Source organism: Phoenix dactylifera, chromosome 6, assembly GCF_009389715.1.
Source record: "Phoenix dactylifera cultivar Barhee BC4 chromosome 6, palm_55x_up_171113_PBpolish2nd_filt_p, whole genome shotgun sequence".
Lineage (NCBI taxonomy): Eukaryota > Viridiplantae > Streptophyta > Magnoliopsida > Arecales > Arecaceae > Phoenix > Phoenix dactylifera.
The window spans coordinates 15,372,840-15,443,843 of NC_052397.1; the positions used below are offsets into that span (position 1 = coordinate 15,372,840).

Here is a 71,004-nt window from a genome sequence, read left to right on the forward strand (position 1 = left end):
AATGTAGAGGATGTGCACCTCCTTTAGAGTTCCTTCTTGGTATGATGAGCTATTGGAAAATTAAAAGCAACTTGTCCCTTGATGGTTGCCTCTCTAGGTAGGAAACTATGACTAAGAAGTTGTCCCTTTAGGTGCTCGTCCACATCCCATGAAGCTGTTTTCAAACTTGTTTGATTGTTTTAGCTTTTTTGCATCTGATCTACTATTGCTATAGACTAACTTCTTTAGTTTCAAAACTAGATCTAGTACTATTGTTATTTATTTCATACTGAGGTTGAAGCAGAATGCCCTCTTCTCCCGGCTAAGTTGAAGCAGAATGCCCTCTTCTCCCGGCTACAAATAAACCAGGTTGCTCATAAATGGAGTCTTCTTTGGTCACCGAGTGAGCTTGTTCGGTTCAAAAAAATCATGCAACCTCAAGCCACTTCAGAAAATTTGGCTTGTAAACTCTGAATCCAATAATAACCAGCTTGCAAGAATAGATATAAACCCATGCATAAGATGCAGCAGAGCCAAAGTGACGCAAGAATACCATCCTGATATGACCTATCCTTCTCAGATGTATCTGAACATAACTAAATACTGATGTCATTAGATTCCAACCCCTTCTATATGTTTACAGAGAAGCTAATAGAGAAGCTGATTGGATGACATTTTAGATGGCTAATTATGCTTGCACTACGTTGTCAGTTCTTCGACAAATCTTCCTATTTCAATGTTAAATATTTTGTTTGCTAACTCCCACGAATATGTTTATTCTTGTATGGTTTAATTTATCCAATTTACCATAAAAAGTAACGAAATGCTAAGGTAGCAAAGTAACAAACAAATCTCTTGCCAAAAATATTACAGGCCCGGTGTGTTCCACTTGACCATTAGGTACTATTTATTGGTGATAGATCTTGCAGAAAAGTTACACATGATCTATGGGGTCTTTTGTGTGAGATTTCCATATTATTGTGGCAGTGCTCTTAACAACGTCTTAGTGGTTCGGCGACTTCGGAACAAAAATTATCAGGATGGAACTTCTAGTACTACCAGAGTCTGTCAGTCCCAAACCTTAAAAAAAGAGAAAGAATTTATGCACGTAAAGCGAGGTCGTCCGCCCACATTCTTTCTATTTTCTTGTCAGGTCTATCTTCGTCCGTCCTTTACCTCATCAAGCCATTTCTCCCATATGCGAGGCCTTCCTTCTCCTCCCTAAGTCTCTTTCTCCTTCTCCAAACCCCTCTCTTAATTTTAGAATCAAAAAAATTTATACTATATATCAGAAAGCCGATGAGTGTGTAACATTCGGTCATGTACTGTTTACTGGCAAACACCATATTCTGAAAATTGTGTATCAATTTATCTTGAGGTGTGTACTAAAATAATGGATGACTATTCTGCTAGGTGTGTATCACTTGGCTATATGGTGTATACTGGTGAATACCATGTTTTGGAAACTGTATATTGATTTATTTGAAAATGTATATTAGAATGCTGGATGACTATTTTGCTAAATATGTATTACCTTGGCTATATCCTATGCAATGATGAATACCATATTCTGGAAACTATATATCAATTTACTGTGTATTGGATCATTACTTGGTATGTATCAAAAAAACTTACAGTATGCATATGAAAACCAATGAGTATATATGATCTGGCTATGTATTGTGTACTGGTGAATATAGGACTGAAAGCAGGTCGGATTATATCCGACTATATTTATTTCTGCATTTGATTTGGATTGGATTTGGATACTGTTTTTTTGGTCCGATGGGATCCGGATATGGATTCAAATAGTCAGTTCAAAATCTTACAGATACAGATACACATGATATTTTTAGATTCAGATCCGAATTCGGATATTCATTAAGTTAAATCAAAGAACCAATTAAGTGATTAACTAAACCTAAACTAAAAAAAAAATCTAGATATCAGATGACCATCACTTAAGATAGTAACCCAAATACGGAATATCTTATTTGAATAAAATCTTTCGAATCACCCCATATGCCTGAAAGGCTCAAACCTCTTGTTCATTTATTTCGTCCCTCTTTCCTCTTCATTGTCTTCAAGCAACTAGGATTTCGAAAGTCCTATCTATTTTTTAATTCTCGCCCGCAATTGCAACTAGCTATAGCCGTAAGATGCCTTGGAGGCACCATAAATGTCGTCTACTTCGGTGATAAGCAATTTTGAGTGGTATATCTTTTATAAAATTGTTAGTTATTATTATTAATAAATACTTATTAAAATTATATTTTTCTAATTGAATCTTTTTTAATGATCATATTTTTATTGTTAGTTTTCATTATTGAATTTTGCTTAAATTTGATTAATATCCAAAAAAGTATCCGGTTTATATTCTTATTTGGATAAGAAAATATGGATATGTTTAATATCCGATTCGTATCCGTATTCATTTATAACAAATATGGATATACTTAACATTTAATTCATATTCATATTCGTTTAAAACAATTATGGTATTTGTATTTATTGAATAATATGGATACAAATATGGATATATCAATATCTGATTCATATCCGATCCGTTTTCAACTCTAGATGAAAATGTTAGATGACTATTTTGATAGATATGTATCAGTTGAGTATATAGTTCATACTAATAAATATTATATAACGTATATTAATGGACACCCTATTCTAAACACCTTCATAAAAAAGAAGATTCGCAGACTGGGGAAAAAAAAAAAAAAAAAAGCCTCATAAAGAAGAATAGGGAATGCGGACAAAAGGCCTCTTTAATGTGTGCAATTTTTTCCTTTTTTATGTTTTTAAATTATAAGGTTGATGGACTTTGTCAGTAAAAAAAATTTCTTCTAGATTAGACTTTTGAGTCTTCTCTTTAAACTGGATGCCGTAGAAAATATGATAAGATAGAAGCCAGCCTCGTATCGATATTCTCGTGCACGCAAGAGGTAATTTTTGTTCGCATCTTGATGTGCCGGTAGTTCCCGGGACAAGGCTAAATTCCAGCTTTGGTTTGTGCGCATATACATTTCGTATGCTATGATCGGTATGCCGTTTATATCTCCCACACGACAAAATCCACGGTGAAACATTATCTCGCATATAAATATCTATGCGCACGACCGCACATAGCATGCCCGTTCGAGCGAGAAAAACGTGGCGGTGGTAATTTTGAGGTTAAAACTTCCACAGGCATTTGCCTTCCGTAAACCGTATAAATAAGTCTCCGTTGAAACCCCATTCATTTCTTTTCTTCCGCTGAAGTCTCCGAGCGGAAGAAGACGAGACCAAGAAACCGCAAAAAAGAGGACTCAAATTTACCCTGAAAAACCCTATTTGTGCTCTACTTTTCCCTTCCCTTGGCTCATGCGGAGGCGATGGGAGCGCTGGTCTCCTGCTTCTCTGCCGCGGAGGAGACCAAACGGCCACGGGCGCCCCGACGGCGGTCGGCCGTGAACGCCCCGCCCGCGGGAGCCTGTGGGATCGGGTCGAGCGAGCGGTGGAGCAAGGGGCGTTCGGGGAGGAGGGAGCGGGCCGAGGAGGCCCTGATCCACGAGCAGGCCCTGGCGGCGGCGGCGGCGCTGCTCTCTCAGCAGAACGGCGGGGCCTTGCCCTTCGACCGGTCGTCATCGCTGCGGTACACGGGCCACGGGCAGAAGAAGCCGGCGCTTCCGAGGAGCTCGAGCTCCCGGGCAAGGTCGCTCACCGATCCGGTCGTCCAGCTCCAGCAACTGGTCAATCAGGTGAGCTGAATGCGTTGCCCCCAATTCTCTATTCTCCTTATCAACAGATGATAAATTTTGATTTTTTTTTGGTCGAAAAAGTTTTGTTTTTGTTAGTCCTGAATTCTAATTGAAGTAAAAATATGATTTTGCTGTAGTTTTGAAGCATTATTATAATTAGAGAGAGAGAGAGAGAGACAGAGAGAGAGAGAGAGAGAGAGAGATTTCCTTTTTTTGGTCTGCTGTCTTTTATCACTGTCTTTTGAACTAAATTCTAGGATTGGCATTCCTTTGTTTTGTTTATTTTCTCGGGGATCGGGCTGATTACTACCGCATACCTTAACTTACCCCTGTTTGAAAAGGCATGTTAAATGATACAATTTGGAATATCTTTTATTTAATTTTTCATAACTAGTATTGGCCGGCGGAAGAGTTCTTAGTTAGAGAAGGGTAGGGAGGCAGCTTGCAGAAATATTGTGGAGTATAATATGGAAAATGAGCTTCAACAGGTTTCACGAGTAGGTTAGTCTTATGAGTATTTGCTTGCCGCATGCTACTTGGCATGGACTTTCTATTTTTATGAAGACTGCATTATTGCATTAGAAGACAGCCCATTTTGCTATTGCAGAGAATCTTGTGCATTATATTTTCTGTAGTTTAGCTAATTGATTGATAGATACATTCTTGTTAGTTTTTTAATTGCTGATTAATAGTCAAACAGTGACATATAATTGAATCCGATATTTTGACCCAAGTACATAGCCAAGTTTTGTCTGAGATGCAACTGTCTGGTGAGATGTTAGTCAGCATTAATTCTAGACTGCTGATGACTCTTTCAAAGTCTGTTACTTATCTTTTAATGTTTGTAAAAAAAACAGTCTAACTTGTCATAGTTTCGGTTGGCTCCAATGTCTTTCTCACTTTCTTTAGAAACTGGGAATTCTCATTATTTTTAGTCTCAAATGCTTTATTGTAAAATGTGAGGGTAATCTTGTCACTCTCTTTTTCAGGTGCAGTAGTTTTGTTGCCTTCTGTTTTTTAGAGTAAGTTTACTACTTAGATCTCTCAAGGGAAATAGAATGCAAGTAAATTCTATCACTTTTTTGTCTTTTGTTTTTAAAAGACAAGTATTGATAATAGGATAGCATACACTTTTTAGTTTGGAGAGACCTTTCCTTTTATTTTTTTATTTTTCTAAGTATTGGATTTTCATACAATGTTTGCAAGTCTAATCACATTTCTACATGGCTTTCATTAATTTTTACTGTTAAAGGATGTTGACGCCCTGCTAACGTATACTTACTGATTTTACATTAATTTATTTACTACAATGAAGCGGAGGGTCCATTCAGGCTGAAGGCTTTCTGTTGCTCTTTTTTTATTTTATTTTAAGGGCTTTCAACCTTCTCTCTTGATTTTGCAGCAGTGAGAATAAGTCCATTACTTATCTATCTCACTGTTCATACAACCATTCCGTGTTACCCTTTTGCCACTTTTTACGTAATTATGCTTTAATTCTGATTTATTTACGTTTATTTTCTTTTAAAGCATGTTTTTGCATCTAATTTGAAGTGTTTCATTTTTTTGGTGATCTCTTACATATTGTGGACATTTAATCTTGTGGTCCTTTTAGCTACTTGTACAAGCAGAGCCATATTCACTGTTCTTTTTGTGTGCTCAGAATTATTGAAGTCATATGATTCTGTTGTTCACTTGAACAGCTTATTGTTGATAGACAACCACATTTCACTGTAGCATTAAATATCCACAAGAATATAGACCAATCATGCAGAGTAAGTCTTTATTGTTCACCATCTGAAATGGCCTTCTTTTTCTCCTTTTAGTACATGTTAGATGTAGATGTTCACTATACTTGACCCAGAAGGATCTTTCTCTACTGCTTGGGCTTCCTGCCTCATCCTTTTCTAATAGATTTTCACGAGGCTAATTGAGGTTTTATAATGTTATCATTCATGATGCTTGACAATAGAAATCTTTTCCTGGGTAGTTAATCCTTGTCTCTCTTCATGATAAAACACTGAGGTACCTTTTTCTAACATGTAGATAATATGGAAATTCTCCCTATTTTTTATTTGAAAGAAAAAGAGGTGAGCTAGCCCCATCTAGACAGACTCCTGAATCACCACCACCACTGCTGAAAAGAATAAGGAAACAGGATGTCATACGATAAAGTAAAGATGTAATGAAGTAATGAACTATTCATAAATTTCTCCTCTCTTTATTCTTCAATTTTCTTATCTTGACTTCCAAAGAACTTATTTATCTTCTTATGAAGCAGGATTTGAAGATTGACAATTTGGAGACCAGCCATTTTGTTCTTGTTCATGGAGGTGGTTTTGGTGCTTGGTGCTGGTACAAAACCATAGCACTTTTGGAAGACAGTGGATTTAAAGTCAATGCTATAGATCTCACAGGTTCTGGAATTCATTCTTTTGATACAAACAAAATCACAGGTCTTCCTGAATATGTACAGCCGCTTACTAGTTTTCTTGAAACACTTGGCAATGGAGAGAAGGTTTGTTCTCGTCTCATTTTCATAAACTATCTTGCATCTCTATAGTCTATATCATAAGGTATGATGAGTTTAGAATGCTTTGCTTAATAAAGAAATCACTTAGTTGGTATAGTGACATCAGTTGCCACTTCTAAATGACGCTGCATTGACTATTCTCTTAAGAGGGCAATTTTTGTGACAACAAAATACATAAAGCCATCCTAAAAAACTGTGATATCAGCTGGCTATGGTTATGTATGCAGATTGCATTCATAAGGCGCCGACAAAATATTGACTGTGTATTGTTTAAATTATATCTCTAAGGTCAATATTGAATGTTTGGTTGAATAACTGCAGTATTTTTTCCTGTCCTTTTTTAAAACTTTTAATAAATCCTTGTGCTGTTCTATCTTTAATGCAACAAAGGTGTTTCATAGACAAAGGCATGAATGTATGTATCATTCACCATCCTCGTGGAGGACTTGGACCTAACTTATTATTCTAAGGAGTTGGTGCCTCCTCATTGAACAACCATTCTTAACATGCACACTTGGAACTTATGATTATATTATCAATTGGAACAAGTTATGAAACATTACTGTCATGAAAATAAGCAATAGGTGCATGTATATATGTCATATGTGTTCTCTAAGTTTTATCATTTCTGAGAAAGGTAACGATTTTGATAGACCATAACATTGCATACGGAAAATATTGAGATGCTCTGAAGTAGGCTTTCATCAATGCGCTTTGAGATCTACTTTTGTTAAGGAGAGAATGTTTTTTTGGTAAAGAAAGCTATTTAGTATTTAATATATTTTGTCTATATAAAATCAGCTAGTCTTTGGTTGGTTTAACCCTAGATTCATGTATTCACAGTGCTACAATTAGCAAATTATTTTGCAGGTTAACCTTTAGAACAAGCTTTATCCTATCAATGTGTGGTCAAATTTTTAGATAAAGGTGCAAAATTGATCACATTATTGTGACCAACTTTCAACTTAGCATTAGCTCTCTGAATTGGCACTCAGCTGTTAGGAAAGCCTAATTATTATAACTTGGGCGTGCCTTCTATGGCCCCCCACTAATCTTGGAAAGATTCTAGACAAAAAGGGAAAAAGGTCAAGTTGAAAATGACTCTTAGAATCCATTAATTGCATTTAAGGATGACTCTTCTGTTAGGATATCTTGTGCTGCTTGGTAATCATAATTGTTGCACTGTCATTTGATATTACTTTTTAGGACTTAACTAATTTTACATTGACATTAAGATATCAAAAGATTATTTCGTAATATTTCATTTTCTTATCCTTATTCATATATAGCTTCTGTCGTGAAAATTATGTGAACCTTGTGGCTTTAAGAGACGGAGAAATTATACCAGCCTTCTAACTACTGGAACTCAGGACTTATTTTGATTTTATAATATCTTGTTTTCTTTTTCTTCATTGAATACTGCTAATGTTGTGAAAGCATGCAAATATTGTAGTCTAAAGAGGTGTTAACAAATTGCTAGCAAAGTTATCCCAGCCATCCAAATCTGGAGTTTAAAACCACCAATAGGGATAGAGTTGCTTGCATAATATGTTGGTTTGATTTGGCCATGATTAGTTTTGCCTACAATGTCTGGTTCTAATTCTTATTAGAAGCACGAGATGTTGGGAAAGGATGTTCGAAGAAAATCCTCTCTGAAAACTTTATTTGAATGAGCCTAGATAGACTTTATAAAAGATGAAGCAGGGAAGTTAGATATTCTCATGAAATGCCTTGTAAGATGTTGTTGCATTCCTAGATTTTGTACTAGTGAAACCATTGTTAGATTTATTCCCCATGAATGCTGATTTGAAACTTATTTTTGGGTTTACATTCTGCAGGTGATTTTGGTGGGACATGATTTTGGTGGTGCTTGTATATCATATGCTATGGAAATGTTTCCTTCTAAGATTGCTAAAGCTGTTTTCCTTTGTGCTGCCATGCTTACGAGTGGGCAGAGTACTCTTTCTATGTTCTCACAACAGGTTTCCATCCATCCTTGTAATATGGATACAAATTCAATAAAATGAAAATATCTCACAAAAACTAGTCCTGGGGAAAAATAGATGGGTATTTTGAGTTCCTATTTCTGAATTTTGCTCAAATAATGATTAGTGCAGATGACAAAGTGCTCTGGGGGATTTGGTATGGAATTTCAAAGACATCCATGAAATCATAGTGTGTTGGTACCCAAATATAAAAAAATCAAAATTAGAAGATTGATTCTAATTTATAGTTTTGCTGGGTTGCATTACCCCAGACTTAAATCATGATCCAAGCAATCACCCAATTTATTCACTTACTCAGAATATTTGTCCTGTGGATTCTTGTGGTGTTTGTTTTTCTTTTGGAAATCATTTAATTTAACTTCTAACTGTATTGGGTGCTGCAGGAAGATACAAATGATCTAATGCGTCAGACTCAAATTTTTGTTTATGCAAATGGAAATGACCACACGCCGACAGCTATTGATCTTGACAAGGCGTCATTGAAAGAATTGCTGTTTAACCAAAGTCCTGCCAAGGTATGTGCCAATCTTTGTTTTTGTGAGGCTGTGAGCAGTACAGGAAATTTCAATCTTGTTTAGAATTACTTTGATCGGAGGAATTCTTCCATTGACTTCTTTGAACACTCTTCATTCTTTCTTGAAGGATGTTGCCTTAGCTTTAGTTTCTATGAGGCCTATTCCCTTTGCTCCAGTGCTGGAGAAACTCTCGCTCACAGATGAGAACCATGGCTCAGTAAGGAGATTCTACATAGAGACCGCCGAGGACAACGCCATACCCCTTTCTCTCCAGCAGAGCATGTGTAGCGCCAATCCCCCGGAAAGGGTTTTCAGGCTAAAAGGCTCTGATCATTCCCCATTCTTCTCGAAGCCCCAAGCTTTGAACAAGCTCTTGGTTGAGATATCAAAGATCCTCCCACCTCAAGTAAAGTGAGCTACTTGTGATCCAACAGTCTTACATACAGAAAGCATGGTTTGTATGTAAAATTAGAACATATTTCTGTTTACCTGATAAATTCATACAAAAGAGTGTGACATCAATGTCCCAATATATGGCAACTGAGTTTCTAGAATGGTGGTTGTTGGTGCCTGCTGACAGCTAGGAAAGTAGGTTCTTTTAGCCATTCCATCACATCTTGTTTCTTCCCAGGATGTGATGTACTCACAGGTATGTGTTTGTTTCTGTGATTTTAGAATGAACAATTTTTGGCTTGTTGGATAAACTGCTATTTATGATGTCATTATGTTTTTGTCATGGCATATATAGGTTAGAAGAGGATTCTGAAGTATGCCCATCTAAAGTAAGAAAACTTGTATAATCTAATCATTGGAGAACCAAACAATGAAAAGATAGGATAAATGATTTATGAACTGCTAGAACTTGGAAATCATCACGCGGTAATGTCGATGTTTGTTCATATCTTCAGGTTGCTTGGAGATTTTGAGTAGAGAGAGGGAAAAAAAATAACTGTTACTTTAAAACATCCGAATAGAGAATATGAGTAGGTTTGATCTTTCCTGTGCACACAGAAAAATTCTAGTATTCATAAGTGGGGAAGAATTATCAGACTCCTGTTCTTTTGATGCTTGTCCAGATTCTGAAAGTTGAGAATTAAATTTTAGCACGAAAATGGTTCATTATGCCCATGGCAACTCTGATTCAAGTGAAATAAGTTTATGATTAGTAATAAACAAACCTCACTTTTTGCGAATTGTGCGTACATGTCCTTCAACAGCTCAAGCTACCATTTGAACAAAAAAAAATAATCATTGTCAATATTTTTGGTCAGAAAGCATGATAGATTCCTCTCCAAAAATTGTTATCTACATTTAACCTTCTTTTATTCACCTCTTAATTGTGCAATTTTTGTTCACTAGCCTCCATCGCACTTAAATATACTCATCTACATGTGCAAGTGGTTGTGATATCTGGCACCCAATAGTAGATTAGCTAATAATTTTAAGACTCTTAATGCCCTATTCATGATCGTACCCCTAAAATTCTTGCACTTAGTTAACACAATTATGCTCTAATTAAGATCATACGTTGCAAAAACTATGGTCAAAAGATAACAACATTGCTTTGCTGGAAAGGGCGTGCATCACCAACCTTACAACTTTTAGCCTTCAAAGCACCCTCCAGTTGGTGGCACCCAACTACTCTTCAAATTCCTTCAAAACAAAAAAAAAAGTCGCTTTCTCCCTTGCTTTTTGGGGTATTCTTCAATTATGGTTGCCACGTTCCTCTCTATCGTCTATCACATGATGGTATTCTTGCCATGCAACTTTGTTTACTAATTAAACTTAGTCTTGCCGTAGCCTATGGAATTGGTATATAATTTAGTATGCAAGTATACGTGATTATATAGAACTAATGATTGGGGGCCATGAATCCAACGGTCAAGATCGATGGAACTTAAATTTTGGGATCTTAGAACGTCACGTCAGGCCTATCATAATATTTTGACCGTTCATTTGATGCTACAGACACGAATATAGAAGATGGTACACGTTTTTTTTTTTTTTTTTTGGGACGTCGTCCCATTGGACGGCTTATATCGCCGACGGATATACCAACCGCAAGACAGCTACACAACGGCGGTCCCCGCGCACGCCCACATGCGACGCCCTCTTTGCCGAGGAATGTCCCATCCAAACGACCGCATAAAACTCTGCGCATACTCATGATCCAGCATTTGACTAAATGGGGTTGAACTTTTCCTTGAGTTTGTATTTTCATATATTTAGATAGCCTTTGTTATGTATTCCATGATTAAAGATTCTGGAGTGATTAGTCTCACCTAATATTTTTATAAAAACTAAGTTGTGTATTCCACTTATCGAAGCATGTTTAACAGAAGATTCTTCGATGCCTAAGTCAAACTTAGCTCTTATAAAATAGAAGGAGACTTGACAATAGTGGATGACAGCACAAGAGAGTCTAAAAATAAATAATCTGTATATCTTGCTAGCAAATTATGTTCGTGTTTTTTAGCCATAGAGATTGGTCGGATATCGTATTTGTTTGGAAACAGTCGGTGATTACGATTGAGCTATTGCCAGCTGAATGAAGAGTTTAAAATATCAAGCACTCTCTACGCGTCTTTTGAGTCAGCCACGTGGCAAGTTTTGAATGGTTAACTTGTGACTAGGTAACGAACTTTCATTGATCGATTTATCTTGTCAATAAAGATTGATTCCAAGGTGTATCATATACGATCCTTGTTCAACAGCATGAAAATTTATCTATTATAATATTCAAATAATGATAGATAACAACCAATTTTGATGATTTCTTTTTTACTCATTTTATTAAAAAAATATCTTTTAGGTTTCGATCCATGAGAACTTTGATCGACTAATTCAATCAGGAGAGGTTTCATGGTAAAACTCAAAAGCTTCGGCCCTCATTGGCAAGGAAAAAAAAACATATATTATAATTGCTAAACTTTAGAGGTATAACTAAATATTATCATTAATTTTTCAATACAACCTGCCATTCTTTTTTTTTTGGTTTCCTTAACTTTTAAAACATTACCCAAACCAATACTACCTCAAACATTAATATTTTTAAATAATTATTATTTTAATTAAAACATTAGAGTTAAATTAGCAACGTAACAGGTGCATATCCTTATCTCTAACTTGTAAAATCCACTATAATCAAAAAAATAAAATAAAAAATGAAAACAAAAATAAAAAGGCATATCCTGATCATATTTCATTAAGTTAATTTTTTTGTCACGTGTCTGGCACGTGCAGAATTCTACAAAACATGTATGCGGTTCTCAATAATATTTCAACCGACGGATAGACGTGGGCGCCCTTTTGACTCCGTCCAAACTATTAAAAAAATACCGCCACCTCAGCTCCTGTCTTTTCTCTTATTTTTTTAATGACTTATTTTTCCCTCCTCCATAATTTCATCTGCTTCATTTTTTAATGTTTTGGCCTCGACCACTATATATACTGGGAAAAAGAACGCCATGCCTCCGCTTGGGTTCCCATTCCTTCCCCGGCCTCTCCCCACTCTCCGGATCGGATCCGAAGACTGAGAGGTATGAAACCCTAACTCTAGATCTACGCTTTTCGCGCCTACATTTTGCCTTGTTCCGCATTTCTGTTGCGATTTCCCGTCAGATCTCGATGAGAGAGTCCTAGAAGTGTGGATTTGTTAGGGTTTCTGTTTCGATCGCGACCGGTTGCGGGCTATTCCCGCTTTTTGGATGCTACTTTCCCCCGATCTGGCGTTCTCCTGAAGTATTTGAAGTGGATTGTTGTTTTGATGGCGGATTTCGGATTCTTGCCTCTTGATTTTGGTCTTCTTTGCCTTTATAAGGATTGGGGGCTGTGGTGTTGAGATCTGAGTTTCAAATTCTGTTGGTGTGGGTTTTCTTTGGTATGGTTTTCTTTTTCTTTGTCGCTTCCGCGGCATTGACATGGTCGTGTTTACTATCATCTACTGTTTAGGAATGCTTTTTCTTGTTTTCCTGTTTTCCGTCACTGCTGTTTTTTGTTTGAAAACTTGATGCGGGAGTACAGAATCGTGAAGGTGATAAATTTTGGAAATGATTTCAAATTTAGAATTCTAGTGCAGCCTTACAACCACATGTTATGAAAAATAATATGTATAATAAGACAAATTTTATTTCTTTTTTGGGAGGAGTAGAATTGATTAGAGGAGTGGAAGTGGGGGTTTGGTTACGTTAATATATAGATGTTATCCTGAATTGATTTCTTTGGGAGGATGGAATTGTTAGTAGGAAAATGTGAAAAGTGAGATTTGGAATTGGTGGAGGTTATGGGATAGTTAAAAAGAATAGATCTGAAAAGGGACTGCTTGTACAAGGCGTTAGGATTTTATTAGGATTTTCCTTTTCTTTTTTTCTTTTTTTATTTTTGGCATGACCTGATGTAATACTATTGTTGGTTATATGTTTACTGGATTATGCTTGTGAATTGGGATGCTATCAGCCAAATAAGAGGCAGTGATCCTGAAACTCTATAAATCATCATAGATATTGGCATCAGAGGATCAAAGAAGCGAACCTTGTCTTGCTAAGCAGGTGACTTTGGAAGTCAGGTTTCAAGAGATTGTATGATTTGCCGGAAGGAGACTATAAGAGTTATTGCTATATCATGTGTAGACGGGGTTTACTCTTCATCTGTAATTAGGATGTTTGCTTTTAACTTCAAAATCAGCCACGGATGTCTGGAATATGGCATGTTAATCCCCACCTGGATGGACAGCGATCATAGATTTTGTAACTCTTTAGAGAGGCCTGTATGTAGACTTGTTTGGTCCGCGGGAAGAATTTTCTCTCTCTGATATTTTTCTTAGGAAGCTGATGCCTGGGAAAGTGGTTTTTGCATGTTTGGTTGGCCACGAGAAAATGACGCATTCCAAAGTATTTTATGTTTGGTCGAGCATTGACTTTCTAGAAAGTTGTGTAAAATATTTGTTATACCTTTTAATAAAGCGAAAAACCTTACCCACATTCTATCTAAAAGCTTAAGGGCACTTTTGAAAAAAAATTTACCCCAATTTTCAGTTGGTGGGAATTGGACTTTTGCATATCCCATATAAGTTTTTCTTTCCTATGAAATGTGGAAATCTTATTTCGAAGGAAAAGCTACTTTCTCATTTTTCTTCTTTGAAAACTCAAACCAAACACGAGGCATTTCTCCATTTTTCCGTTGACCACACTTTTCCCCTCTTCTCTTTCTGTGAACCAATCAAGTTCTAAGAGAAATGATTGGTTTGATGCCTTTGTCTTGGGAATAAGCTTAGTGGTAAGGAATGCTATGAGTTTGCTTCCTTTGCTGGTTCATGTAAGTTATTCACTTTATGGGGATTCGAACATTTGGAGATGTATGACTTTTCTCTTTTATCATATTAATAGTAATTCACAGCCACAAATTGAATTGAACAAGAAAACTCATATTTTCTAGTTTTAAAGCATAGTTTAGTGGTATAATGAACCCAATCCTCTTTTATAGTTGGTTCATCAATCCTCGGATTAGATAACTAACTCATCATCCATATGTACAACCAACATTACCACAATTTCATCTGTGACTGGTAAGGAAGATATTGCTGGCTATTAATCATTCCACCAGTTGTTGTTATCAATATCACCATTTGTTGCTTTGTGCAACCTTTCAAGTGAGTATTGCTTACTTTAGTCAGGGTTTCAATCAAACATGGCTGGACATGGACATAATGCTAATATCATGGGAGTTCCCGTGTGAAAGAAACAAAAAAAAAAAGACAAGCTCAATAGATGTTGTAATCTCTTTGGATGCCCAACAAATTGCTGGCTGATTTCAACTTTAAACATCTCTCTGTTGTGGCTGGTTTCTTAATATTGTGCTGAAGATCAAGATACACAGGCTCTTAAGGGCTCATGTTTGTGTTTTTGGGTGAGAAGAGAGGTGGACTTTAGGAATTTTGATGGATTGTCTATGAAAAAAAAATATGGTAGTTAAGTGAAGAGGTTTGGTTTTTGTTGTTATGGAACCTTTGATGAAGTGTAAAGAATGATCAATAGAACTGACATTAGATGATCAAACTTGCTCTCATAATTTTGTTTATTGAATGCTACACTATCTTGTTTAACATATTTAGTTGCAGAGAGCCAGTTGAAAAATGGATGCAGTCATATTACCTATTCATAAACTGCACTGTAATCCTGGAAGAGCATTGACACTGCAATTGACTGCCTAATATGATGAAAGTTAGTTGGATTCATGGTGGAACTGATAGTGTATAAGTTCTGACAAGGTCACTCTGCTTGTTTATCCTATTTTTTTCTATATTATGATTCTGATTCATTGCAGACATTCTTGACCATTAACAGTTCTGGAGGACAATGTTGACCATTAACAGCAAGCAGGATAGTAAGAACCCTAAGATTTAATCGAGTTCTTTAGGCCATTAGAGCTTTTGTTTGGTTGTAGAGTAGGCCATTAGAGTTTAGGTGCCCTCTAAAGTGAGTTGTGAAACAAGACTAAACTGCTTGTCATCGAGACTAATTGTGTTGATATTGCCCTTTTTCTTACAAAGCCTGAGGATTGTCCACCGAGCATCAGAAATAGCTTTCGGAGTATAAAATATCTTAAGATCCTTCAGTGACTTTTATTTCTCTGTGGGTTATATACACTGTAGCAGTGATGTGTATTAACTCACAAAGTATGGCTGATTTAGCTGAGCTGTTGAGCTGGATCCCTAATGAACTTAAAAACACAACTTCTGAATTGTATTGGCATATTATTTTTCTGTGTTTTGATGGCTTTTCTTCAATAGAAAGTTAAAAAAAGCTTCACTGCAGACGTGCTATTCTTATATCTGTCCTTTTTTATGGTAAGTCTCTTGGAATTTGTTACACATGTATTTAACTTGTGACTTCTGAAAGTTTGTTACTATATTGGCTTGTCAACTGTAGAAGAATGGGTCGTGGAGTCAGCAGTGGAGGCGGCCAGAGTTCTTTGGGCTACCTGTTTGGGAGTGGTGAGGCTCCCAAACCTGCTGCTGAGCCAGCTCAGAAGCCGGCTCCTCCACCACCAGTTGACAACAGCAAGCAGATTCCGGCAGGGATCCAAGGAGCCCAAGCAAACAACTACTTCCGAGCAGATGGGCAGAACAGCGGCAATTTCATTACGGTACGATTCACAGGCTCAATTGGCTATATTTTTGTATAATACTAATGTACTATTATGTAGTTTAAATTGTATAATACTAATGTACTATTATGTAGTTTAACATTTTTTAAATATTCTATATGTGTGATGGTAAGCAAGCTGTTCTTCCGAAGACTTATGTTATCCACCTACCAAGACTTTGATGACATCCAGCTATGACTTCCTGACTTATATCCTCCTTGGGTTGAATTCTTGCCTTTGTCTTTTCCTAGGGAAATATCTCTCATAATTTTATGCTTCAAATATAATTTGTAAGGATATATTTGAGTATGTAAAATATAAATATATATATATATATATATATATATATATATATATATATATATATATATATATATATATATATATATATATATATATATATATATATATATATATATATGTGCTGTCTCTTCTTACCCATTCTTTTCCTTGTGTGCGGCTCACAGCTGATGCTTTATAATAGTAATGGAAAATTCAGATTTTAGTTTTCTACACAAAGGTACTAAAAGGTACTCACCTGTGACTGATAATGATGTTGGGTTATTACCTTTATACTGTTCTAGAATTGGTTGCAAAGTTTTGATGACTTAAGTGTTAATTCTCATATTAATATTGATATTAAATCAAAAGACTTTAGTCCATTACCGTCCGTAAATTTGCCAATGATGAAGTGCTTTCCTTATTCTACAAAACCTTAACCAAAACTCCCAGTTAGCCATCTGTATCATACATTCAGAAGAAAAAGGAGTTCTAAGATTTCAGAGATGTGAATATCTCCAATTTACATGTGGTTGCATCTTGTTTTATCAATGCCAAGATCCAGATACAATTGTAGTTTCCTTTGGTTGTTACGTTTAAGGCTCCCTTGCCATATTGCATGACGAAAATACTTTGGAGCACTAATGCCTTACTTGTGGATGTTAGTCCTCTGTCTTATTATTATTCATGCTTTTGCACACTACAGTCCTTTTGATATGAGACATCTCCAGACAATATTCCATCTTACACTGTCATGACTCTATTGATCCTTTTAAAGTAACTTGTGCATCATATAATTCCTTCTTAGGCGGCACTGGCAACAGTGATGTTTATTTTTGCTGCATGCTATTTTCTTCTTGCTCTTTGGGAGGTATGGTTCTGAATCTCTTCTTGTGCAGGAACGACCTTCGACAAAGGTGCATTCTGCTCCCGGTGGTGGTTCTTCCCTCGGCTACCTGTTTGGTGGGGGTGGCAACTGATGGTATTCTTGCTGTTTACAACCGCGAGAATGTCAGAAAATGTTATTGCTATTGAGCAGTTGTTCAAAAAGGACAATATTTGCAAATCGTAGTCGGTAAAAACTCTTATTATGTATTATATAGCTTCATGTGGGAAATGTTTTTGGTGGGGGCTTTGCTTGACCAAGTGACTGGTTCTGTGACAAGAAACATTGCTATTAGTCTGTCCTTTCGAGGAATGTTTCCCTAATTCTGTTTCCATATTGTCAGAACTTTGTTTCTACTTTGTTTATGGTTTTTTTTTTGTGTTAATACATGTAATGAATCATTGTGAAATGGCTGATGATATGGATGCTTCATATGTCGGGGACCGTGAGACATCACCCTAGGGACTCGACAGGTGGATCATCCATTTTCTGCAAACTGTGTGTTGCCTATTTTTTTCACTATTCTTTTACTTGCCAGTGGGCGTTAAAAGCATTCTGAGTTTCCTTTTCATTCTTTTTCCTTTTGAGAGGCCATTCTGACATTTTTTTTTTTTTTTGCCAAACTCTTACCGCAAAACAGTGCTCAATAAAGCATTGGCTGGGTGATGCGGTCCGCTAAAAAGTACTGTGCTGATTCCTGTCTTCTTTCGTGATAGCATCATTGGAAAATTGGAGTGCTAGGATTATTTTTTCATGCAAAAAAATTGGAAAGCTATTATTTGGCAAAAAAAATTATTGCACAAATACGTCAATTTTTATGCAAGTTTAAATGCGATATGTAACAAATTTTAGTTGGTTGATGAAGAAATTGTTGCACATGGTCGAACACTTATATGCAATTAACTATGTTTTGGGTGCAAATAATGCTCACTCAGTACTTAAATTTTGTTCAATGTGGTGCAATATAGTAATCATCATAAAAATATTTTAATAGAAAACATTTTATTGTAACCCAATTGTAAAAATCAATATGCAGTTGAGGTTTATGAAGATAAAAGCGCCGGACTTTGGTGCTAGCCAAAATAAGAAAAACGTAGAGGGGTTATATGTAATTTGAAAATCATATAACCCTTTTTTTGGCCCCTTTTTAAATCAGAAAAATGGCAATGACACTTTGTAATTTGTGTAGCTTCCCAATATATATTAACTATAAATATTAAATAAGATTAAAAAATTTATAGAGAAGTTGCATAGCTGAACAATAAATGAAGAAGAAGAACAACAACAATAATAATGATAATGATAATAATAATATAATAATCTTCTCCTATTCCTTTTTTATTAACAGTTGCACTGTGAGGATCCGTGCAGACGTGTATTTAGTTTTATATTAGTTATTTACTGGATAGATCTTGAATACTTATATAATATCAAAGAACTCAAATAATACCTTTTGGTTAATCATTTTGGATGAAGTTCTAGACTGTTACATGCACCATCAAGAATAATTGGCTATGAGCTGTGTATATCAAATGAACTAGATCCTTTACTCCAGCATGGAGTCTCACAATTTAGTAAAGACACATGCTCTTCACTTGTCATGGATCTTCCTACTTTTCACGTGGGTTACCTTGCAACAGATTCTTATGCAATGACAATTGAATTGCCATCACCAGCCAATTAATAAATCTATTTTATCTCATTTTCACATTACATTGCCCTTGCAATCTTAAATATTGTGCTCTTGCATGGTTTCATGAGCAATCATCTTTTGTTGCATGGCTGTACCTCCATGAACCTTCACATTCTGGATTTTGTTTTTTTTTTTTAATTTCTGTAAAAAGAATCACGGTAGGGAGAAACACTACTAGAATGATGCAGAGTAGAAACCCAAAAAGAAAAAAAAATTATAACAAAAAAATCTCAGAAAATATTCTCTAAAGCTCAAATCCGAAACCTCCTTCAATGTGAGGAGGGATGCAACCACTATACTGTAGCACAATTACTACTAATAAAAAAGCTTAATTTATGATTCATTTTTTATATTTTCAATTATATAATTTAGAATATTCAAAATATTTTGGATGATGCTAGTGAATTAGTTTGTTCCATTAACTTTAGTATTGGAACATTTTTTGTTTCTTGAGCAATGCACTAGAACGCTTAATTATGTATCCTTCGAACTAGTTGATTGCCCTATCCACATTTTTTCCCTTCCATTTTGCCATCTATTATGTGCAAGTTGTGGATGAATTTTACTCGTTCAATATTCAAATTTGATTTTTAACACCTAAATTGTCTATTGAGTGTGGTGTGCACCATCTTGGATGATGGATCCGTGGGTCACCACTTGGGTTTCCTTCGCTCAGTCGAACACATGTTCAAGCATTGGTTTCCCATCTAGCCAATTTTTTTTGGACAGTTCGAACATTTTGGCCTTCCATCTTGTTTGGCAAAGTTTTGCATTTGTGATAGAGCTATCAATCATCAAATCCCTGTAATATCTACAAAGGTTTATGGAGTCTCAGTATGTCAGGATAACCAACGACACTAACAAGACAATAGTGCCACTTGATTGTATCAGTATGCATGCACACATGTAAAAATTCAATTGTTTCCAGGTAAAAATAGATTAAGAAACATGACTAAATAATCCATTTTTTCCAAAAAAAGTTAAATGATGTGATTTTTTTTTTAAAAAAAAATATAGTTCATGATCAGAGTTCACCACCTTAATAAACACCTTGATCAAATTCAGATGTTGGATAACAACAAACAACAGTTCACTGCCATAAAACTAACCAAAAGCTATAATGTTACTATCTAGTGCAAGGTTTTATATATTTTGACCATCTTGCCTTGTTGGAAGATGTGACTGGAAGCCCCTCTTGGCCCCAACATCCCTGTCAATGATTAAGACATATACAAACACAAGATTGAGAGGTGACTTGGACAAATACCCTATAGATGTATAACAATATGCATTCTTGCATCACCTTTGAACTTTCAGAAAACAATTTCTTTTGTGCATATTATTTACAGAATCAGATTAGTTTCTAGTAAGCAGAATAATTGCTTTTTATTGGAAAAAATGATACAGAGTCACTGTCTAATATAATCATGAGAAAAATTGAAAGAAATAATCTTTGTCTGCTAAAAGAACCACTTGTAACAAATAAAGGGGGTATGCGTACATTGGTATCCCCCAAACAATTTGGGATTTCCACCTTTTACCTATCATGATTTTCACCGTATTGGAAGTGCATCCTGCATGAAACTCCCTTGTGTCACCCTTACTTCTTGGTGCAGATTAACATCAAAGGAATACTGAAATCGATGATTACCTATGAACAGTGCCCTCCAAATACCAAAAAGTTAACGGTAAGCCTCATTTTGGGTCTTCTGAAACATGTTTTTCAGTTGAATCGGTCTCCATCTTTTGCATTTCCAGCAATTGCTGCTGCTCCTCATCATCAACTGGGGCCTTGGTTTCGTTGTTGGTTGCCTTGGCCCTGGTGGTAGACTGCTGGTAGAGGACGCCACCAGACATGCATATTAACAGACCAATTGTTCCCACCAGGGTGGAATGCTTATCCCATATGACCAAATTTATCACAACAGTCAGAAGCTTGTTCACGATTCCAAGCACCGTGAAGCCTGTTGCTGAGATTACCCGTCTGCAAGAGAACCCAAAGAAGGATATGGATAAACCGAACAAGCATGACAGAGCCACAGGCAAAACCACGCTGATGGAGTACCAGTCAGATTCATCAGAGATCTCATGCTTTATCTGCTTCAGCTCTCCCATTATAAGCAGCTCCAGGGGAAACAGCATCAGTGCTTCCAGGTTGTTGTAGAGCACCAGGCCCCATGTGTTAATCCCTATGGTCATGACGACATGCTTAATATATACGAAATCTATCGACATGCTTGCAAGATAGGCTAAAGCCCAACTATACGCAGTCACAGTGAATTGGTAATCGGTCAGGACATAGATCACACTGCCTCCAAAGATTGTAGCAAGGGAAATCCATGTCCGAAGCGAAGGCAATGGCTGCTTCAGGTAGAGTGTCTCTCCAATGGCTACAAATATTGGAACAGCAGAACGGAACACAATGAAAGTATCCACGTTGGCATGGAGTAGTAGTTCACTATTTGTGAAGAGAGAGAGGTAGAAGATGATAGCAGCAGGTAAGAACTTCAACATGGTCTTGATGTCAAGGGGGTCGTGGTGCACAAGTTTCAGCCATCCGCATGTTAGAACTCCAAATGCACTGGTGAAATATTGCAAGGCAGTCAAAGCACCTGGGTACGGAAATTTTGTGACTGCCCATTTGTTGATTATGGAAAGGAGTGATGCCGATAAGCAGTAGCCAGCAGCTACCCCATATACCGATGCTTGCTGTGCCAAATTTACTAGTTTCTGATTCCATGTCACCTCATTTTCTGATGCGGAAGAAGCTTCATCTGTAGCACTCGAAGAATTGTCCTTCAGAGTCATAGTATCGTTGGATATCTACAACAAATCAGAAGTTGCTTGACTTCAAAAATGAACATATGACAAAACCAAAGTGAGCAAAATAAAACAAACCAAAAGGAATTCTAAGGTTTCTCGGTGCTGGGATTCATTATACAAATAACATATGGCACTTGGTATTTTAGAGCCTGTTTGGTATTGCTTTTCTTTTCTGATTTTTTTTGTTAGAAGTCCGAGAAGAAAACTGAACTAGACTGAACAAATATGTATGATAAAACCCTCTTGTTTCGTAAATTGTTTGTCAAACCTTTCAGGATTTTGGCAGCAAAGATTTATTGCTTTCAGAAAAAGTGAAAATAAAAGCAAGGAATAGCAAAAGTTCAGTGCAAATGTTATCTCCATCAACAATCTCCAATGTGATATTGCATCAATTTATTGGGAAACGAAAATATAAAAATTATACCACCAAGCAGGCCATTAATAGATTAGCATGCTAATGTGAAATACTTAATACTTTAAGCTTTAACACAATTTACTTTCAGCTTAAAACTAAACGAACTATACAAATATTGACCCAAGATAACTTAAAACACAATGAAATGATGTGAGGTAACTTGCCCTGATTTATTTTATTTCATTTTCTTTTTTTTTCATTTTTTCTGATTTTTTTGTCCAAAAACCACCAATATTAAAACTTTAAAAGTCTACCAGGCGGATTGAAACCAAAACTGAATTTTGAAATCTTGGTGTCGTTGTGTCATGTCTTGTCCTTTCTGGAGGAATCTTTAGCAATTTCCTAGGTGAGTCCAGAATCAAAATTCTGGAACATGGACATGAAAACAAGTAAATCAGCAGGAGAATTCCTCTGTGACACTGGTTTGATTGGGGCCTCTGATACTAATCTCTCTTTTGAAAGTACACCGCTTAAAAAATAATTTTCCTTAAATAACAAGAGTAAAGATATAGAAGCATTTCCCACAGTCTACGCAGATAGCTGAACTGCGTGCAGCTAAAAGCTTTCAATTAAATAGGCTGACAGTTGAAGTGACCTCTTCATATCCTAATAGTCTTATTCCCTTGCTTAGCACCTCTAAAACTTGACACAAACTTCAGACTTCGTGAAATTTACGAAGGCTGAAAAACACTTGTTATGGAGTAAACCTAGTTCTGCAATTCATAGAGAAACATCAATAAATAAAAAAATAATCAAGAACAATAGCAAAATGGTGCCTAAAAGCATCACAGGGAGATGATAATGCTTATACCTGCAATGCACTCAGAACCTTTAGAAATTAGCTGATTAGTAGATTCAGTGGCATGTATAAGTAGGTAAGCAGAAAGTATTGTCGCCAATAACAAGTTAAAAATATCAGGTTGATATTTCTGTGCCGACACTGGATAAACAGATCTTGTAGAGACAGAGTTAACGAACAAGAAAAAATAATTGGAAAACACGGCATGTTAAAAACATCAACCTAACAATTGATGCATGCATGCAAGCATAAAATCAAAGTTAACAATGTAGCAAGAGAAAAATAACTAGAACTTAAACAAGAAAAGCTCTATGTGAAAGGTGGAAAATTTAAGAATAGAAGAGCTACATGAAGAAATACAAATTTAGATACATTAGAATTATTTGTGGAAGATATATAGAGGGGAAAGAAAATTCCAGAACAGAAGGATGGAAATGAAGGATTTAAGTGTTGGTGGCAAGGATGGTGCCATCCAGTTGAAGGGACAGCATGTGGTCAGCCATGCTGGCACATTTAAATGCAGATAAAAAAACAGAAGAAAAGGGGATCTCGACCCCTTTTGGCTCAGAACTGAGCAGTATCAAGCTGAATTAATCCTTACAGGACAGGCATGGTTCAATGTACAGTTTGATACGGTGTTATACCCTGCTCGATAAATGCATGCATGCCACTTACCAGCACCAGCCCAGTGCAGTTCAGCACTGTTGGCATGGATTGGCACTCTGATCCATGTCAAATGTAGAAACAATAAGGTCCTTCCTTGCCAGTTAAACAGTCATAATTGTTTTTCATGAGTTCAAATCATACCTTCAAACAAAAGCCTTCCTGTAAAGTCTAGTCCCTCTGCAGTCTCTAGAGCAGTCCAACCACGGTAGAGGAACAGATGTTTGTAAAGTGGAAAGAATATAATTTTCTTAAACTCTGGTGGTGTTACAGTATTTGGTTCGAAGCAGTTTACATCATCCCTATCAGTACCATTTCTCTTTTACAGGACAACCAGATGAACTCTATTAACTTTTGTGCTTTGTTGCAGATTTTCAAGCTAGAAAAGTGCACGGTAGAGCAGAATCACTGAGCTATTGAGAAAACTAGAAGAACATAGAGTGCCTCTGTAAAGAAATCTGCAAAATCTATATCCACAGAACATCAGTATCAAAAAAATTTACAAGCAAGCGGATATCAAAAATCTTCCAACAGATTTTTCTCAACTACATTATAGACACATACAAATATAATTTTATAAGAAAACCGCTAGCAATCCCAACACAAATACACAGACACACACATAATAAACATATTTATGTACACGTTACATTTTGAGCAGTAAGGTACAATATTATATATATATATATATATATATATGAATCTATTACAATAATTAAAACAGGAGGGAAAATCTTGACATACAATATTTCAAAGAATGTGTTGTCTGATATCTTCAAGTTTTGCACTCATTTTAACATTCCATTTCACATTAACTGTCTACATGAAGCAAATAACAAGAGTACCATAATCCATGAATAACTAAGTGTTTTAGTATACACCTGTCTGTGAAGTGAATATGTGATAGTGCCTTCTATGTAATAATTGGCACATTACAAACTGTTTGGATTACTTAATGAGGCCAAATAGCAAGCATTGAATCAGTCCTTTATTTTACCTTCTATTGGAAATGCTCATTTGATTTCTTGCAAAGAGAATTTAAAAGAAAAAATAAAAGTATAAAGGTTTCCATGCAGATAAATTTGATGCTAACAACATCTGTTAGCCAGTGTATTTCCCTCTGAAGTTTCTAGTGAAAAATAAATTTTTAGTAATTCCTGTGTTATCATGCTTTCCCGCTCTTCAGTTTGATATCATCTTTGAGATGGCAACTGGAATGTCGTCTAATTAAAGATCACCTATTTTACTTGCTCTAACTATAATACTAACACTTCCAGGCAAGAAAACGTTGAGTTTATCTGAAATTTGTTTCCTTTATTTCTTATGAAACAACATATCTTATCTGATTCTAAAAATAGATATGATGTCTGTTAGACCAAAAAAGTTTTTGGTTTATTGATATCTGATCTGCTGACGATTACTTTATTGATAATGTCTCTATGGAACTTTATGCAAGTTGCATGTTATATATCTTCTTTATAAATTTCTTCCTTATCCATACAGTTATCCTCCTAACCTAAATCTATTTTGTCTAAAATCTTTATGGCCAGGGAATACCATCTCATAGATGAAAACATCTTTCTCCCCTTTTCTCAATTTATCTTTTAAAGTTTAAACATGCCAAATTGTCCCTCTCAACCATAACATTTTTATATTGAGGTTACGCAATGTTTTGTCCAACCTCTATTGTTCATTTTATATAATTAATATCCCTGCCATGTGATTAAATCTTATGCTCCTAAGTTGCACAGACCACTGCATGTCAGCAGGCTCTAAGTTGACCACTCTTTTTTCCTTTTCGCATTTCTTTTTGCTGAATATGGTTAATCTATGGCATCTCACTTGTGACGAATTATTCAGCATTACTGCAAAAACAAATACTTATGCATCTCGAAAGCTGACCTCATTGTCAAGCCAGATGCCCTTTCCTTTATTTTTGTCATGCTTGCTTGGATGACCTATAGCTTAAGATCGATAATTAGCATTTCTTTAGAAGGTCATACAAAATCACCGGAAATCAGCATTTTAATGTTTAGTCATGCCAACTCGCAAAATTCAAACAATATATAAAATCGTTGACAAGGAAGCAAAAAGAAAACGTAATAAGAATCACATGACCTAAGAAGTAATAAGTCAATAAATATGTTTTAACTAAAACCAGTCCATTTTTGCATCACACTTACATTTCTCTATTTTAGTTTGTAGCTTAAAACATGTAAGCTATCAAAACCATCTGACCTTGCCTGCAAACCTAACATCAAAGTTTTAACTACTTCTTATCCATATCAAAAAATGAACACATACCAAACCAGCCACCACAAGAGAAAACTTTTAACCAATTGTTTAAAGAATAAAAAGAAATCTCCAGTACTCGATGCGAGAATTAGCACGGACGCAACTAAGAAAAGTTCTAAACCTAGATTTAATCGATTACCAATTCTTGCACTTTGGTAAATAAATTGAAGTACGAAATCAAAAAAAATTCCAGCTCAATAACTCAGAAAATCCATTGAAAATGGTCTTTTTACCACTAAATTCCTCCGAAACAGCCAAAAATCCAGCTCAAAAACGAATTTTTACTCTTAGATGGAACTTAAACTTAATCTAAAAACAGAGGGCTTAATAAAAGGAGAACTCACGGCGGTGCTACATTTGAGTCAACCCGTCTCCCGATTTCCTTCTCTGAGGCTCCTCCGATTCCAACAGCGGACCTCTTCGTTCTGAAGCGCCCCCACTTCGCCTCTAGAACTCGGGAGCGAACGAGATTGGGATTTGGGGGCGATGGGGATCCGGATTCCGGAGGCCCGGAACTGGAACCCAGAGTTCGGATGGATGGCGCCGAACAGCGAGTGTGCGTATTCGACTCTCTTCACTCTGTTAGTTGTGGGTCCCATCTGAGTATACCCCACGTGGCAGTTGGACATGGCGATTGTAAGTAATAAGTAGAATGACAGATATACGAGATCAATTGAGGCGCAGCGACCTTAGCCTGATGTGGTTTTCTTCAGTCCGCGCTCGACCCGCTTACCCCGAACAAGTCGGGTCGGGAGGCCCTAAAGCGATCAGTGCACTCGGCCCGGCCCGGCCCCGGCCCGACAGGGCCTAATCTGATTTAAAGAGAGATGAAGGGAGGGAGAGAGGAGGGGGTGTCAAGAGAGGGAGAGAAGGAAGAACACTGCTTGTATCTTTCGTTGCAAAGAAGGATTCACCTTCCTTCGCATGAATCCACCATTAGATCGTGCAATGGATAGTTTAAGATCCATGCAAGTAGATGAATAGAGGAGTTTGGTGTGCTTTAAGATATGTGCATGGTGTGATCAACAGATCGATTATTCTTTCGTAGGAAAAATATAACCCAAACCCAAGGAACGGTTGTATGAAGATAGGAGGGCGATGGCTGAGACTGAGCTGATGGAGGCAGGAGATATTATTGGCTCGGAATATATAGGTTTTACTTCAAGGTAGCAGTGCAAGAAAACCACTAGGTGGATTTCTCAGTAAACTTCGTTTTCCATCATTATCAAGGTTATTCTGTGGCTATAATGGTTGTCCAATAGGATGAAAGATTTTGCAATCAAGGTTGTAGCTAATAAACTTATGGAATACAAGATCAAAGCACGGCTTCAATATAAAGGAAATTGTGGTTGATAACAAGTAATAGATACCTACATTAGTTATAAAATAGGCTAACATTCAAGCCACTGCACAATTGGGTAGTGATAGGAACTTGTAAAAAATATCACATCTCATATAATAGCTAATTTAAACACATGTATCACTAGTAATTAGGAATGATAACAATCAAGTAATGGGCACATGCATCAATACAAAGAACCAATTATCCACCATTATACATAGAGAAGGGATAGAAATGCATGAGCCAGTGCTAATAACATGTCATAGGCACCAACCACATAAAAAATAAATCAAAATATACCTTCCATATATTTGGGCAGTGATATGAATCTGTGATCAAACTATAACTCATAAAAGCCCCATGGAACACAAGTACCATACTCAACTAGCCATGTAATAAATCAACAATCGCTTAATCAACAATGCATTGTCGATTAGCCTGTTTGTTGCAGAGGTGCTTGAGACTAGATTAACGGGCATCCAATACCTATAGCCTCCGGGCATAATACATGCATGAAGATAGAATCGGTCGTGATCTTAACCATGTATTCAAATACTTATACAATTTTTTTTTTATAAATAACATACTAGCTATCGCAAGAGCATTATTATCGGATGTGTAAAGAAGAGTCCAGTAAATAATTGCTCAACTAATGGCTTCATAGAGATCATTCTTCCTCAATATCAACTGAAAAAGATGAAGCACTAGAGAACATGCTGTGCTTACCATTTTTATTAGTCTTAAAAGTTCTGCAATTTGAAAAGGTGACACCATCAGCTAGAATTGGCACCAGAAAGGACTATTTAAATGATGGCAAAGGTCTCAAGCTTATTTATAAATCACAGAGCTAGTTTGCTCTTCTGATGGTGGTCCTTTAGTCATGAGCTTGGCAGCAAGAATAGGCCTGTTGAGGTCAGAGCTTAGGTTCAGATCTCAAACACCAAATGAGTCCAAAGATTGCAAAAGGTTGTGCATTGAAGAGGATGGTTAGGGGGGAAGAGGAGATGCTTTTGGGTGCTGATGGAGTTGGGCAATGCATGAGTTGGGGTTTGGAAGAGGCATGGAGAGACTTCTGGTCTCTTGGGACAATGCTGAAGGTGTCAAAATAGGGTATACAGTAGGTGCCACAGCTTCTGATGCTAAATGGGATGTCAGGCTCACACAGTTTTAACTTGCCATTTTTCACAAGTGTCACCCATTTGAATGTGTCTCTTGTTGAAGCCTTAATTATGGGCATGTGATAAGGACTTGAAAATTGAAACATGATATTCTAGACCTCTATTTTCTGTGGAGATTCATAAAGCTGATATCAAATAATGGATCCTCCAAGAACAAGAGGAAGATTTGGATCGTACATCTAGTCAACAAAACATTGGGTGATTTTCAAATATCATATTTGGGGACCAGTGAATCGATCAATGATAAAAGAGTCATGATCTATGATCAGTGGGTTTCATGTGGATCATACATGCTATGATAGATCATTATCTTCTGATAGTATAAATCCGGTTTATATATATAGTATATATATATGATCGATGCATTTAAGGAAGATAAGTATGCGTAAATTTACCCTATAAAAGTAGGTTTTGGGCATGCTAATACCATCTTGGTGTATAAAAAATATGATCTCACTGGAACTAATGTGCCATAATCCAACACAATTGGACCATATGACAGCATAAATTCTCAACATGCCTTTGAAGAATGCATGTACATATGTAGATGAGAAAAAAAAAAAAAACGAAGCATGTGCTTTCTTGCACCTTGATGTTGTTATCCAAGTTGATGTTGCCTATCTCTCAATGAAAGAATTTAACGAGCTACAATGAAATAATAGAAACTAAAGAATTGGGGCATAGTAGGTTGGCTAGAGACTGTACAAATTAATTTGGATATGCCAAGCTTATATCCAAATCCAATTAATTAGGAGGTGTTTGGATTATGCTAGAATTGAATTTCACATGATTAGGTTTAAACCTGATTTGGTTAGACTTGACAAAAACATTTAAAAATTCAAAGAATCTAACTTTGCCATGATTTTAATGTGGATCAAGCATAAGTTTAAATTGTTGAACAATAGCAATTACGACTAAACTAGATAGTGACGCAAGATATAGCTAAACCTACACCCACCTGCCAACAGTATAAAGTGGGATTTGGTAGATGAAATGGCATGGAGAAACACTATCCTGTTTATACTAGGAAAGGCAAATAATGACCAGATTTTGTATTATATAAATTAATATTATATAAAGAAATGTCATTTTAATCTTCTCAAGGAATATCATAATCTTGTATCCTTGTGAATATTGTTCTAGTTATAAATCCCAAGAATGAAGGAAGAGATGGAGATGGATGAGAAAGTTAGGAGGATTGACGGTGACCAACCTACAATTTTTGCAAACGTTTAATGTCAATACCTCCTCTGATGCATGAAAAAGATATGAAATAGCTCTAAATTTAAAAAGAGTAGATGAGTTGAATTTATCCTTTGCATGGAAAAAAGTTTTTCTAGAATGAAAAGGTAGTTGCGTATGTTAATAGAGTTGATGGGGTGGTAGGAATAAGAAATTTAAGATGCATGAATCTTCATCACCATAAATTTGAGCCATGAATCTTGGTATAGTTCAAAAATCATTTGCTTGGGGTACGAAGCATTAGTTTTTAAGCAACCAAAGTCATTGGGATGCATCATTGAATAACAAGAGCAAGATTTCTACATCTTTGAATACATTCTTCTCTTCACTAGATAGACCTTTTTTTATCTTCTTTCTCTCTTTTTTGAAAATATTATATCATGATCCTTATAATGCTGCTATAGCTATATACGAACTTTTGCTCGAAACCTCTACAAATTATTGTCACATTGTAAACCTTGAATTATTATATTAAATCACAATGGCCATTTTTAGCAAAGAAAAGCAACAGCACGAATAAAAGCAGTAGTAACAATATATCTAATCATGTCACCATTAGCTAATTAAAGTTCATTATGTTTGCGATAATTGCGAAGATCTCAAATTTCCAGAGATTTCTCTCACACACATAAATAAAATCTCATGCCAAAAACTATTCCTAATTGTTGTCGCAACTTATTAAGACCATCAGCAAACACCTCCAATTAATTATTATATTAAAACAAAAAAAATTCTTGAAAGAAACACGTGCTTTCAACATCAGTAGCCAAAACCCATTCGTTGGAAGAGTTCATGCATCCTACCGCCAAGTTTTACTTTTCTAATAATCTTCATCATTGTTAACAATTACGCTCTTAATTTAATCACTCTTTTCATTCCAAACGCATCATAATCCTTTCGCTTTCCCACAAAAGATCACATTAATTACGTGATGGTCCCCGGGGGATTCATGACCGTCCATATGGCCGTACGCCCGGATCATGCCATTCCGCCGCTACCGCCGCTCCAATCCGACGGATGAAATCGACCCTCCCCCTAATTACCGACAGATCGCCACCTCCAATCCATGGACCAGCCTAGGCCCTGACAACGGCCCTCCGACGCAGACGGCGAGAGCGCGCGCGTGACGTACGTCGGCGGAGGCAACGGAGCCGGACCAGGCCGCGTGGGCGCGGACACGGATTCTGTGCCCCATTTCAAACGGAACGTCGCCGTCAGGGAGGGGAGCGACGGGCTGCACGGAGGCGGCTGACGTCCGTCAACGGGCAGCCTCGAGGATCGTTCCCCTTGCAGCGTCGCACGTGCCGTATCAGCGGCGGCCTCCCTATGGCGCCACGTGTATACTCCGCACGCCTATTGGAATGATTAGCGCCGCGCGCGAGCTGGCCCTGTATCCTATTACTTTCTAGCCCCCTCTTAAGTGTGGTTGATATAGCCATTCTCGTATGCGAGCGCCCGCATATTTCTCTATCAGTTACTTCTTCCTCCACCGTCCACGTTCCACGAAAAAGATCGATATTTGCCGCGTAGAAACTTTTACGCGGACTTATTTGCGGTTCTGGTTGCTGGTCCTGTTCGCACCGAAGTTATTTACGTAACTTGGAGTTTCGGCCTATTTAGAAGGACCAAACGGTCGATTAAGAGCAAACGGGAGGTCGTTTTCATATTGTAAAACTTTGAGTCGGTTCGGATCGCGGTTAAAATTTAACCTGAATTAACCCCTGGGTTAATTTTTCAAACCCCCTCCGATTCCCCCCCCCCCCCCCCCCAACGACTATTTAATGGCCCTCTCACGCTCTTGTTCCCACCCCTCCTCATCTCTCTCTCTCTCTCTTTCTCTCCCGCCGGAAACCTCTTCATCTCCTACGAAGATCACACCTTTCCGCCGGAAAACCACTTCTTCTCCATCACCTACCTCTCCTAACACCTCAAAACCGCTTTTCTCCTGTTCCCTAAACCGCCAATGTCGTCGTCCCCAGAGTTGGACTCCGCCTTGTTCTCTCTCTTCCCGTCGAACCTGTACTTTCTCCCATCCTTGCACTGTTCCTCGTCGTCTTCTCCGTCTTCTGGTTCTACCGGGGGGCCTCGCGTGGTCGATCTCCGGGGTCGGGCGCTCGATCCCGGTCCGCCGGGGATCATCCTTGCCTCTCCGGCACCGCTGCCCACCGTGCGCTCGCTGGGCTCGCCCGATCGCTCCAAGCTGTCCCCTTGATGGCCTTCTCGGTGGGGTTTACCCGGTTCGTCGTGTCGAGCCATCCCGACACGGCGAAGGAGATCCTCAACAGCTCGGCCTTCGCCGACCGGCCTATCAAGGAGTCCGCCTACGAGCTCCTCTTCCACCGGGCCATGGGGTTCGCCCCCTTCGGGGAGTACTGGAGGAATCTTAGGAGGATCTCCGCCACTTACCTGTTCAGTCCCAGGAGGATTTCGGCCTTCGGGCAGCACCGGAGGGAGATCGGGGAGCAGATGGTTAATGAGGTCAAGGAGCTAATGGGAACGTATGGGAAGTGGAGGTGAAAAGATTGCTGCATTTCGGGTCGTTGAACAACGTTATGATGAGTGTTTTTGGGAAAAGATTCGATTTTGGGAAGGGGGAGGGGATGGAATTGGAAGGGCTGGTGAGGGAGGGGTATGAGCTGTTGGGGGTCTTCAACTGGAGCGACCACTTCCCTGTGCTGGGTTGGCTGGACTTGCAAGGGGTGAGGAAGAGGTGCAGGAGATTGGTTAGAAGAGTCAATGTGTTTGTGGGCAAGATCATAGAGGAGCACAGGCAAAACAGGAGGAAGTTTGGTGGGACTTTGGAGGATGGAGTGGGGGACTTTGTGGATGTGTTGCTTGATTTGGAGGAGGAGGAGAAGCTCTCTGATGCTGACATGGTTGCTGTTCTTTGGGTAAGATTTCCTAAAGATCCAAACTTTAACCATCCAAAAGCAGGATGATATTAATCTCTTCTTTGTTTGTTTATTTGTTGTTCTTGTCGTTGCCTTGGTGTTCTTGTCTGCATGCTGCTTCTGGATGCCTCTTTCTTCTGTTTGCTTCTAGTATTGGTTACCTTCTTTGTTATTCGTGGGCTTTCCATGCATTATCATGATTATTTTATGATTCAGAATATACTTCGAATTTCCTATCTGATTTTCTTCCTCCTTCTTTAGTATAATGAGAAGAGATGAAGATTCCTTGATATAAAATATCCAATCCGTTCCTCTTTCCTTTGCAAGGGTGGTATTCCATGTCAACCATCTGTGGTCGTTTGTTTTACAGTGTTTAGGAAATTGCTTTGTTTAATGGTTCTAACTCTTTCGTTTAACCACACAACCACACATTAATGAATCCAGTTTTGTTGATATTTTTTGCTTTTATCTTATGAAAATTTTGGTGTCGTAGCATTCCATCCTTGGTTTTGTTAAAATTTAAGTTGGTTCCACTTGAACTTGGTGTATATTCCTTTCATTTGTTTTAACCCTTCGACCAAAGCATACACACATCATATTTATTATTCTATTTATTTGACAGCCAACTTGTGCATGGCTATGTAACCAGGAAATGATCTTTAGAGGCACCGTACCGTAGCTATTCCTTCTTGGAATGGCATCATGGCTTAGAATGGTTCTGACACCCAGATATCAATCAAAAAGCTTCAATGCCGAGATCGATGCTGTCGTTGGGAACTCCCGGCTTGTCTCTGATTCTGACATCCCCAAACCTTCCGTATCTGCAATCCATCGTGAAGGAATCTCTGAGAATGCACCCACCAGGCCCACTCCTCTCATGGGCTCGCCTCGCTATCCATGATGTCAACGTAGGGAATCACCTCGTCCCTGCCGGGACCACGGGCGATGGTGAACATGTGGGCGATCACTCATGACGAGTCCATTTGGCCTGAGCTGGTAGTTCGATCCCAAGCGGTTCATGGCGGAGGGTGTGAGCATTCTGGCGGTTCTGATCTCAGGTTGGCGCCGTTCGGTTCTGGGAGGAGGGCGTGTGCCCAGGATAAGGCCATGGCACTGGCTACCGTTCATCTGTGGCTGCTCAGCTGCTTCAGTGCTTCAAATGGGGTCCCCTCAGAGGGTGGTTGGATCTGTCCGAGTGCTTGAAGATGTTCCCTTGAGATGAAGAACCCTCTGGTTTGTAAGCCTCTTCCAAGGTGCTGAATTGCCTGGAAGTGGTGTTTTTGTTCTCAAAATTGCCGTTACTCTTATATCAGTGTTTGGGTACGTGGAGATAATGTTGTACTGTACATCTCCATGATTTGCCCTAGTTAGCCAGTTCCTAGTTTTCGTTCTTGGTGTTTTGTTCACTTCTAGCGCATAGTTTTAGTCTAGATTTCCTTGGAATATGGCTATGTATCTTGTTGGTTGGATGGTCACTGATGTATACAGGTTGTCCCGTGCAATGTATACAGCGTTTGTCAAATGCGTGGATTGACAAAGACTTTATATGCTCAACTTGCTCAGATACTTTGTTTCCACATTTTTGTTCCAAGATAGTCCAAAGGTCATGTGTACAGGTGTCCAGATATTTGTGGGGCTTTTGGCAAATGCATGGATCTGGTTATTCCTTCAACTTGTTTCCAGTAGTCAATTCCTACGTTTTTTGAGAAAGCTAAGAGAAAGGTGCTTTAACATATATGATGGGCCAACTTTCCATGTATAATTCAAATTTGCTTTTCTCATGGGAATAACATATATTTTACCTCATAACTAGAAGCCACATTAGCCACTGATATTATTTTGCCTGTAACATTAGTTGTACCATACATCCGGGGATCATTTCACAAGCTAAAGTCCTTCAGCTTCTGAGGATTTCTGCACAAGGTTGTCTTAGTATATGCCCATGATGATAAGGTAATATTTCCTGTTACATTTTATGCTTGTATATGTTAGAATTCTGTATGTGGAATATATGCCTTCCATTAGAATGGACTACTTGTATCCTGTATGTGTATACCCTGTAGCAACTTACACAGATCTTAACAGTCATATGTTGATAAAAAGAATTGATGTATGTGTCTTCGCATAACATGAGATCAGTATTGTTGGCCTTCTGTAGAAATACTTGTTCGCTCACTTTTGTTGCAAGCTCAAATAGATGGAATGCTTTCTATGTAAGCAATGGATTTGCATCAATGTGATTTGTTTTTAGACTTGCCAAGCCATGGAGAGAGATGGCCTTAAAGTTTTCTTTCTTTTATGATGCATATCTGCAATTCCGATCCATTTCTTATCATGATATGTCCATCTTTGTTCTCACATGCCTCCTTTTTAATCCTATTCATGCTTTTGAGAAGCTCAGCTCTTTCATACTAACTAAAGTAAGATTCTATGGGATGTTTTGTGGGTCAGTATCTATTAGATAGATGGAATGCTTTCTATTAAAGTCTCCAGTCCAACAGTTTCAGTAGGTTTTCTTTGATCCGCACTTTAGAGTACAGTTCCTACAAATGATTGAGGAATAAGAACACAAATCTAATGATATGATTCCAGGGGCCTGCTCTTTTGTGAGATCCAAATCCCACGGAATATTTTTAACTATAGAAAGCTTGCTTCCTTTTCTTCCCAGGAAAAAGAATATCGATGGCAACTTGGCCCCCCCCTTCTCTTTTCATGTGCTCCCACACTTAATCCCTGATTATTCCTAGGCTCCTGCATCACCATTAGATAGATCTTGTTATGCGGCTAGACATAAAAGAACAGAAGATCTTGGGAACCATTTCTATTCTAAGCTTCTTTAAGGGGTCAGCAATGGTGGAGGTTATCAGGGGTCAGCCAATAATGCTTCATTTGCCATGGTGAGGGACCTACATCATGCTGGCATGATGCTCCTTGGTGTGCTTTGAGCCTTTTGAGTCAGTAACCCCTCTTGCAGTAATTAATAATCAAATCTCACAAAAGATTGTCATAGAATTGATGCAGTTTTCTCAGTGTCAGTGAACCCTTAATAATTTTACAGTTTGGTGGAACCAAGCTACCATTCTGCTTACAGATCTCTAGTTTGTATGGAGTTGCAGCTTTAGCGACATTTTAGCGATGAGAACATTAGTAACTGATATTTTATAACTCATGGTGATGGAAGGTTCCTATTAACCAACATGATTAGATCATGATGCACTTCACTGCAGTAAAACTGATCCTATCAAGCTATCATTGAGCATGCAATCCCCTAACTTTGAAAGTGAAACATGGCATGTGCTTATAGGATGCCATATTTTGCCACTAGTATGTTTTATAATAGGCCTAAATGAGAGAGGATGTAGCACAAAAACATAGTTTCGCCTTTATGGAGCATACTGCGGTCATACTAATCCAGTTCTCTTTTCTCTTAAAGCTTGAGATGTGAACAGATGTGGTCACCTTTTAGCAACAGTATATGGAAATGAAAACCTTAAGGCATATGAGCAAATCATCACAAGCACCTTACGGCCAACTCTTTGAGTCCTTTTAGCAAACTTAGCATGAAAGTTTAGCTTGATCGATCTATTATACTAATCATATGTGATCATAACATTTGCCTAACCGATTCTTCTTCACACCGATGTACTTATTTTGTTGATTGGATTCCATGGCATGTAATAGTTTCGTCTCAATAATTTAACATAGGTTCAATTAGTTTATGATTTAAGGAAGAGGACTGCTGGAGATCTAATCATCTGTCATATATTCTAATGTGGTTCCTAGGGATACTACTCACAACAGATAATTCTCTGTTATTATCCATTATAAGCTATAATATTTTTTGGTGTCAAGTAGATTGAAATAGATGCTTGATTATAACATATTCCAAAGGCCAAGATCCCAAAGAGAACTGTGCTGCGTTGTCATCGGCATCCTGTACTTAATAGATTTTTCGATACTGTGGAATGTGCAATCTGTGCACATAAAAATATACTGATTCTCAGCATGCAGTATGCATGGTAACTCGTTAGGTTGATGTTTGCAAGAGATGACTGAATTACTTAGGTCTGATGCTGCCAAAGTGTGAAATATTTTAAACAAAACCACCTCAGCAATCTCAAGTGATTCCAAATGCTTCATTCTATTGCCTTTCCTTAACATTTCCTTATCTTTACACTCTGTCCACGCAATCAAGCATCAAGCACTTGCACCAAAGTTGAGGACTATTACTACTAAAGTGATGATAATAATACTATAAAATAAATATCACATCAAAAAATAAAGTAATATTATATATATTGTTTCTGACCTTGGTCTTTCTTATAGATTTTCCCAAAGAATGAAGGAACTAGAGGATATAATAAATTTTTACTATTAGTTACATCCATCCAACATGATTTTGGGATAGTCAATTCACAAAGCGTGTGGATCTGAAGAGTATTGGTTCAATATTGGCTTTATATTGGCATTGTTATACCACCAGGATGTCCTACAAAGAACAAATATTTAGATTCTTTGTCAACCAAGCAAGAGGTTATGTTGGTTTGTGAGTTGCATTTTCTGAAATCTTGGGTCTTCAGAAGATTCAATTTTGGTGATCTAATAGATTTCCCAGAAGGTGCGAAACTTGCTTAGGAAAGCAACTCAAGTGTTTTCAATTAGAGCAATCCAAGGTATGTAGTTATCTAGGCACTTGAAAGAAAGCTTTTGCCTCTTTGAGAGGTTCTCCATAATTTTGCAGTCCATTTGGAAATTGACAAAGAAGTTTGTTAGGAAACTAATCCATGTTGGTCAATAAGACAGTGGAGAAGCTGTCCTTTGGCTTCGTTCTTTGTTTTTAGTAGAAACAACTGTAGTGCCCCAACCTACAGCAGACAGAGAGAATATAGGAAGACAAGGGCATGCAATTCTTTTTAATCAGTGGCTTATGTGCTTCCTTTCGTCTGACATGGCTGGATTGGAACCCTGCAGATTGGATTTTGTATTACCAAACAAAACATGCTTATTATATGGAGAATGTGAGATGGATCATGTCGTTATGCGCTTGTCCTTGCTCTTTGTTGTCATTAGAATTTACCTGGTAGAGCATAATAAGCAATAGACAAACCTTTCTTAACCCATTCTTTTGGATTGATCCTGTGATATCTACTTCTATTCTGCTTTCATACATGGCCTTTTTCTCCCAAATGGTAAGGAAATTACATATCGCTTTGCGCAACTTTCAAGTCCTTTTCAGATATCCATCCTCCCTTGGACCCTTCAAATTGTACACAAGACCTCTTTTGGTTGCAATTCTGTAAGAGGCTTTTTCTATTTGCATTTGGAGAGTTGTCATACTCTTGCACACAATGAGCAGGGGCTTTACCAAGAATGACCATGTGCCCGTAGTTGAGTAGAGACTTTATTCTATCATTTTGAAACTAGATACATGCATTCCCACTTTGTGATGCACTTCTTCTGTCTCTCTTCTGAAAGCAAACAATGAGCAGGGGCTTTACCAAGAAGAATGTACATGGGAACATGCATGAGGGAAGAAGGGGGATGTATATATGAAGGGAGTCATCCTCTGCGAAAGCAGTTTAACTAATACTACACATGCAAAGTAAAGTTAAAGCAAACATTTACAGGTTTTGTAGAAGGGCCACTGGGCCACTTAAGGCTCAAGGTGTGACCTAGAAGGCCAGGACAGTGAAACACTTAATACCCTCACCAACTCCTCAACAGTTGTACCCACTATCTTTCAATCCACTGATACTCAAGCTACTCCTTAGATTTAGGCAGATTACTACCAAACCACAGGTTAGATTATAAAGCTGAAGGTATTGCATCTTAGCATTGGAGTTTGGACCCTCCACCTAGCCATCATTGTTGGCCTGCTCTGAAGTCTCTCAATGCAACCACAATCTGGTATAGTTGGTGAAGGGAAAAGTCTTTATAAGTTTGGATTTCAACCACTTGCAAGTGCCATGCATCCAGGCTGTAGGAAATTCATATCAATTTGATTTGCTGATGATAGAGTACCTTGGCAGCAGATCCAAGAATATTTTTTCTGTGACAATGTGGTGACCAAGTACATTATGTATGCCATAAAACATCCTTTTGCATGATTATTTACTTATCTTGCTCAATCAATTATGAAACCTTTTGATGGCTTAACTAGCATGGCTGCCCCCCTCCCACCCCACCACCACCCCCTAAAAAAAAAAAAAAGAGAGAGAGAGAGCTAAAAAGTGATCATGCTAAAGGACTATTTATTCTATGGCCTTAACACTCCAAGTTTACAGGATCATGACCTTGAAATTCCCTAGAATGCATAGTTTTCTCAATTAATAGGATTATTACTAACAAGCACTAAGGACAGTCATGATATTACTAACATGGATAGTAGGTGTCAGTTGGTCACTAGATGGGTATCTCTCAATTTATCACACTAGGGGAATCACCTTCTAGTTAAACCTCTGTTGTATGAGGAATCTCCATTGTTAACTCTGTTTTCCATCAGCAAAGAAAAATTCAAACTTTAAAGATTTTGATTTCTCTTGGGTTTAGTATGGAAAATCATTTATTAAAATTTATATAGAATGTTTGGTAAGCTTGTGTATATATCAAGCAAAGAGACTTGATAAGTTGGTATTTAACAGCAGTATTCTGTCCCAATAATATGTTACTAATAAAGAAAAGATTTTTTTTGCAAAAATATTTCTGATTCATCCTAAGTTTTAGTTATTATATGGTTTTGCCGTACTCTTGTATAGAGCAGGATTCACCATTAATAATTTAAGCGTTCATGTTCAGAGCCCAAATATCAAAAAAGAATGTAGTTCAAAAAAAAAAAAAAAAGCTTCATATCAGTGTGGTTTGGAATTTGAGTGTCATGACTGCACTCCTGGGGGCCCCCCTTTAATTCAGTAATTTGTTCTATAGATTTTCCTTAACTATTTTTTGTTCTTTAGAATTTAGTTCTCCACAAATCTAGCAAGCCAGTGCGCTTTTCCCACTTTAATTGTCACAAGTTGGGCTTTAGCCCAAGCTTGGTCTAAGTACAAATGAACTATGCCATATAGCTGTGTGGAAAGTCTAGATTTTCTGTTTTGATTGATATGATGATCCAGATTTTTCATAGTTTGAGTCCAAACCAAGTCTAGTCCAACTTGAATCTAATCTGGACAAAATTTTGTGCTAGATTTTTCGCATAGGTTAGGTTAAAAATTGATTGGATATCGATGTGTTGGAATTCTTCGAGATGACTCTTGCAGATACAGAAATTGGACGAAAAAATATGAACGGAGAGAAATAATTGATCGATAAAGATTAAACCATTCTGTTTGCTAACAATTGATCAAAATGGCCAACGGCTGCTTGTGCTCTTCTACGGAAATTTTGTTTCATGAAAGCTAGGAATTAAAAATCAATTCCTTCACAAGATCAATAAGATAAGCCTGGTATCAATATGCACATATTGGAAATCCAAATGGGCCATGGACATAAGCTAATTCACCGTCATGGAGAAAAGAAGAAAAACCTTTGGCACACCAATGGTACTATACTTGTTAGTCTAAACTATACCATATTTAGAAGGCAGATTTTGGATATTTGGATTTAACTTTTTTGGCATTGGTAGAAAAATAACAAGGTTCTATGTTTATATATTATTATTTAACAAACTTTTGGATTGCCGCTCTCCCTCTTCCGTTCTTTACTTTATTTTTTTTTCGATACAACGGCTGCTCATCCTACCCTAATGTACGTGCAGCTGGCATAGTCAAAAGATACAAAATGGCATAACTGTAAAGGACTAGTCCTCCAGAAGATTGCATAGGAGGCGACTCAGTTGGCTCGATAAAAGGATGTCCGACCTCTTTTCAAGTAATTTCTAATTTTTATATAATGTTTGCAAATAATGTACCACAAATTTTTGTTACAAAATAATATAAGCTTTTCGTATCGAATTATTTTTCTTCCTCATCACAAACATCCGATTCTTCCACAGTTACTAAGAATATTAATTTACTTCCTCATCACAAGCTCTCCGCCGCCGCCGCCTCCACCTCCGCCGCGGCCTTCTCTCGTCCTCCGCCGCCCGCCCACCTCGATCTCCCCCGCCACCTTTCCCTCCACTTCTCCGACGTCCGCTTCAACACCTCGCTCCTCCACCGCGTCCTCGACCTCTCTCCCGCCGCCGGCCGCGCCGCCGTCGATCTCTACTGCTGGATCTTCGCTCCTTCATCCCTGCCGACGAGTCCCTCTCCCTCCTCGTCCACTTCTTCGGCCGCCGCCGCGACTTCAAGGTCATCATCGACCTCCTCACCGAATTCCACCGCCCTCCGCGGCTCTCGACCGCCTCGCCTGCGCCGACTGACCAGCCCAGGCCCTCCGCCTCTTCGATTCCCTCCCCACGACCGCCGCGCCTTTGCCGCCCTTACCGAACACCGCTTCTCCGGCCACGCCGAGCACACCATCAAGCGCTACGCCGACGAGATTTTCCCCGACGAGGAGATCTGCACCGCCCTCATCCGGGGCTGGTCCGCCGCCGGGAAGCTTGACGAGGCCCGCCGCCTCATGGGCGAGATGCTTCGCGGCGGGTTTGAGCTCTGCACGCCGGCTTACAATTCGATCTTGGACTGCGTCCGTGGGTTCTGCCGGAAAAAGGATTCCCTCCGGCTCCAGTCGAAGGCCGACAAAGTGCTCGTCGAAATGCGCGCGGCCGGGATTCCCCGGGATGCCGAGACGTTCGGTGTCCTCATCTCCAACCTCTGCAAGATCCGAAAGACCGAGGACGCCATGAAGCTCTTCCGAAAAATGGGCAACTGGGGCCGCTCCCCGAATGCGGAGACTTATCTCACTCTCATTCGGAGCTTGTACCAGATGGAGCATAGAAGATCTCTGCAAACAAAGCTCGATGCTAGCCTCAGATAATAGACAGACGACACCAATCTTCTGTGAAGCTGAGCAGGCACGGATCACTCATTTCAAGCTCATCTCAAGCTCATGCTGGGGTTTCATTTATCTTTGGGTCTAAAAGTCAACTTCACCAAGAGTTATTTGGTTTACTTGTGCAAGATTCAGAAAAAGGTAGACACCTTGCTTCTACAATGGGTTGCAGCATTACTACATTCCCCATCACTTACATCAGACTTCCTTTGACCCCTTATGCACTGACAAAGAATGATTTGCTGCATCTACAAGAGAGATTTCAGCAACAATTATTTGACTGGAAAGTCAGCTGCTATTGATGGGAGGCAGATTAACCCTTCGCAACTGGATGTTTTCTTCCTTGCTAATATAGTACATGTCCTTGTTCCTTTTAACATCCTGATTTCTGGTATGGGTTGACAAACTTTATAGAAGCTTTTTTTGGAGTGGCAACCCTACTTCTTGCCCCTTCTCTGATTTGGTAAATTGGAAACGAGGATGCAAAACTAAGAAAGGAAGAGGATTAGGAATATTAAATTGGGCAGACCTTAACTGAGCCTTACTCTTTAAATCAGCTGGGAGGTTGCTGAATGGTGGAGAACCCTGGATAAGGCAGATCAAGTCAACTAATTATAACAGAAAAAAATTAGTTTGAGCAGAAGGAAAAGGACGACAACAGCCTCAGTATTACAGAGACCCGTCTGTAAAAATCTTGATCCTTTCTAAGGGTGTTCTATTTGCTCGCAGTTCCCGTTTGATACCTGATAAAGCAAATCTTTCTAGGTAGAGGGGCTGACACCATTTTTGGCATGACATATGGCTTGGAGAGCACCCCTTGCCCATATTGTTCCTCAATCTTTTTGCTCCTGCTGAACATAAGGAGCTAAATAATTTGGACTGCCAGAGTACTTCATCCTGCAGCTGGGCTATCAACCTGCAACCTCCCCTGTCGAATATTGCACTAGAGGAACTAACGAACATGGCTGACATTCTAAATAATATCATCCCCTCTGACCATAAAGACATACTGATGTGGAGGTGGTCGGATAGGAGAGTATACTCAGATTGTTCTACAGATTCTTGAATCAAGGAGGTGTAATCTGCCCTGTGGCTCAGATATTGCAGAAGGCCAAAGCTTTGGAGAATATGAAAATTTTTATGTGGTTGCTATCAAAAACGAATTGAATGCTGGTGTAGTCTTAAACAGAAAAGGATGGAGTGCACTACTGCACTGTCCTCCATGCAAAGCATTCCAAGAGTATATAGAACATATTTTTCCTTCTTGTCACTGGGAAGCCACTGAAGCTACCCTGGGATTTAGATGGGCAAGAGGAATATCCCTTAAATCCCTATGGATAGAATGGAGGAAAGGAAGAAAGATAACAGTTCATGGTGTGGCACCGGACTCATTTTTTTCCTAGCTATGACTTGGACTTTTTGGATGGAAATAAACAGGAGGATCTTCTGAAGCAAGGAAATTGATGTCCAGGAGGCCTTTCAGAAAGCTCTGTATAATTTTCTTAGCTTGGAGCTATTGCTCACTACTAGACAAATGCCAGGGTTTCTGCTTCTTAAGAATGTTTTTAGTCATAAGTAGGTTATGCAAGACTGCTCTTTTTTTGTTTTTCTTTTGTTCACTCTGTGGGAGAGTTGTGTGATGGAGTTTGCCCCCAAATTTCCCTATTATTCAGTCTTCATCCTCCCATTTGGCTGTTGAAATTTGGTTCGCTGAATCATGTCATATGAATGGCCAAATTTTTTGACTGTTAGACTTCAGAGATAAGCAGTCAGCTCATATGCTTTAACCAACTTCTGATTTTATGTGGCAGGCTACTCTCTCATTATTGTGAACACCAAAATGGATCAAACATTCCATGATGTGCCATTAGCAGGGTCCACAGGAAAAAAAAAGCTTGAAGGCAAAGAGATCAAAGTGTTATTATTAAGTATTCGATTTTTTCATAAAAGGGAGGGAAAATCATCACTATCATAATTGCTCGGGTCCAAAAACTTAGGGATGAACATGCAAAATTTAAATTCAAAACTTTTGACTGCTAAGCTGAATGATGCAATTGCTGGGGTGATCCTCAGTCCACAAGATGGAAGTATTATCGGATATCATGGTTCAGGTGCCATAAACTGATTGCTCAATCACTTGGTGCAAGCAAATTCAAGATGTTACAGTCTTTTTCAAGATTTAGCAGTCATATCGGAAACTTATTGCAGTAAAATAAATTATCTGGAGAGAATATTTCTGGTGGATAAGTTTTGGATGCTCTTCCTATCTTTGCTTGTTTACAATTGTTGCATTTTCAGAAAATCCAACCAATCAAAGCTTAAGTGCATTATAACCAAGGTAAGACAAATAAATGGTATCTTTTAATTCATTTGACCTCAAGAAGGGAACAGCACGAGAGATGATAGTGAGTGCTCAAAGGTGGAAATGATGCACATTAAACAGGATTTGATGTAAAGAACAACAAAGAAAATAATATTATGTCACCCATTTAGCTTAGCATATCCTTAGGCTAGATAGATGCAATAAAAAAGTCTCGACTCTATCAGATGTAAATTCCTTAACACGTAACAAGTCATAATCCAACAAGGGAAAAGCAATGTTCCATCAATTTAAGTTGATTAATAAACCTTACTCCATTTGTTTAGTTCAGCTTGATCATGGTTCATTCTGCAGACGTTCTTAATATATTTTAATGGTCGACAACCTACCTAACATCAACCCTCCACCATTTACGGGATGGTCATTTTCAATGCATCAATGATTTTTTTCCCCCCTTCTACTCTCCCTGTATTTTTCTACTCTTTATTTCTTGTCATACCAGGATACTGACACCCCAATTAACTATTTTAAAGCAATCCTTCTCCACCCTGAGGTTGATATATCTAGCAGCAACACCTCTTTCATATTTATGTTATTTATGCATGACAACAAACATAATAGATGTCCAGAAATGATCGACAGACCAATTATCTAAATACCACAATTAAAATTGAGCAAGAAGAAGCTCCTTTGCGGCACCTAGTACCTGTTGATTACTCCAAACAGAAGAAGAAGAAAAAGTGATCAAAGTTGCAATGAAATGGATATTTTTCTCTAAAACAATGTTACTGTTAAAATCATGTGATTGATTGTGCCAAACTTAGTTGGCTTTACCAAATTTCATCTTGATTGATTGTGCCAAACTTAGTCGGCCTTATCAAATTAACTTTGTCAGCTTCCTAGTCCATATAAATACTAATCTTGTATGTTGTAACAAACACGCAAAAATATAATTTTCTTCTCTTTTTCTTCAAATATTTCAACACTTACAACTAGATAAGGCTCGGTCGTCTATTCAACTTGGCAAAAGTGCCTTCCACTAGAGGGGAATTTTTCTTCAATATCACAATGATGGGAATCAGAATCATGTGTCTGTTCTTCTTATTTGGGAAGCCCAAGTTGTGCTTGAGCAAGGGATCTTGGGAACATATGCATCCCTATTCCCCTTCCAATGGTCAAGAGCCTTTGGTTGCTTCCCCAACACCCCTATGGGAAAAAAAACTAGAATGCTCTCAAAAGTGCTGATCAACCAACGTTGAAACTAGGACACGGAGGTAACTTTCTCTTGATGTTTGATAGCAAAATGGGATGTCAGCTATGATATGATTCATGGTTCATGTCATGGCTCCACAGAAGGACTGACCGGGCCCCCATCACCCACTTGAATAAACCAAACATTTGATTGCCGAGCGCCGAGGTGGGAGATGGATCTTTTAATGATGTGGGCATTGATTGATTTATTGGCCCTGCCTACCACCACAGCAACCTCTTTTATTTCCCAAGCTATCTTGGGAGGATGAGATTCCACTGCTTCCTTGATGGGATAATGATTTCAATTCAGTGGTGGTGGGAGAAGCCAGAATGATTGGTGAAATGACTCCTTGGCAGTCGCATACTATGGAAGAAACCAATTGGAATTATGAAGGAAAGAAGGTTAGATGGGGACAAGAAGTGGGGGGCTATAAGATTGCAAGATGTTTCTGTTGAGAAAGAAAGGTGCAAGGGATTAGGAAAAAACCTATAGCTATCAAGTTTCATCAGTGCATTTTGTGTGAGCAGTCTCTCTCTTGGTCGTGATTGGAGGAAGGCCTATCAATTTTTTGCAGTCCACCCTTGCATAAATATACCGCAGGATGGCCGCTGAAAGCATATTATCTTTCAAGAATGTCACTGTTGAAAGCTAAAGTTCATTTAACACAGACATCTATGGTTTCTCCTTCCAATTTATGATGCTGAAACTGAAAGTTATGAATCCATGGTCCTTTGATTATTAGCTCATGTCGCAATTTACTATAAGAAAATTGACATACATTCTCCTTTTGTTTTACATGATCCCTTCCATTGAATCTATTTCTTTGACAACATTGTCTCATGCATCAAAGAAGATATTTGTATTTGAAGAGCTGAAATTTTAGGCAGTATGCATGAGAGTTGTGCAATGTACTTGCAATGTGTGGCATTAATGAGTCTGATGGAAGATTGTGATTTTCTAATGAGCTGACGCCAAGTTTTTGTATGGTTGCCGAGAAATTATTAATTAAAAAAAGTAGAAAAACTATGGAGGATAAAAATTATAATGCATAAAGAAAGATTATATAAAAATAAGGAACCATCTTTAAGTCAAGTGGATATACTTATTTCTTTTTGCATGAGAAATGTTGAAAGCATAATATAACAAAAGAGAGAAAAAAAGTATAATTTTCAATCAACTTTACTCTATTCTTAACCAAAATACTTTGTCTTGGTATTGGATCTCAAATCGGTGCCACGTTATTACTGTGTTAGTACGAGACCAAATTAGTGTACCGAAGATTGGTACGATATGTCACACCATGTTTTGAACCATATTCCTAATAAATTCTATAGGTTTGTTTATTGCAAACTAATAAAAGAAAAACTGTTAATTCACTTCTATTTTTTCTCTCTTTCATTTTCTTCGTAAAATTATACTTCTAGTTTTTCATTTTCATACCAAATAAATAAAACTGTAACAGTGAGAAGCAGGAATGGAGGAATTAGGTGTTGTGGCCGAGACTTCCAATCTGAGAATCATCATCTTTTCATCCTCTAAATTTCTGTTACTTTCTTTTCATTTTGATAGTCTATCATGGATTATGTGACTGCATTCATTGTAGTCTACTACAAGTTTTGTAACAGATTTGTTTCAGATATAAAATATGAGATGATGTTACGGGACAGTTTAGTGTCCACAAATATTATCAAAGATTTTATTTTGATAAAAAATATTCTATCAAACCCTGTGGAATGACTGTGATGATATTTATGCCTAATTCTGTTTAAAGAAGCTAGAGGAAAACCAATCTGATGGAGACTTCATATATTTATTTATTTATTTATTTATTTGATAAGAATGGAGGCATGATTTAGGTGGCATTTTCAGGTCATTGATATGGTTTGTCATAAATGGAGTCTCCAAGGACAACTTGGGCAAGGAGAAAGAGACTCTTATGGTGTAATTGGTGTTCTGTACTTGGGTAAAGTAGTAGCTCAGCATGGTCCTGGTTGGAGCTCCTCCTATTTGAGAGATAATTACTTGCAGGATTAGAAAAGTTGATATGCAATATTTTTGTGGATCAAAGCACTCCTTTGACATCTCAAAAGGAAAACTAAAGAGACCACTCCTTTAACACACTTGATATTCACATTGCAATTTGCTTTACTTTCTAGAATGTCCTAACTTTTGTAGAAATTATGATGCTAGAGAATTAGACATGCAATCAGTCAGAGGTATATATGGTATGCTTGACAATTATAATTAACTTGTTGAGAAACAATTTGAAGTTACCTGTTGAGAATTAAGATGCTAGAGATTAGGCATGTGATCGATCAGAGGTGCAGTATGCTTGACCACTATAATTAGCTTGCTAAGAAATAATTAGAAGTTATTGGTTGAGCCTGAGATGTACTTGGAGCAATTTGTGGAGATCCTGCCACCTTTGTGAGAGCACAAGCTTCTAATGTGATCGATCTCACGACTACTAAAATGGTATTAGCAAACATGACTGAGTTATTATAAACAAAAAATTAGAAAGGTAAAATTGGAAGAGCATGAAAAACTAGAGAAATAATTGTTTTTGGGTGTGTATAAAAAATGGTCAAATAAATGCATGCAAGATGCCAATGTTATGATGTAATAGTTGTTTGAAATGAGAGTTGAAGCATGTTAATTGAATTAATGTAAGCTCAATAAATATCATATTAATTAGAAGGAGTCTAATGACGATATAAAGAGTAATACTACGTAGATCCTGTTGCGTGGACATGAATAATTGTCTTGCCATATGGCAAGAAGAGATTGATTCAACTTGTGGATTTGTTGTCAAGCACGACGATCGATTGATTATAGAGTTTGCAAGTCAGCAATTGTGTAGTTCATGAATTTTTAGTATTAAAACATTTTTTTCTATAAAGGATGATAGACTCTGTTGTGCAGATAATACACGAGTCTCAAATTTTCAACTGCTGGCGAGAGGGCAAGATAACACCACTCTCTCCAATTTTATATGATTCTTGATGCCCTTTTCAAGGTAACTAAAAAATTAATAGATATTGAAGAATATGAAGATAGAGAGTTTTGAGATCTTACTAAATTCTACATGCAAATTTTTAAAGTATGTGCCAATAAAGACCCAAAAGAGTTGGGAATATGCAAGCACATGTTTGCTGAATCATATACATTTTTACTACATATTTATGTATCTTATATGCCTTGTATATAATAAAAAATTGAAAATTTATCAAATAAATCTATTCCAAGAAGCTACAAACTTACACACACCTTCAACTCATTGAGTCATTGCCACGAAGGCATCCCTATCCACTCAAAGACAAGTTGGTGTTTGGAATTTCGGATGTATGGTTTATAACTGACAACACTAATGTATATTTTCTCGGAGGTAACCCAACCACCTCTCATCCCTCTCTCCCTCTCTCTCTCTCTCTCCATGGCCACCCACCCACCCATGAGCCCCAGCTAACTGCTGTATTTGCCATTTCAAAATGATCCATGGTTTAAAGAAGGATAAAAAGAAGTTCCAAGAGGTTAAAGCAAAAGAAGAATAAGGATATCTTCTCAAGAAGAAGATTAAGGATAGAATGGTGCAAAGGGAGATAAGCAAGCACGAACCAGCATAAGATATACATACATATATACATACACACACGCATGAGGATGGGTGTTATCTTGTGTGTTCATTGATTTATTATTTACTAACAAAAAGATATTCATATTAAATAACTTTAGGCTAGATTTGTTCAAATAGAGAGGTATGACAATGAAAAGTTTCTAAATGAAAGTGGGGTTTTTTGTCTTTAGGAACAATTTTCTTAGAAATATTATTTTCTAACTAGCAAATATTAGGAGGTATTAATTTATTTATTCTTAAAGATTATGCTGTGCTTATCATATGGATAATAATCAACATACTTATAAAATATCATTGATATAACACCAATTTTTTAGTGAGCAAGTGCATATTATTTTTACTTATCCAATGATATATTTGCATCAAATGGCAAGCTATGCATCATATTAGATCAAACATGATATATTGATGCACATACTATGTATTATACTATACAATCATACAAGTACCCATATCTCCCTCTATCTCTATGTGTGTGTGTATGTGAAGTGAATCAAGGACAAGCACAAATTAAAATCTTTCTGCTGGAAAGATAGAATAAATTAAAATAACAAAAAAATCTGGATGCTATGCACTAAGTTTATGGGGAGAAGTTCTAGTTAAAGCAATTGAAGAACATTATATAGAACCATAGGCAAATTAGAATATCACTATAAGGTCTAAAGGTGAGCTTTCTCAAATCACAGCTTATAAGCACTTGAGGATGCATAATTTCCTACTATGAGATATTCTCAATCCTCATTATTGAAATAGCAAATACCTAATAATATAGACTTTTTTTTTCTCTTCTTTGTAGGTTTTTGACCACAATAAATTAAACTAGTTGATATTTTACAAAATTACCTTAGATATTCTAATATTTTTACAAACATTACCCCATCAAATAGTGTAAATATAATGAGTTTGCCTGGAACCTTTTTGATCTTCGGAATGTATATTTTGAATTTAACTAAATTAGATAAGGGCCATTTCAAAAAAAGGTAAGTTGTTGATCAATGACATCGTATGTGACACGGTTTCATAAAAGGAAACTGAACATACCTTATAAATTTATAAAGCAATCTAAAATGGAATACCAGTAAAGAAAAAAAAAAATGTAATTAATGTAGTATTATTATGTTTTGGCACAATATCTCATTTGTACCAATTGACCACATACAATAAGTTATGAAAGTTATGAGAAGGGGTATAACTGCAACAATTAATTCTTGCATATTAAAAATGATTTTATTTAAATGCTAGGAAAAAAATAATAAATGTCATACTCTTGGTAACAAATTTATTAATAGCTGATGATACACAAAAATTTCCTTTTAGAATTTTCCTTCATATGTATGCTTAGATAAATGTGCTGTCAACTATTATGTAGGTGTCCTTATAAACTTTATTACATTAGATTTCTTTGAAACTATTTCCATTCCGGACATAAGAAGATATAATAATCTGTACACATGGAATAATAAGACTACTGTCAGAAGATTACTATTACTAAAAAAACACAAGATTATAGGGGCTAACTTATCAAGGGGTACAGGAAGGTAAGCCCCACTTTGGGCAATGGACCCTTTTTTGAGTCGTAGGAGAGCAAAGTAGATTTGAACACTTGTCAACAGTCTATTTGCACAGGTGTCTCTGGTCTTTTTTTTTTTTTTCCCTTCTTGCTTCCCTTTCTCTCTCTTGAGCTCAAACTGAAGAGAGAGAAAGACGACGGGTACTTTGCCCCGCCCCTTTCTCTCTCTAGAAGCGGCTCTTTATATAGCCCGGGAGGGAGTCCTCTCTCTGTATTTTTTTTAATCTTTTTCTCTTCTCAGAGGCAGGGAATTTTGGGAGAAAGAGAAGGGAAGAGGAGGAAAAAAGGCGAGATTTTGGGGGGATTTTTGGTGGTTTTTGTATTTTTTTTAATTTTTTGAGGGTTTTTGGATCGGCGGATGCACGTGTGTGCAGCTGGAGAGGGTGAGTTCTTGGCGTCTTCTCGGATTACTTTAATGCTCTCTTGGAATGGATTAGAATACAAAGGATTCTGATGTCACCCACCTTCTTCGCCTTTGTTTGGCATTCACTGCGCCCATCTCTCTCCTCTCTATATCACTTTTCTAGTGAGCTCTCCTCTGTTCTCTTCGTTTTTTTTTCTAATTGAGATTTTTTTATGAGCATAATGTGATTCCCAGTTGGTTTTGGGATCTGAGATTGCCTAGTTTTGCCAAAATTGGGGTTTTTCTTATATAAAAAATTCGATCTTTGATTTTTTTTTTTTTTGATTTATTTGGTGTCAATTGGTTTGATTTGATCGCAAGAGACGAGAAGGCTGTTTTGCTCTTCCTGACAAGTTGTTTGTACTAAATTTTGTTTCGATATTATTAGATTGTAAGACATTGGGAATTGTTTATTGTTTCTCTTCTTCTCCATCGCGCCCCCGCCCCCCCACACCCCCCCCCCCGCGCGCTCTCTCTATCTTGCGGGGAATTGAGCTACTAAGATCGTTTTGGGATCTGGGTTTGTTTTTTTCTGCTGAATTCTAAGGTATTTTGGAATGGGATATTGATTTCCAAGCCTGTCGTCTTTCTTTGGCCGGACATATGTCTTCTTCTTTGTCGAAAAATGGTATTCTATGCTCTTCTTCACTTCTTTCTCTTCTTCAATTCCCGTGGCATCAGTGATGCTTAACTGAGAGTCTGCTTTAGGTTCGGTTTTCTTGAATGTATGAGTCAACTAAGTTCTGTTTATTAATTTTGTTCTGAAAGGGGAAAATGATCTTTTGATTTTTGTTTGGTTTACTACATCATGAAATCTTTGGATTGCTCTGCTGTAAAATGATGGTTGTCCGAGCTTTTCTGTTTTGTTATTTTTCTTCCACCTTTCTTCCCATAATATATATTTATGAGATACTCAGTAGCATTTCTTTTTCTCTTGAAGTTCTAATGGCTTTGATATACAAGGTAATTCTTCAAAAATTGCGCCTGTGCTAGCTTGAAATGAGATGTTAAAATCATGTTGTTGTGAGAAATATGCCTTTTTTTCTTGAGAAATATTCCTTTTTTCTTTCTTCTGTAATTTTTGAACATGAATCTGAAATCATCATAGATAGTTTTTTTTATCTATTTTGCTTTTTAACTTTCAGTTTTAAGGATCTTCATCTGCTTGTTTTTGATGGGTTATTGAAGGCTTTCCTCTTGCCAAACTTTTTTCCCTCTAATGTGATCAGCATAAGATGGTTTTCGGACTCACATGTTCTTTGCTAAACAAATTTGAGTTTGCTTTGGTATCACATGTCGGTCTGTGTCTTCTCCTTTTGGGACAAAAATCTGAACTGTTACATGGTTACATTCTTATGTTCTTTTTTAATTTTTTGCACTAACGTGGGAAGTGGGAGATTAAGCAGCTTTTCGCATTCTTCTATTCTTTCCTATAAATTTTAAGCCTTTTCTCCTGTACACTGAAAAGCAGAGTTTGGAGAATATTAGAATTTTGGATTGTTTGACATATGCTAATATTATAGTTGATTTTGATGAGTTTCCTCACTTTCTTCAATGGACAGATATATCTTGTTTTATCTTAATGAGATAAATGCATGCTTCATATGTTACAATTTACAATTGTCTTTTCCTGGCATCCTTGGTACATGTCGTTTTCTGGTCTTGTTGCAACAATTTTAGGAACAATGATTGTTGAAATTCCTGCTAGCAGAGGTGGGCCAATCCGCTTCCTGCTTTGCCACGTATTCAAAGCAGTTATTGACATGACAAAAAAGCAGATGGGGAGGATCCTGTGCAACCATTTCGGACCAAATAATTACCTCATCTGTAGGTTGTGAATAACTGGGTTGGATATCTTGCTGTTTTTCACTTGAGGGAGAAGTGTGCATGTCAGATGTTTAATCTCTAATCTGCTTTATTGACACCATGTGGAATATGATATGGCAACAAATTTTGGAATGCCGATATTACTTCTTTCATGATTAAAGATGGTTGTGACACTAATTTGTATTTTTATCTTTTTAAAGTCACAGTAAATCTAAAATGGAGTTAGTTTCTTGCTCCTTTTTGATAATTTATGAGCTGGATTTGCTTTGAATCATTTTCTTTCTTGATTTCTGGAGGGGAAAATCCAGTCTCTTTTCTGATAAACGAAAGAAAAATTGTCTGATGTTTATTTTTAATGAGCTTGGTCTAATTTGTTCTGTATGGAAAAACATCCATAACTTTGCTTAATTTTAATCTTGTGAAAGGGTATTATTCTGTACAAATGTACTAGATACACTCTCTTGTGCAGTTGTGCTTCTTGCTGTTGTTTTATTATTTTACTTAATGTCAGAGGATTCTCTGCTGTCCTTTTTTCTACTTTCTTTGAATCCTTCATTTTGTTGTCTTTTTTATTTCAAGTCAAGGTAATTGAGAATTGCTGGTTCAAAATATATATGTTTTAAATTTCATCTGGGAAATAATTGGTTGTCTTTTGTTTATTCATACGATCAAAATCTTAGAGTTTGAATTGATGTTTTACTCAATTTCCATAATCCCTACTTCCATAGGCCTATGCTATCTGTCACAATCATTACTCTGTTGAGCCAACCCTTTAGTTTGTGCCAGTCTGCAACATTTTTATGAAGCCTCATGTTTCTGAGTTTAGTTGCTATATTTGTAGGAATTGAGTGGACTGTAGCAATTTAAGAGAAATGGCAGCTTCCGGTGAACCTAAGAAGAAAAGTGAACTGAGAGTTTTTGAAAGTTTAGATGAGCTGGCTACTGATTTGGCTGAATACATTGCACAATTATCAGAGATTTCGGTGAAAGAGAGGGGATGCTTTACTATTGCTTTATCTGGGGGATCTCTTATCAGCTTGATGGGGTAATTGCTTAAATAAAAATTCTATTATGAGTTTTTTTTAGATGAATAAATGAAGTGTTATTTGCTCCATGAACTACTCCTGCGGACCCTTTAATTTCTTAAAGCTTTTGTAAGTGCCCATTTCATTGTAAAACATTAAGGATTTCAAGCTGAAGTTTCTGTTAAGCAGGAAACTCTGCGAGGCTCCTTATAACAAGACTGTTGATTGGACAAAATGGTATGTCTTCTGGGCTGATGAGCGTGCAGTGGCAAAGAATCATGTTGACAGTAACTACAAGCAAACGAAGGATGGGTTTCTTTCCAAGGTATATGAATCAGTACCATCTCTCTGTTGCTCAACAGACAAGCAAGATGTAGATCTTTATGTTTCTCTTGAGTGTACTCATATTTGACGAGCATGAGTTTCTGTCTAGAAACCCAATCCATCTAGGGGATGATTATTGTGGTGGAATAATTTTATGGCAAGTATTTCATTTTGTAGAGTCTCAATTGGGAAGCTTAACCATGGAACATTTTCTGTTGGCAAAGTTCTGAGCTTTTCCTAATCAGCATTAACTGTTGTGGCAAATGCGTAGTGATCTTACCTGCCCTCTTTTTGTAGCTATACCCTTTTTTGGGGGGCAATATGGTAGCTATACCTTTAAACATTTGTCTGCATTTTATGTGCTTGATTGTTCCACTGAATTTTGAGAAGCCTAGAACAAACTGCAATTCTACATGCAAGCATTTTATATTCCCATTCTATATTTCTTTGTCTCTTGAGTAAGGTACTTCAAATTTTTCTTCATGCATTTCAGGAATTATGCTTTTCTGGGGTGTCACATACACGCACTCACATAATAGTCATGTTGTTGTGTTGAGATTCCTGATCTTATGTGGAAGGGTCTGAAAAAATGGACAGGAGGCCTACTCCAGGATGAAAATTTTTAGGAAGGAATTCGAAATATTTGTTTTGACCAAAGATTTAGCACTGAGAGAAATTATCAGTAGTTTAAAAGATCTTGAGCATCCGTCTCTATCATGGTAAAAGCTTGTGTTGTATGCTGTGGCTCTAGCAAGTTCCCTGACATGGATATGTGCTTTTACTCTAGAGTTTCTAATAATTGGTACTGGAAATCATGGTATATCTACTGCCATGTACTTATCTTTACTTTTTCAGATTAATACTGCCTAGGGAGCCTTGATAATGTGAATTTAGATTGTTACACATCAAAGTCATGGATTTCCTTCTGAGAAATGTCTTTTGATAACTTATTTTTTCATCCATCATGATGATGTCCAAGCTTGTCAATTTGTAAATATTTCATACCTATGTTACTTGAATTGGAAGAAAGAAGCATCAGTTTTCTTCTCAAAGTATAGTTCATTAGACCATAGTCAGGTTCTATGTTTTATGGGCGTGGATCAAGATTAACCAAACCTCATTAAAGCCAGTAACCTCTTGATGTTTTAGACAATCCCTTGCATTTTGACTGCTTTTGTAAAGCAATTAAGCCTTAACCAAGTGAAATTGGGAAAAAACCACCCACCCAAAGATGGAAAATAATGAAGTTCCCCAGATATCTTTCTGCTAAACCTCCTGCTTCCATAGGCTGACACCATCCAAAAGAGAATCCTCTCTCAATTTCCATGAATTATATCTCCTTTCTCTTTTTAAAGTCATGCATGTAGTTTCCTTCTATTCATATTTTTATATAGGATTGTCACTAAATGTCAACATATGCAACCAGATGCAGACATTAATGAACGTATCATAATAACAAGCCTTAATTTATCAATTTTGGTTGCTAAAAGTGATTCTGATGTGATTCATTTTTCTTATTTAAGGTCATCACCCTGCAGAACAAATTACCTGCATATCATTCTCTCCATTTAGATCTTCTTTTCTCCTCTCTTTTGACATTTGCAGATGTAGTGTGAGATGCCTTCTCGCTAGTGCTGTCCCTTGAAGATGCTGTGGAGTACATTCATATTAGATTGTTTTCTATCATTTATATTCTCGTACCACTGCCGCTTCCAGTTTTATTGTAACCTAACTCTACCTTTCCTGGTTATATCAAGTATCCACCTTAACATTTACATCTTCACTACTTCTATCTTATGCTTATGGTCTCATGTTGCTACTCACTTTATTCTATCAACTTGTTCTTTGCCCATTCAATAGTATTTTCTGTTACGTCTAATGGTATCTGATGATCACACAGCAATTTGGATGTGCAACTCCACTTAATCTCCACACATCGATCCTTGTAATTTGTGGTGTCATTCACGGGCATATCACTGCCTTAAAGTCTACTGAAAGAGATAAACAAAGAGATCTATAGCAGCCCATGATTAAGTTTATTGCAACAATGACTGACCCCCTGAAGGGACTAATAAAACTGTGAGCTTGGAATGAGAACTCGTAGATTAAGAGAGAAAAATGAACATTTATGTGCAGGAAAGGTTGAGAAGAAGAAGGGCATTATACGGCCACTTGAATTTCACATTACACAGAGTGCTATCCTTCTCCTTTCTCCCTTAATGAAGGGACAGTGTGACCACATATTGACTGGTTAATGTTTAGATAATTTAAAAAAGGTGGTTATCACAAAAAAAAATGTTTGCATAAGTTGTAAGCCAAAACTATGGACATATACATTATGATACAAAAGAACAGCTTGATCTAATCCTATGGCTTATATATTGCTTCTCAAGCTGGAAACTAGATATTGATCAACTGGACTTGAAAGAAGATTCGCATGTTGGCGCCTTCATGAAGGCTTTTTTGATTGCATCAGCACTTTGATATGAAGTGATCACTTTTGCATTTTCATCCTATCCTTGAATAATGACTGTCCACTTGATTATGGCTTGTTTTCCCAGGCTATACTGAATTTTAAGCTGTGTGTGATGCAGTTGATTATCAGCATACAACTTTCATGAGCCTATGGAACGAAACTTTGTTGCAGTGAAAAATACCTTAATGACAATACCTTGCACCGTATGGCACTTGGTTTCTGCTCTAAGCCTTGAAAGATACTTTTGTTAGTATTTTTCTGGCTCAGTTTCTATCAACACATTTATAATTACTTGTAGTTAATATTTCTTTTAACAGGTGAAATTATTGAGTCTTATCATGAGGGTTCTGAGAGCTTCATTAATTAAAATGGGCTCATTGTATAAGTCTTATCATGGGCATTATGAAAGAGGTTGGCCGCTACCAAAGCTCTAGCAGCAATGTTCTCGCATTTATCATTAGAACTGGGAGAAATGGACAGTTATTTGCATTTTACATCTCTCTCTCTTTCTTGCTTCTGTCTCTCATCCACCTCCTTTACCCTACTCTGTTAATAGACCCCTTTTTCTTTCTTGCATGTTTTTACATAAAATCTCTTAAACAGATCCTTTTTGTTACTGTTGTATTCCCATCTGAAGACAGTCATTATTGAAGTCTAAACCACTTGATAGGCATTGAAAGTTAAAGTTTGTGATATATATGTATATATAAGAGATCCTATGGACACTATAATATTCTTAGGCAGTTATTGTTGGAAGTTCCAAGGAAGAGAACTAGTTTTATGGGATGATGTCTGTGATGATATATATTGATCCAAACTGTGATGCTCAGATCGAAGATGTTCTATATTTGTACTTATCAATCAATGATAGTACCAATTTGTTGATTATATGCCCCCACTAGTACCATAGTGTTGGGAGATGCAGAGATGCGTCAGAGATTGGTGGAAAAATTGTCTATTTTACTATTACAAGACTAGATTTTCATTGGTTGTGAGTGTACTTGCCAGCTTGTTTAGGATTCCTTATAAACCACATCTTGATGCATTAATCTGCATTCTCTGTAATAAGGAGCACTTGATAAGGGCGTTCAGTACAAAAGAGTTTGAAGTCCTCTTCCATGCAGGTTGGGTGGGATCTTCATTAATTAAAGGTTTACTAGTAGTTGATGCATGTTTGTTGTGGCGATGTTATGTCATAGAACAGTTTGAAGTACAGAGTAGTGGTAAGGTCTAGTGCTAGAACAAGTTGTGGCACATAAACCATGTTAATGTTCAATGAAATCATTGTATAGAGTCTGGAGATGAAATTTCTGGTACAGGGAAATTTGAGTCCTTCCTGTGATATTCATGTAGCTGTTCACATTGCTGATAATCAAGTACTTCATATGTGAGGTAAGCGATTGAAGTGAATTATCACTCATTCAGAATAATGTTGACGGTATACATGCACAGAAGCTTTACCAAGGAGGTAACTATTTTTATGCTTTGAGTGTGGAAGCTTTGGTATCTATGTCTACGTTGAGAGGGATGTTAAAGATATGCAAGTGTTTGATGTGTTTTGGTCATGCAATGGGATGCATTTGAAAGAATGGGGCTTAGCCAATTGATTTTGGAAACTGATGTAGCTTCTTTGTACTATAAGTGTTATATTTGTGCCAGTTGTACAAGGCCCATATCATAGGCACTGCAATAGAGAAGTGCACTACCAACTTGGGTCATGTCTTGCCCCCTGGTTAAGTGATGCCCTAGCATATGTTGTATGAAATGGGATCTTCAGGGATGAGTAATAGAATAAGGCATCCCTTGTTCTGTTCTCTCTCTTTCTTTTCTTCTTCATACAGTGAGACATTCTCTTTAGAACAGTGAGACATTCTCTTATTCTAAAGAGTAATGAAGCCTTTGATGCTCATTTTAGTGAAAATCAAAATTAGCCAACTGTGGAAGCCTCAAGTGCTGTCATTAGATGAGTTTATGATAGCTGCTTTACTAAGATAATTTGGTCATATCCTTTTGTACATGCCATTGACTTTGAACAGGTTTCTAATGCATTTGGCTTCTTGCTTACACAAATTTAGTCTTTTCGAAATAAAGTTTGATTTTCCATGGTGGGTCTAGACGTCTGGCTAAAATCAAGCCTGTATGGTTTTATTTCAGTCATGAATGAATAATGGCTAAGAGGTACAGTTTTGTATGTTATTTGCAAAAGATATAACACTGATTTATAAGAAAGCCTTAGAAGGGTTTGAAAACATAGTAGGTTGAAAATTAACTATATGGGATATCACAGCCTGATCAGTTTCCGTACTTAGGTCTATTGTCCAACAGTATGGAGAGAGATGAATGGATAGATAATAGAGTTAAGATTTTGGTGGATGAATTGGAAGGTGCTCAACAGTTGTTTCATGACCAAAATGCATCTTGTTGACGTAAAGGGAAAACTTTGTTCTGCATCATCTTAAATGCCTTGGCTAGAAATATTTTATAGAACATAATGAAGCCTCCGGCATCATATGCTTGGTCAGCATATGGAAAAAAAATGGCTCAAGCAAACAAAATGAGCATAGTAGATATGAATAAGTTGAGATGCATGTGCGGTAAAAACTATGAAAGATTGAGAAATGATTGTACTGGAAAAAAATTTAGGAGCTAGTAGTGATCAAGGACAAAGTGATGGGTAAGAGTGCTGAAAGACAAATATTTGGAGCAAAGATTTGAGGATGCCCTAATTATAGGTGCTTGGTTCTAGAAAGAGAGTGGAAGATGGAGGTTAGTATGGATTTTAGAAGGCTTGAAGTAACACTAGAGATTCACATTGTATAGGAACACTTGGCAAATAAAGATTCATAAAGCCTTGGTGCAAAGCTAAGGTTGCTCCATTATGATCTGTAGGTCACACATACAAAAACACAGAAACAACCTTCTCCACACTCAGAGGTAAGGTTGCATATATTTGATCCTCCCTAGACCCTGCAATGGAGAGAGCCTTGTGCACTAGTCTGCCTTTTTAGAAAGCTTGAAGTAACACCAGAAATTAATGTATAGGAACACTAGGGAAATAAAGGTTCATAAAGCCAACCCGAAATAATTGGTTTGTTGTTTGATGTTTATTGTTGTGGTTTTGGGATGATTAGGTTATGGTAATTCCTTCCTAAGCATGACTCTTGTAACGAGGTTGTGTCCATCAAGAACTGCCATTTTCTCAATATATTGCTTAAGTCTCGCATTGAAATGTGATTTGAAATTTATTAATATCTGATGCAGTGAAACTGATGCAGCTTGATGTCTAACGGAAGGTTAATCTGTATGTTATCATCTTTTATGTTTATGCAAACTACATTTTAATAATCTCCAGCTGGTCCCTGCTAAGTAGTTCTTAAAATATAATTTTAGCTAGAGATTGATATTAAATTGCTGCTGAAGAACATTTTTCAACTTATGGACTCAAAAACAGTGAAATCTTGAAAATTTTAGAAATGCAACTGAAAAATAAAGTGGTAACATATATATAGTGCCTACTTTCATACATGTTAATTTCATATGGATATCTGATAGATTGAGTTGTGTTAAGAGGTATTTATAGTTCATGAAGCCTCTGAACTAATTTGTTTTGTTACTTGAATCAGCATTTGAAACTCTTGTGCACCTTTTCCTGCCAAATGGTTAGGCCCTCAGGTATACCTTATGCTTGGCTGTTAAAACCCATCCAAAAGTAAATTATGTTAAAGCCAATGGTACTGGACTCCCACATGCCAATTGTAAGTGTCAGCCCAAATTTAACTGTTACAAATATACTGCTGAACCTATACAGGAAGTTGCAATTTTCTAGACAAATCTTGTTAAAACTCATCTTAATTTACATAATGAAAGTACAAATGACACCATAAGGACTCGAGGATGTTCTCAATGCTGGAGATTTTATGGGCAGAAGCCCACACATATGCTCTGTTGTTAACATTCTTCTCCTTGTTATGCCCAACACTTACTACTATATTTAGAGCTTTGTTTGAATTTTAGCTCCTCAATTCAAATAGAAAATAGAAACTGAAGTCTTCTTAATGATCCAGGAAAGTTGACTGCTTCTATGGATAAGGCGGAGCGTCCTTGGTTCAGCATTATAGCACATAGGCTTCGGCGCTACTACAGCGCTTCGCTAACTCGAAGCGCCTCGCTAAGGGACAATGGGTAGACTATGATGAAATGTTTTCTCCGATTGCTAAAATGACCAATGTCAGATGCATTCTGTCCATAGCAGCGGATGGGAACTTTTTCAGTTAGATGTTCAAAACGGTTGATGGGTCGCACGCCCGGCACACATGTTTTGGCCTTGCTTGTGTGTCCATAACTCAAAATAGGTGACCTAACGGCCGCCGACGCGAAAGTACAAGCCTATGGGGTCGCTTCTGCAACTGGATAACCAGCACTGAAAACCGTCTTTACATTGGATGGTTCGGTGTTTTGATGATCCCTACCTTATTGACCGCAACTTCTGTATTCATTATCGCCTTCATTGCTGCTTCTCCAGTAGATATTGATGGTATTCGTGCTTTCTTTAGGAAATGCCGACATCTACTCGAAATGGCTTGACATTCCAGAACAGGAACTTCACTCATTTGTTTGCCCGAAGTCTGCATCTTCTATTACATCGCCTCAAAAGAGTGAAAAGTCCCTTCTTGCCTGACGAGTTCTTCCTTCTTTTCTTGCTTTGCTACCGTCTGTGGCATTTGTCCTGCAAACAAGCCTTTCTCTTCCTTGACTAGCAGCAGCTCCCGCTAAAGCAGTTGCTGCTTTTTGCATGATGCTATTGTACCATATGCTTAGGTAGTGTTCATAAATGTTGGCCTTAACATTCAGAAAACTGAAAATAGAGTTTCTGGGATTTCTATTGAACCATTTGTAGGAGAAATTGAAGAAAAGCCTGACATCTCAGGTGTTATCAAAGTGTACCCATATTGAAATAACATGGGTACTATATGCCAGCATATGCAGTTAGTGAGTATAGAACTATTTTAAGGGAAGGTATATTTATCATCTCAATTGTTTCTGATGTGAATATTCATTTAGAAATAGCGTTGGCACTGTATAGCTTCGTATGCACTACTATATTGATATATGAGGCTGAGTTACAAGGATATTCCATCTCTGTGAACAGCATCAAAGTTACCTTTTTTTCAGGTTGTGCTGCACAATCGTATGAACTGCTCTTCTCCCAAATTTGTTTTATGTAAAACGATGATTGATGTAATTTTTTGAACTCCTGAAAACAATAATATATGTTTTATTATCTCTATTTTTTTGCTAAAATTTTATCTGTGATATTTTTATCTGCATCTTATTTTACTGAATAGCATTATTGTCTTAAGAACATATTATTGTCCTAGCTTAGAGGACATGGTAAATCCTCATTCAGTATTTGATAAACAGATGGCCATTTTTGGAGAAATTTGTTGTCATATGAAGTTTCCCTGTCGGTCCTTCCACTCTATTCTAACGTCTTTCCCGACCATTTTCATGCATGTGAATTACATTACCAGGTATCCATTCTCAATAGCCATGTCTACTCCATCAATGACAATGTGACAGTGGAGGATGCAGCTGGGGAGTACGAATTTGCTATCCGCCAGATGGTCAAGATCCGCATTATAGGTGTTTCCGAGATCAATGACTGTCCCAAGTTTGATCTCATCCTTCTTAGCATGGGCCCTGATGGCCATGTGGCTTCACTTTTCCCCCAGCACCCAGCCCTTGAGCAGAAAGAGGAGTGGGTCACCTACATCACCAACTCCCCCAAGCCCCCACCTGAGAGGATCACCTTCACACTCCCCGTGATCAACTCCGCATCTAATGTTGCCCTGGTGGCTACGGGTGAAGACAAAGCCATGGCGGTGCACCTTGCGATTGCTGATGCCACTGATGGCCTGGATGCTTCGTCGTCGCCTGCCCGGATGATTCAGCCAACTGATGGGAAATTGGTTTGGTTCATCGATAAGCCAGCTGCCTCAGTTCTTGATGCTGGTAACAGTGACTCTCCGCGTGTTGAATGACGCAGGACAACTTTTGCCATATGTTAATATGTGTATGTAGAGGAGGGAATTTGACAACAAATCTTACTTTTTTGCCTGTGGCTCTTCAGTTGTTTTTGTTAACTTTCTGAGTGTGGTGGTGGGGGAGGGGTACTCGCTAAATGATAAGTGGATTAGTACAGAACATAATAAGTCAGTTTGGCGCATGGCCTTGTGTTGCCCTTTTTTGCAACTGGGGAATGGTTAGAGATGGAAACAGGTTATCTATAGTAGAGATTTAGGGAGGAGGGTGGTGAATGTGTCCTTGTTCATATGCTGTTAACTAATAGAGATGTATTTCTGGGAGTCAGCAGTAACTTTTCAATATTTTTTTTTTCCAGTTGTGAATCCACCTTAACTGCAACAGGTGTTACACATAGGTGAAGTTATTTTGTTGTGATGATTGAGTTGGCTTGTGCATTATTTTTATCCTTTGATCTTTTTCTTTTTCCCCTCTTTTATATGATTGAACTTGGATCTGGATGCATTTGTTTTCACCGGCCATGGATGGTCGTGGATTTATCACTCTTCAAAGGAAAAATTATAATTTTTGGGGGATTAAGTTGGAATACATGGAATGTATTTAGTGAATGAACTAAGGAGGTTCTGTCCTTTTAGGATCTATATTCTCTTCATCTGGAGAAATTGTAATTTTTCTTTTTTTTCCTGAGAACTAGGATGGGATCGAAGAAATCCTGGATAGGGTGAGGGTGGGACTCGAAACCAGGTTCTTGATACGAGCTCCCAAAGATTTTACCAACTAGATGATCGGATTCTGATTGATGATTTAACTGCTCGTTTGACAATATTAGGGCTTTTTGAAGATAATTCGAGGAGTTGAGAAGATTGACATGCTCATGTACAAATGTTAAAATGACGAAAGAATTTCTGTAACTAGTTATGTTTGGAGAGCATCCATGTCTATGCATGCATTTACATGTATGAGGTTGCTGGGGTAAGTGATTTCCATGTGAAGCAGTATGAGGGGCCTTTCTCTTGATTTCTTTGAATTATATTATTTTCTTTCTAATCCTCATCTTGCAACGATCGACTTGGCCCGAGGATGGAATTGGAATATTGGTGAATTTTTTAACCCAATATGAATCTTTTATCCAAACCAAAGAGCTGGATATGGATACTCACATATGGAGAGTGAACACAAGCAAGTTGACATCTTTCCACATCTTTCAAGTAAGCTTCTTGGTAAAATGTTATCATTGTAGAAGACGACCACTTATCATGAAACTTTATAGCAGGAACATCGATGGACATTCCTTAGAAATGATTAATTAGAATCTGTTGCTGGAAATTGGACCCAGGGGCCGCCGCGAAGCCGGAGAAGGAGGAGCTCCGCTGCTACAGGAGGCGGACGGCGGTGCGCCGGCCGGCTGCGTCCTCCACCGCGGGGGGTGTGCGAGCGTCCGAAGAGGGGTGGTGCGTCCAGTCCTGTCCTGTCCTGCAAAAAAGCCGGTGGCCGGGCTCCCCGGCGCCGGCCCTCCGATGCCTAAGTCAGAGGGGGCAAATATGTGGAGAGAGCGGGGGGGAGAGTATGTGGAGAAGACAGAGAGAGCTTCGGGTTTTTCCTCCCGTTTTGGTCCCCCCTCCCTTTTCCTCCCAGGTTTCCTTTTATAGGAGGATTTTTGTTACCTGGGAGGTGACAGGAGGTTTGTCCTGTTTTGTAATAATTGGGCACGATTTGGCCCATTAATGGCGTAATGGAGAACGGGACCGGATCAGACCGGAATCAGGGAGTTGTCACGGTCGATCGGACCTGTTGAAGTGGTTGAACCGCCGGCTGTGGTGGGCCTGGGGTCCGTGGATGGTAAGTGCATTTATTACCGAATGAACCGGCGGTCAGGGAGAGCCATACGTTTTGATGGTTCAGTGATCCGGAGATCATCTTGGGCCGTGTTCATTAAATGACTGAGTGCATCGGAGACTTGAGAGAGTCTCGTGCATTAATGGCAGGTCGTGCCGAATACCTGCGAAGATCTTATGCCTTGATGGCTTGGAGATAGTGGCAGGTTATAGTGGAGTTGTCAGGTCCCTTAGAGGGTTAGGTGGAAATTGGATATTTGGCTAAGGCATGGGCTCGGCCTGCTGTGCTCGGCCTTCTGGTCTCGGCCTTCTGGTCTCGGCTCTCTGGTCTCGGCCTTCTGGTCTCGGCTCTCTGGTCTCGGCCTTCTGGCCTCGGCTCTCTGGCCTCGGCTCTGTGCTCGGCCTTCTGTGCTCGGCCTTCTGTGCTCGGCCTGCTGTGCTCAGCTCGGCCTATGAGCTCGATCACTTGGATGAGCTCGAGAGCGGAAGAGCCCGATCACTTGATGAGCTTGAGAGCGGAAGAGCTCGATCACTTGGATGAGCTCGAGAGCGGAAGAGCCCGATCACTTGGATGAGCTCGAGAGCGGAAGAGCCCGATCACTTAGGATGAGCTCGAGAGCGGAAGAGCTCGATCACTTAGGATGAGCTCGAGAGCGGAAGAGCTCGATCACTTAGGATGAGCTCGAGAGCGGAAGAGCCCGATCACTTGGATGAGCTCGAGAGCGGAAGAGCCCGATCACTTGATGAGCTTGAGAGCGGAAGAGCTCGATCACTTGGATGAGCTCGAGAGCGGAAGAGCCCGATCACTTGGATGAGCTCGAGAGCGGAAGAGCCCGATCACTTAGGATGAGCTCGAGCTTGCTGATGGATTTGGGTGCTATAATTACATTTGTGGGGTGGTCCATTTTTCCACCAACACTACCCCCCGACTTCCGAGTCCGAGCTGCTTTTTGGCTCGGGCGAAGGAAGTAGTTCAGTCATCGATCGTCCTGGTGCTGTGAGCGTTCTTACACCAAGGCGACTGAAGACGCTTTTTCTGCTCGGAGTCCGTTCTTTGGGGACGTCGGTAGAGAAGAGTCCAAGAATAAAATAATGTAAAGACATTAAATGAATGGGTACCTTGTACCGTGTGCGTCCTTGCGCCGAGGCGACTGAAGACGCTTCTCTGCTCGGACTCCGTTCTTTGGGGACGTCGGCAGAGAAATCCAAAAATAGACAATATGGAGACATTAACGTAGAAACATTAAGTAAATGGGTACCTTGTACCGTGTGCGTCCTTGCGCCGAGGTGACTGAAGACGCTTCTCTGCTCGGACTCCGTTCTTTGGGGACGTCGGCAGAGAAATCCAAAAATAGAAGAGCGGGCTGAGCTCGTTGGCTGAAGACGATGGAGCACGAGCCGAGCTCGTCCGGTCAGAGAGGACCGCTAACTCATAGCCGATGGAGCACGAGCCGAGCTCGTCCGGTCAGAGAGGACCGCTAACTCATAGTCGAGGAGCACGAGCCGAGCTCGACGGTGGAAGCCGATGGAGCACGAGCCGAGCTCGTCCGGTCAGAGAGGACCGCTAACTCATAGCCGATGGAGCACGAGCCGAGCTCGTCCGGTCAGAGAGGACCGCTAACTCATCTCCCGACGTCTCGGGCCGTCCCGACAGATCGGGGCATCCCATTGCGGCAGGGCATCCCAATATATTGGGGCATCCTGACGTCTCAGGGCATCCTGACCGTGGTCAGGGTAGGAGAACGAGCCGAGCTCGCTGATAGAGAGCGCACCATAAACTCATGGACATCTTCAGGGAGTCCACGCAGGTACTCCATCATCCCGAGGTATCAGGGCATCCCAACCGTGGTTAGGGAAGAAGAATAAACCTGATGCCATGGGATAATCAAGAAATTGGTGAGCTCGGAATAAGTCCGCAAACCATCAGTTTATCGTGAAATGAAATTCATAGAGTGAAATTCATAGAATGGAATTTAATGGTTGAATAATGAAGGACCCCTTAGGGTTCTACTGGTGGTACACGCGGAGATTTTCAGAGCTCCAGCTCCGCGGAATGGGAGTCCCATTTAGAGACTCCAATTGATAAGCTCCGGGTCGACGAATGCGCGTGACTCGGTATGGTCCCTCCCAATTCGGTGCCAGCTTCCCTCGCTCAGTTGGTCGGGAGGTTTCAGCTCTTCTTAGGACAAGGTCCTCTGGTCTGAAAGATTTGACTTTGACCCTGGCGTTGTAGTACTGAGCTGTCTTTTGGCTCGGACGAAGGAAGTAGTCCAGTCGTCGATCATCCTGCAATATAGCCAAATATATATGGAGATGTGCGTGCCAAGCAGGATGTACCTTTCATGCAGTTAGAGTTATAGTGCTTTAGGTCGACTCAGCGGCCTTCTTTGGCTTGTGGTCAACTCAGCAGGGTGCCCCCACTCAGATCAGGGCGTGTTGTCGTAGGAGGCGTCGAATGGCGTGGAAAGGCGTCGAATGGCATTGAATGTCGTCGAAGTGTCGTCGAAGTGTCGTCGAAGTGGCGTCGAAGTGTCGTCGAATGGCGTCGAATGGCGTCGAATGTCGTCGAGTGGCGTCGAGTGGCGTCGAGTGGCGTCGAGTGGCGTCGAATGGCGTCGAATGGCGTCGAGTGGCGTCGAGTGGCGTCGAGTGTCGTCGAGTGGCGTCGAATGGCGTCGAATGGCGTCGAATGGCGTCGAATCGGCGTCCCGAGCTTAGCTAGAGCAACATTGGAGACGCATACAGGAGACGGACTTCGTCCGTTGGCGATCGTGCGCCCTATTCGGGGCGACATTGGTCGTTTTTTGGATTCTCCGACCTGAAAATAGATAAAATATTGAAATTATTTGAAGCCAAAGTGGCGTCCTGTACCTTTTGGAGATATTTTGATGGCTTCCGAGCTTCGAAGTCCCTTAGGACTTAGCTTGGCACTAGCTTTCTTTGGCTCGATTTTCTGGGGGAGGTGTTCTGCATTCGGGCTTCTGAGCTCGGGCTTCGGAGCTTGGCAGCCTTCTGAGCTCGGCGGCCTTTGGTGCTCGGTCTTCTGAGCTCGGCGGCCTTCGGAGCTCGGCGGCCTTTGGTGCTCGGCCTTCTGAGCTCGGCGGCCTTCGGAGCTCGGCCTTCTGAGCTCGACGGCCTTCTGAGCTCGGCAGCCTTCTGGACCATGAAAGGATTTAGCTTCATAGTACTTTCTTGGGGTAGAATCTCCTATGAATCTAGCCAGAGGAGCGCTCATCCTTTGGAAGGCATACAAAATAAGGCATCAGCCGAGCTTTCATGATGTACTAAAATCCTTTTTTAAAACCTTGCAATGATGAGGGAAATAGCTACAGCGTCGTCATAAAGAGGGCTCAACACCCTTTTGGTCTTCGTCAGAAAAGGAGAGGTGACTTTCACAGAGCACGGATGCTTTGAGGAAGCTCTTTTTTTCGAGCTCGGAGCTTCTGGTGCCTCTAGTTGCCCGCCCTCTGATGGTATTGATGATGCCCGTGAGAGGTCAGTTGTCATTCTGCTCCTTATGCGGCACTGGATTTTGTTCCTCGGGCTCTCTCCTGTAGGCATGATCACGGACAAAATAACTCAACCGACCTCGGCGGACAAGTGCCTCGATCTCATCACGAAGCTCGTAGCAATCCTCCGTATCATGGCCGCGATCTCGGTGGAAGCGGCAGTACTTTTTCGAGTGCTTCCGCGACTCTGTCGGACGCATTCTCAATGGAGGTCGGAGGTAGCCCCGATCCTCAATCTCCATGAGGATTTCTGCTCGGGTGGATGTGAGAGGAGTGTACGTCTAAAATTTTTGGAGGGGAGACCCCGGGCGAGCTAGGCTCTTGGGCCAAGGAGGCTCTTTCTCATGCCAGGGGAATCTGCTACTTGGCTGGGAGTGCTCCTGGTGCTTCTTCTGCATCTTGGCAGGTTGTTCGGCTTCCTCCCGCCGAGAGGCCATGGCTTCCTCAGCCTTGGCGTACTTGCGAGCTCGGGCCAACATTTCGGTGAGGTCCGCAGGGAAGTTCTTCTCGATAGAGAAGAGGAACCTGTAAGACCGGGCTCCAGTCTTTAGTGCCGACATGGCGATTGACTGGTCCAGCTCCCGGACTTTCCATGTTACGGCAGTAAACCGATCCAAGTACTCCTTGAAGGACTCTCCCTCCTTTTGTTTGATGTCAAGGAGGGAGTCCGACGTCCGCCGCTGGGGCTGGCTAGCGGCAAAATTACTGGCAAACTGCCTGCCGAGCTGCTCAAAGGAGGAGACAGTACTCGGCTTCAGCCCGGTGAACCAAAGCCGGGCCGGTCCTCGGAGCGTTGCTGGAAAGGCTTTGCACATCATGGCCTCCGAGGCTCCTTGTAGGGCCATTAAGACCCGATAACTCTCCAGGTGGTCGTGGGGGTCGGCCCTGCCGTTGTAAGGCTCCACCTGGGGCATCTTGAACCGCGGCGGGACTGGTTCATCATCAATTTGCTGGGAGAAGGGGGACTTTGTGGTGAACTCAAAGTCACCATCACGTCCCGGTTTCCTTCCATGGAGTGCCTGGATCTGGCGCTCCAGCTTCTCGACCTTCCTGTTGAGTTCATCATTCTGGAGGATCGCTACAGCGGTTCCTCCGGGTGCAGGTTGCCCTGGAACCGACTCGGCTTCTGAAGGTTGTGGCCAGCCTCCGTGGCCTCTGACTGGGTGCTCTCTCCAGAGGGAGGCCTGGATTTGAGAGTCCTGACCCCGAAGAGGAAGCCCGCTTGTAGGGGGCTCCGGTTGAACTGGAGCCGGGGGAGGCGGTGCTGCTGGAATGCCCCTGGGTTGCAAGCTTTGGACGGCGGTAGCCAACGCCTGCACTCGCTGCACCAGGGCATCAAATTGTTCCGGTTGAACTTGAGGTGCTGGCTCAACCGGGGGTGGTGAGTTCCGAACGGAACATTCTGGGCTTGGTGGAGGACGTCGAGAGGCGTTGGAAGCCCCTTTGCTTCTTAGCTTCATGGCGGCGAACTCGGTGCCCTTCCTCTAGCGCCAACTGTTGCTGGAAATTGGACCCGGGGGCCGCCGCGAAGCCGGAGAAGGAGGAGCTCCGCTGCTACAGGGGGCGGACGGCGGTGCGCCGGCCGGCTGCGTCCTCCACCGCGGGGGGTGTGCGAGCGTCCGAAGAGGGGTGGTGCGTCCAGTCCTGTCCTGTCCTGCAAAAAAGCCGGTGGCCGGGCTCCCCGGCGCCGGCCCTCCGATGCCTAAGTCAGAGGGGGCAAATATGTGGAGAGAGCGGGGGGGGGGAGAGTATGTGGAGAAGACAGAGAGAGCTTCGGGTTTTTCCTCCCGTTTTGGTCCCCCCTCCTTTTTCCCTCCAGGTTTCCTTTTATAGGAGGATTTTTGTTACCTGGGAGGTGACAGGAGGTTTGTCCTGTTTTGTAATAATTGGGCACGATTTGGCCCATTAATGGCGTAATGGAGAACGGGACCGGATCAGACCGGAATCAGGGAGTTGTCACGGTCGATCGGACCTGTTGAAGTGGTTGAACCGCCGGCTGTGGTGGGCCTGGGGTCCGTGGATGGTAAGTGCATTTATTACCGAATGAACCGGCGGTCAGGGAGAGCCATACGTTTTGATGGTTCAGTGATCCGGAGATCGTCTTGGGCCGTGTTCATTAAATGACTGAGTGCATCGGAGACTTGAGAGAGTCTCGTGCATTAATGGCAGGTCGTGCCGAATACCTGCGAAGATCTTATGCCTTGATGGCTTGGAGATAGTGGCAGGTTATAGTGGAGTTGTCAGGTCCCTTAGAGGGTTAGGTGGAAATTGGATATTTGGCTAAGGCATGGGCTCGGCCTGCTGTGCTCGGCCTTCTGGTCTCGGCCTTCTGGTCTCGGCTCTCTGGTCTCGGCCTTCTGGTCTCGGCTCTCTGGTCTCGGCCTTCTGGCCTCGGCTCTCTGGCCTCGGCTCTGTGCTCGGCCTTCTGTGCTCGGCCTTCTGTGCTCGGCCTGCTGTGCTCAGCTCGGCCTATGAGCTCGATCACTTGGATGAGCTCGAGAGCGGAAGAGCCCGATCACTTGATGAGCTTGAGAGCGGAAGAGCTCGATCACTTGGATGAGCTCGAGAGCGGAAGAGCCCGATCACTTGGATGAGCTCGAGAGCGGAAGAGCCCGATCACTTAGGATGAGCTCGAGAGCGGAAGAGCTCGATCACTTGATGAGCTTGAGAGCGGAAGAGCTCGATCACTTGGATGAGCTCGAGAGCGGAAGAGCCCGATCACTTGGATGAGCTCGAGAGCGGAAGAGCCCGATCACTTAGGATGAGCTCGAGCTTGCTGATGGATTTGGGTGCTATAATTACATTTGTGGGGTGGTTCATTTTTCCACCAACAGAATTCTTGTCCAACATCTGGGGGAACGCATGTCAAAATTTTGAGCGCAGAAACTTTTCTGAACTGAGGAGCAGGCACCAAGTTATGGCCAGTTTGCCAAAGAGGATGGTCACTTTGTTTCTCTTGGTGAATATAGTAGTGACTTAAAGCTTGACCTCACCACCTTTTCTTTAGAAAACAAATCGTTGATCCCAGCCACCTTTAATGCATGCACTGGTGGTTACTGGTTACCTAACGTCTGATTTGCTTTCATTACATGAGTTTACCAGGTTGTGTTTTTATTTTATCATAACGGGTCTCGATGGAGGGCAAATTATATCCTACACCACATGCACCAAGATAGTCTTGGACCGCACCCATCAGCAGCCACCTTTAATACATGCACCGGTGGTTACCTACTGACTGACTTGCTTTCATTACATGAGTTTACGGGGTTGTGTTTCATTTTCTCATAATTGGTCTCGATGCAGGGCAAATTATACCCTACACCACGTGCACCAATCAACTTGTCTTCTTCTTGCAGACCAATCACTAAATTTTTTAAAAAGACCATTGAAGTCCTTAATATTCTAAAATATTTCCTCCACCCTGTTTC

At 39.3% G+C, this 71,004-nt stretch overlaps 5 protein-coding genes, 1 long non-coding RNA gene and 1 pseudogene across 18 annotated transcripts in view; 5 read left to right on the top strand and 2 right to left on the bottom strand.

Annotated features, from left to right (window-relative positions):
• The first annotated feature begins 3,226 nt into the window (after nt 1-3,226).
• On the top strand, nt 3,227-9,496 carry LOC103722081 (putative methylesterase 11, chloroplastic). The gene is made up of 5 exons (XM_008812523.4): nt 3,227-3,728; nt 6,007-6,243; nt 8,097-8,240; nt 8,648-8,779; nt 8,907-9,496. Exons 1-5 carry the CDS (start codon nt 3,363-3,365, stop codon nt 9,192-9,194), a joined length of 1,167 nt encoding a protein of 388 aa, XP_008810745.1. The 5' UTR covers nt 3,227-3,362; the 3' UTR covers nt 9,195-9,496.
• Nucleotides 9,497-12,177: 2,681 nt separating this feature from the next.
• Nucleotides 12,178-17,583, top strand: LOC103722080 (protein SPIRAL1-like 3). Of its 2 annotated transcripts, none has more exons than XM_008812521.4 (3): nt 12,178-12,318; nt 15,706-15,922; nt 17,101-17,583. In XM_008812521.4, exons 1-3 carry the CDS (start codon nt 12,203-12,205, stop codon nt 17,179-17,181), a joined length of 414 nt encoding a protein of 137 aa, XP_008810743.1. In that variant the 5' UTR covers nt 12,178-12,202; the 3' UTR covers nt 17,182-17,583. The 2 variants fall into 2 exon arrangements, with proteins under 2 accessions (XP_008810743.1, XP_008810744.1); XM_008812522.4 differs by having other exon boundaries at nt 12,227-12,318; nt 15,709-15,922.
• Nucleotides 17,584-20,136: 2,553 nt separating this feature from the next.
• On the bottom strand, nt 20,137-26,250 carry LOC103722079 (GDP-mannose transporter GONST3-like). Of its 8 annotated transcripts, XM_026810399.2 has the most exons (4): nt 26,120-26,250; nt 22,830-23,947; nt 22,614-22,731; nt 20,137-21,603 (listed from the first exon to the last, which is right to left on the bottom strand). In XM_026810399.2, exon 4 carries the CDS (start codon nt 21,586-21,588, stop codon nt 20,476-20,478), a length of 1,113 nt encoding a protein of 370 aa, XP_026666200.2. In that variant the 5' UTR covers nt 21,589-21,603; nt 22,614-22,731; nt 22,830-23,947; nt 26,120-26,250; the 3' UTR covers nt 20,137-20,475. The 8 variants fall into 8 exon arrangements, with proteins under 8 accessions (XP_026666200.2, XP_038983479.1, XP_038983478.1 ...); XM_039127551.1 differs by lacking the exon at nt 22,614-22,731 and having other exon boundaries at nt 23,625-23,947; XM_039127550.1 differs by having other exon boundaries at nt 20,137-22,731; nt 23,625-23,947.
• Nucleotides 26,251-31,349: 5,099 nt separating this feature from the next.
• Nucleotides 31,350-34,005, top strand: LOC103722078 (annotated as a pseudogene).
• A 6,270-nt stretch (nt 34,006-40,275) lies between these two features.
• Nucleotides 40,276-41,344, top strand: LOC103722091 (pentatricopeptide repeat-containing protein PNM1, mitochondrial-like). The gene is made up of 2 exons (XM_039127761.1): nt 40,276-40,294; nt 40,419-41,344. The coding sequence occupies exons 1-2, from the start codon at nt 40,276-40,278 to the stop codon at nt 41,342-41,344; spliced, it is 945 nt and encodes a 314-aa protein (XP_038983689.1).
• Nucleotides 41,345-50,236: 8,892 nt separating this feature from the next.
• Nucleotides 50,237-62,652, top strand: LOC103696103 (probable 6-phosphogluconolactonase 2). 5 transcript variants are annotated; one of them, XM_008777631.4, is made up of 4 exons: nt 50,237-50,518; nt 53,207-53,410; nt 53,580-53,715; nt 61,722-62,652. In XM_008777631.4, exons 2-4 carry the CDS (start codon nt 53,238-53,240, stop codon nt 62,229-62,231), a joined length of 819 nt encoding a protein of 272 aa, XP_008775853.2. In that variant the 5' UTR covers nt 50,237-50,518; nt 53,207-53,237; the 3' UTR covers nt 62,232-62,652. The 5 variants fall into 5 exon arrangements, with proteins under 5 accessions (XP_008775853.2, XP_008775854.2, XP_008775855.2 ...); XM_008777632.4 differs by having other exon boundaries at nt 50,250-50,661; XM_008777633.4 differs by lacking the exon at nt 50,237-50,518 and adding an exon at nt 51,014-51,166.
• LOC120111089 overlaps nt 60,564-71,004 on the bottom strand; it is a 10,443-nt gene continuing 2 nt past the window's right edge. The window contains exons 1-3 of the long non-coding RNA XR_005512257.1: nt 70,997-71,004; nt 61,286-61,287; nt 60,564-60,733 (exon numbers count right to left, since the gene is read on the bottom strand). The exon at nt 70,997-71,004 is cut by the window's right edge and continues 2 nt beyond it. This is a non-coding gene — a long non-coding RNA (uncharacterized LOC120111089). The remainder of the gene's footprint in view (nt 60,734-61,285; nt 61,288-70,996) is intronic.

Coding starts and splice junctions, on each gene's coding strand:
- LOC103696103 (XM_008777631.4), top strand. CDS start 53,238: ATGGCAGCTTCCGGTGAACCTAAGAAGAAAAGTGAACTGAGAGTTTTT. Junction 53,411..53,579: donor TCTCTTATCAGCTTGATGGG/GTAATTGCTTAA, acceptor TCTGTTAAGCAG/GAAACTCTGCGAGGCTCCTT. Junction 53,716..61,721: donor AGGATGGGTTTCTTTCCAAG/GTATATGAATCA, acceptor TTACATTACCAG/GTATCCATTCTCAATAGCCA.
- LOC103722079 (XM_039127551.1), bottom strand. CDS start 21,588: ATGACTCTGAAGGACAATTCTTCGAGTGCTACAGATGAAGCTTCTTCC.
- LOC103722081 (XM_008812523.4), top strand. CDS start 3,363: ATGGGAGCGCTGGTCTCCTGCTTCTCTGCCGCGGAGGAGACCAAACGG. Junction 6,244..8,096: donor CACTTGGCAATGGAGAGAAG/GTTTGTTCTCGT, acceptor TACATTCTGCAG/GTGATTTTGGTGGGACATGA. Junction 8,241..8,647: donor TTTCTATGTTCTCACAACAG/GTTTCCATCCAT, acceptor TGGGTGCTGCAG/GAAGATACAAATGATCTAAT.
- LOC103722080 (XM_008812521.4), top strand. CDS start 12,203: ATGTTTTGGCCTCGACCACTATATATACTGGGAAAAAGAACGCCATGC. Junction 12,319..15,705: donor TCGGATCCGAAGACTGAGAG/GTATGAAACCCT, acceptor TGTCAACTGTAG/AAGAATGGGTCGTGGAGTCA. Junction 15,923..17,100: donor ACAGCGGCAATTTCATTACG/GTACGATTCACA, acceptor CTTCTTGTGCAG/GAACGACCTTCGACAAAGGT.